The sequence below is a fragment of the Pinus tabuliformis genome, chromosome Q, assembly GCF_031772625.1.
Source record: "Pinus tabuliformis cultivar Carrire ecotype Pingquan chromosome Q, CPIR1, whole genome shotgun sequence".
NCBI classification, from domain to species: domain Eukaryota; kingdom Viridiplantae; phylum Streptophyta; class Pinopsida; order Pinales; family Pinaceae; genus Pinus; species Pinus tabuliformis.
Window position 1 is genome coordinate 1317365081 of NC_142296.1, and position 72089 is coordinate 1317437169.

A 72089-nucleotide genomic window follows, 5' to 3' on the forward strand; every position below is an offset into this window, starting at 1 on the left:
CCCCCTCCTTCTGAGTCATGCCAAAGATTTCTTCCCTGGATCCTGTTATAGACATTTTTGTGCCTTACAGCATTGAGCATGAGATGTTCATAATCCAAGGGATCCAAAGTCCCTAAAAGAGTTGTTCCTACCCCTAAAGGAACAAGGTCAACAAATGACAGCTTCTCCCAGAAGTTCTCCACCAGAAACTGCCCAAAACTAGTCAAATCAGGATCAATTCAGAGGCTCCACTAGCTGCCTGTGTTGAAATGCAGAGGCTACACTGGTTAGGTGCATTGCAACATAGGTGGAAGCACTACCAGGGTGCGCTGAGCGGGAAATGACAAAGGGCAAGCTCATTCAACGAGGTGGAAAGACCATGGAAGCATCCAGAATCTTCTCCAATGACACTTGCCTCAATGAATTCGACTAGTGATGAGTAAGAGGCTCTCAACCTCCAAGTGGAAGCAAGAACTGATAGAGAGAAGCCACACGTCAAAACATAAGCTGATTCATCCTCTCTGCTTACATCTATATATGGATCTCTCACCCAGAGGTTCAGGGGGCTAGAATTTTGTACTTTGCAGAGAATTGTTGTTGGTTTGAGATTGAGATTAGTACATTGGGTGATTTATGCTTTGTTGGAGGAGAGGAAGGGATTCCTTTGCTGGGAGGTAGATGCTGGATCGGGACTCACTTGGTTGTATCTCCTCTTGGACATTGTTATCATATCAATAAAGCTATTTGAGTTTCTCCTATATGCTTGTATATCAATGATGTTTTGTTATATTTGCATATTTAGTTTATATCTGATCCTAAACTAGTTATGAATGTAAATCTATGTCTTTTGTGTAGTTTTCCTCTCTTGTGATCTTGCAGGAACTTGGTGAAGCTAGACCAGTGAAAGAGCAGGCAGCAGGAAACAAGCAAAAGAGGAGAGTGATTGGATCGACAAGCTAGCAAAAGACACATGTTAGTTACATCCTTCTTCTCCATTTACATTTCATAAAGAAGAATACTCAGATAGTTTTCCTTGTTTGTTGCTAAGGCACTATCACACCTTAGAGTGGGATAGGGGCATTCCAAATTGGATACTTTTCCCAACAACAAATTGGCGACTCCGCTGGGGAAAGTATCTTGCTAGTTTACTTGTGTTTTTATTGTTGTTCATCTCATAAACTCAAGAGTGCCGAATTGAACTGAATTTTCCATTTACAAATGCAAAGTAGAGATCAGCTACTCTAGTCCATTCACTGGGCCTGTTTATGATCTGAACACCTAATCCACAAGTGCTCTAACAACCCTTTGTGATAGATCTTAGTCCTCCTTTAAATCATCCTTCTAATTGTACCTAATTGATAGATTTTATCTGGCCAAAAACCGTAGATTAAACTGCAAACCGTGACCCAGAACCCAGAAACAACTCTCGTTTCTGCTTCAGCGTAGACTCTGTGAAGAGGTTCTGCATTTCAACGCAGGTCCTGAGAAGGCTACCTGTGCTGAAGTTCAGTTTATCTGTGCTGAGGGTGCGCTGATCAACCCTTGCTTTGTGTAGCTGTGGTTCCCTGCTTCCTTTTGCTCAGTTTTATCTCTGTTTTTTGCAGCCTGTTATCAGTCAGTGTACCTATCTAAAACCCCTTTTCTTTGCCTCAATTTCGCCTCAGTTGTATAAAGAAACTGTATTTGTTCTTTGTGTATTTGCTACATCATTTGCAGTTTCCCATTACAAAAGTAAACTAGTCATACTGTCTCCCTTAGATCTAGACCTATCGTAAGTGTCGTTTTGATCTTAGGAGTGAGTTTGTTTGTTGTTCACAGTTGATTACGCTTTTACTTTTGTCATTTGGTTTGAATTTATGCATTTCTAGTGTCGAAACAAGTAAATCATAAAGTGTCGTAATCGTCTTTTTGATTTCGAAAAAGGAGCTTGTTTATGTTTTTCACTTGAAATCAAATTCAAATTTGTACAACAACTTTCTTTTTAGGCATCAATATTAAGAAAGTGAAAACAAATACATGCATATGTGCATTTGCATTTTGACAGTTTGTATGTTGATTTAGGGAAAAGTGCATTACTGTGTGCTCTATGCTCTTTGAGAAAAGATGGTGTCTTTCTTTTCCCCTTGTAGCTAGGATTTTCATTGTTGAAAAGATATAAAAGCTTGCTTATCATCATTATACTGCATTTAGGAATTGTATCATACATCTTGTGGTGATCCAAAAAGGCAAAATTCTAAGAAATATCAACCTGAAATAAATTGAATGAAATTAACAACGCTTTGTAACTTAACGCACAACATAGAGGTCTAGGCTAGAGACGTGTTCCGGCGTCGTAAAATCTGGTCACTAGTCGCCTCACTGATGGTTGGGTGATTCATCCTGAGAGACGATAAGTGCCAGTACGGATTGTGCTCCCACGTACCATCGCGTATATATTGGGAGACCCCTATAGGTATAAAACCTTTATCCATAGGAAGCCATGTCGGCCGCCCTACTGATCGCAATGCACTGAACACAGCATTCGGGAAGATTGACCGCCCGTACCCTAAAAAGTATTCTGCGGTTTTGTGAAAAGTTTGGCACACCCTCTACCTAGAACTCCAGAGCAGTCCCTTTCGTTCCTTTTCAGACTCCTTAACGGAAAAGGTCCATCTGAGCACTTGTCACTTCAGGCTCATTAAAAATCGAAGGAGACTAGAGTCATCTTTAGCTTTTTCTCGACTCTTTAAAATTGAAAAAGCAAGTTGTGTCTAAAGCGTCTAAAAATTCATTTAATTCGGAAACACACTTTCCCCTTTTGTATTTTGGTTTATCGAGTAATCCAAATCGTGGAGGAAAGTCAATTGAAACCCCGTCGTTCGCGGAGGCTTACGAGTCAACCGTCTTTGTCTCCGGAATCGAAAACAGTACGGACAAAGCAAACTCGTTTAACCGGTTCGAAATATCCAATTAAAGTTAGAACAAGTGTTCCAACAACATCCGAGATTCTGGTTACTCCAAACATTTCTGGAAACCCTGCCCCTACAGAAGAAGTTCAACAGCCACAGAGGAACAGTGATACTGATCCTAGTATGAGAGCAAACACTTGTGTGACTGAACGAGTTCCATCAGCAACCGGTTCGGAGAGTCTTTCTCCTCAAACATCTGTCACTGTCGATTCAACCCCTTCTTCGGCACCAGAAATATTTTACGGACCTGACGGTCTTCCCCTTCCACCTGGTTTGATTGTGATAGAGGAAATTGTAGAAGATCCGCAAGCAAGTACTCCAACACATTTTGGAGTCGGGGTCACTCTATTTCCTTCGACATCAGAAGTTAGTCTACCACCAGTGGAAGTTCCTGTAGAATCGCTAGGTAATCTTTTGGATAGACTCAAAATGTCTGAACAACCGTCAACATCTAGGACTGTGTCGAATGACACAGCGATAGCAGAACTCCCTGCCGTCACTCCGACAATGTTTGCCGGCATACCATCTGTCCCGACTAGCTCACAACTGCTAGAAGGAGTCCATCCAGGACTATTTCAACAGTGTGGTCCGTTCCTGTTTGTTCCTTTGGAATAATATCCGACAACTCTTATGTTGAGACTCGACAAATTGATCCATTTGGAGGTCAATTTGGGAAATCGAGTCCCCAAGGGCAAACAATCCCCTTGAGTTCCGGGTTACCACCATATGGGGGGCAGTATGCCCTTTCATTACCCCCTCCAGGAGGATATCCATACGCAAGTTCTCAACAGTATTCAGGTTATACTGGAGTTACGACAAGTGGTTGGGTACCTATACTACCCCAACAACCAAGAGTTGTGTATTCTATGCAACAATGTGTACCTATGTCGAACATCCCAACAACACCAACTATTGTAACAGTGTCACAAATTCAAACGCTGCCTGTCGTATGTCAACCTCAGATTTCTCAGGTTGTAATGTAACAGCCCCTTGACCCTATCACTCAACCACAATCACCAACTGGTGGGGCGACACAGGTCCAAACGGGTACAATTACCCCACATCTTGGTCCAACGGTTAGTATAGCGCAACAGAGCATGGCTTCACAACCGTGGCTGGTGCAATACCAACAACCACAATCCCAACAAGTGTACCAAGGTTCTGAGCAGCAGATCTTTGCGAACAGTGGACATCTGTACATTCAAAATGGACAAAATCAACCACTTTACAGTGGTCAAGTCCACCAACCATATCAGTCATACCAGCATCAACTACATTATGCTGGTATGCAAAGGCCAACTGCTCAGGCAATTCCATTGGACCCTAGGTATGCTTCACCTAACCTGAATCAACAGTTGCCATTCATGGCAACTTTAGAGTTACCCTATTTACACCGGTTAACAAATGATCCAATTGCTTACGCCCCTTGGTGGCTAGCGATTCCTCACAAACTTCCATCAGATATTCCTAAATTTAATGGAAATCCAGGTGAGGACCCATCGAATCACGTGATGACATTTCATCTATGGTGTTCATCAAACACCCTAAATGATGATTCGATAAGGCTTCGCCTTTTTCAGAGGACGTTAACGGGTCCAGCAGCAAAATGGTATATTGAATTGCCTAGAGCTTCATTCGACAACTTCAGAACCTTAGCCATGACTTTCTTAACCCATTTTCAATTACCAATAAGGTATGAAACGGGAACGGAAATCTTGACCAACTTCAAACAGACAACGGCCACTCACATATCTGATCATATGCATGAGTGGCGACGTCGTCGTAGGATGGTAAAAATGTACGTTCCCGATCAGCTATTAGCTGAATGGTTTATCAAGTCGTTACTTCCTGCCATAACAGAAGATGTGGCAATGGGGGGAGTCGTAACGGAAGAGCAAGTTATCGCTCGTGCGCAATATCTAGACTTGGTCTATACTCAGTCTGGCACGCTCTACGACAAAATACCTGACTCCCCTAGACTGGAATTCTCAATTCCTCCTCCTCCTAAATCAAACAATGACTCTCACACTGGCGATGGCGTGATTGGCATGACAAACGCGAAATCGACAAAGGCTGCCTCCAAGAAAGCCCATAAGATTTCAGATCAAAATGCAAAAGACGAAATTCTTGCTTCGAAAGTAAATGCCATATCAGCAGTAAGGGCAAAGAAACCAAACAACCAGGAAGCAAGAAGAAACAAAGCAAAGGGAAGAAGAAGAAACAGGATGAATCATCTCCTGAAAAAACTTCTTCAAACCCTCCTGGAAATAGGAAACCAAAAAGTCCATGTTTTATATGCGATGAGGATCATTGGACAGCAGACTGTCCATACAGAGCTGAGCTTAAGAAATTCTTTAAAAGTTCGAAAACCTCAGCTGTCTTAACTGATCCGTTTCCAAATCCAGGAACAAATCTGGTTGATAGTGGAAATGCTTCCCCGTCGCAAGTGCTAATGTTGTCGATTTCGAAGCAGCAAAATGATGCTTTGATTTCGACAAGGAACAAAGATTACGGGAATCCGCAGCTGTCGAACGACAAAGGTAAAGATCAACCAAGTAGTTCGACAACAAATTCAACAGAAGTTGTACCACCCATCATTCCCGAATTAACAATAAAACTACCAAAGGGAGTAGTACACAAGTCGACATTTAATCCTCGCGCCAGAGTAGTGCAGCATTATAACATAGTGGAAGATTTGGCCCAATCGACATCCTCTATGTCAACTCTTGAAGTATTACAAAATTGTCCATCCCAAAGGCAGGCTTTGTTATCAGCCATTGGTGGGGTTGATCCTAGGGATTCCAATCTTGTATCCTTTGACCACAAAGGATACGATCCTCAGTTACCAGCTCAACTAGCTTTCCTTATTCAAGTGAAAGCCCTCAACAAAACTGTTCATCGAACAATTATTGATGAGGGGGCATCTACATGCATTATGTCGATGAGTTGCTGGAAAAATTTAGGATCTCCAACCTTGTCGTGATCTTCGACGACATTAAAAGCATTCGACGGAAGGACATATACCCCATATGGTGTCCTAAATAACTTAAAGGTTGAACTAGGGGGAAAAACAGTAGAAATAGATGTTGAAGTCATCGATGGGAATCTTGATTACAATATCCTGCTAAGAAGACCGTGGATATATGCCATGGAAGCTGTGGTGTCGACCTATTTTAGAAAGATCGCATTCCCCTTTCAAGGGGGGATTACGATCGTCGACCAACAAAACTTCCTCCCCAATGGTTCACAAGTTACAGGAAGCATTCCCATGATCCATGGAAGCCCCCATTCACTTCAGAATATCAGAGTAGGCCTACTGAAAGATCCTATATTAATGGGAACTTTCGCTCTTCCACCTCCAATTGATTTGGCAGAAGTAGCGTCGATAGGTACCTGCAATATGATATCTTCCACGAAGATCTCAGAAGACGATATCAACATGGATCATGCAATGGTTTTGCCCCCAAGCCCAATAGAAGTATTGTAGCAATCAATGTTTCTAGCATGGGAGGCAAACCCGAATCATCTCTCATCAAGCATTTGGGTAGATAGGTCTAGAGAATATGGTACCCCTTTAGATCCTTGGTCGAGAGTGCATGGAACCGACGAAGGAATTGTACAATCAATGTTGATTGAAGGGGCACCATGGAATGATTGCCACCATCGTTCCCTTCTTCCAGAATATGAAGAAGATACTCAAGATGACCTTTATCACCCTTCAGTCTTTGAATTCATATCAAATACTGTAAATACGGTGGATTCTGAGTGAAACTTATCCAATATTGAAGAGACTATAGCCATAAATATCTCGACTAAAACAAATGTTGTAGAGAATATTTATGTCGGAAAAGGTTGTTCTCCTTCAGAACTGGAAATATATAACGCTCTGTTTCGTGAGTTCAGAAATGTCTTTGCTTGGTCATATGATGAAATGCCAGGCATTGACTCGAGTATCGTTGAACACGAAATTAAGATGTATCCAGATGTCAAACCGGTACGACAATGGCTCAGGCAGGTGCACCCCAAGAAAGCCACTGCCATTAAGGCAAAAGTTGAAAAACTTCTCCATGCTGGTTTCATCTACCCGGTTCCTCTAACCGATTGGGTATCGAATATTGTCCCTGTTATGAAGAAACAAGGGACAATTAGAGTGTGTGTCGATTATAGGGATGTAAACCAAGCTTGTCCAAAAGACAACTACCCTACACCCTTCATCGATCAGATAATTGATGAATGCGACGGATGTGAAATCTTTTCATTCATGGATGGATTTTCCGGGTATAATCATATAAATATCCGCCCACAGGACCAGTCAAAGACTGCATTCATTTGTCCGTGGGGCACATTCGCATATCGAAAATTACCCTTTGGTTTAAAGAACGCAGGGGCGCCGTTTCAGAGGGCAATGAATTATGCCTTCCATGACATCAAGAACATCGTTCAACGATACCTCGACGACCTTCCGGCTCATTCGCGAAAGCGGACTGATCATCCGCAGCATTTAAGAGCGATATTTCTACGTTACCGACACTACAAGATACGACTCAATCCGCACAAATGTGTATTTTGCGTCAGTTCTGGTCGTTTGCTTGGCTTTGTAGTCTCCAAGGATGGGATTTGTCTCGACCCTTGCAAGGTCCAGGCAATCATCAATTTTCCTCCACCTTCGAATTTGCTTCAGATTCAGAAACTCCAAGGGAAAGCAAACTTTTTGAGGAGGTTCATTCCAAATTACACCGAACTTGCTAAAGGTTATACACGTCTTTTGAAAAAGGAGGTACCCTTCGTCTGGGATCAGGTTACGCAAGCTTCCTTTGATGCTTTAAAGGATTCCTTAATAAAAGCATCATTAATGTACGCACCCGATTATCAAAGAGACTTTAACCTGTATCTAGCTGCAGCAGATACAACCATCGCAATGGTTTTAGTTCAAGAAGTCGATGGAAATGAACACCCTATATACTATTTAAGTAGAAACCTAAATGATACAGAAAGCAAATATTCTTATGTTGAATAACTAGCGCTTGCAGCTGTTCAAGCGATACAAAGATTTCGACACTATGTCCTCTTTTGGAAAACTACCATTCTGTCAGATTGCAAACCCATGACTTATATATTGTCGCGAAAATTGCTGGGGGGCAAATATTCAAAATGGATAGCAATCCTTCAAGAGTTTGATCTGGAATTTGTAAAATCCAAATCAAAGAAAGCTCTAGTTTTTGCAGAATTATTGTGCGATCTCCCATCGTCGTCCAACGATGAAACATCCGAAGAATCAATCGTGGATGAGAATTTGTTTCTGATATCTACAAGCAATGAGTGGTATGGAGATATAATAATTTATCTCCAGACCTAAAAGTTCAGGCCAAATACCTCTCACTCTGAACAAAAACGTATACGATACCAAGAAAAAGACTACATGATCGTCGGTGATACGCTTTACCGTCGTGGTATCGATACAGTTCTGAGAAGGTGCCTCACCCATGAGGAGGCCGAAAAAGCCCCGAATGAGTGTCATTCAGGCGCGTGTGGGGGGCATCAATCTGGATATGCTACAACACAAAAAACCTTACGAGCAAGATACTTCTGGCCAACCTATTCAAAGATTGCATAACCGCAGTCAGAAGTTGCCATGCTTGTCAAATTTTTGATAGCAAAAACAGAAGACCACCCGCACCATTACAGCCAATAATAGCTGTCGGGCCTTTCGCCAAATGGGGCATCGATTTCATGACATGTAACCCCACCTCGACCGGGGGGCATAGGTATATTATAGTCACCGTTGACTATTTTACCAAATGGGCCGAGGCGATGCCTACATTAGATAACACTGGTGAAACAACTGCCCTTTTCTTTTTCAATCATGTAGTCGCCAGATTCGGCGTACCACAGGCTATAGTCACAGCTCATGGATCACACTTTCGCAATCACATGATGGTTGAATTAGCTGCCAATCTAGGGCTATCTCACGACAGCTCTACTCCGTATTATTCGCAAGCCAACGGACAAGTTGAAGCGATCAACAAGGTCTTGAAGCGTACGTTGCAAAGGATGATCGGAGTTCACAAAAGAAGGTGGCACCTAATCCTGTACTCAGCCTTGTGGGCTTACCGAACATCGGTAAGGAATGCGACCAGGTTCACACCTTTCCAACTGGTATATGGCCTGGAAGCAGTCTTACCAGTCCAGTGCGAAATCTCGTCTCTTAAACTCGCAATAGATCTCCTCCCCGGAACTTCAGAGGAAGAGGCCCATTTCTTGGAATTAATCCAATTGGATGAAACCCATCGTGATGCCGCTTTGGTTAACAAAGCCCATAAGAAATGAGTTAAGGCACCATTCGACAAAAATGTCAAACCCCGTGTCTTCTTAGAAGGTGACTTGGTCTTGCTTTACGACCAAGAATCCGATAAATTGGGAGCAGGTAAATTCAATTCTTTATGGATGGGCCCCTATATTGTTAAACGAGTGTTAGCAAAAGGAGCCTACGAGTTAATGGATTATGACTTAATTCCACTGGCGCAACCTCGTAATGGGTTGTACCTGTCACACGGAATCAGTCAAGGGTGCGGACACAGCTGACCTTCCTAGAAGTCTAAGACATTCTAATGACAAACAAAACAAACTGGAGCTATCCTTCTCTAAACATACATTATGATATGAGAAATCAAGTGTTTCGTTCTTACCTCTGTCCAAACGCTGTTGTAGAAGTCCAAGCTTTGTTGATCCGGATGAGCTCCTCCCGTTCTCCAAAACCTGCAATCACCAACAGTCAAACAATTAAATAGCACCTGATTATAACATAAAACAAAGCATATTCAACATATAGACCAAGGAGTACATGAAATAACCCATTAACAACAAGCTATTGAGAAGAATGGACCAATTTGCATTAAAGGTAATCAAAAGGAACCATTACAACCTGAGCCTTGGTGTTGTGCAAGCTCCTTCCAGGGTCCACAAGAGTCTTCCTCTACTTTGACAAAGCTCACCCACTTCCAAATAGAACAAGTAAAGATGACAATCTCTCCTCACAAGCTTCTAAATGGGAGTCCTAATTCCTGCAGCATTTACCCTTAGAAATCTATAGCTTTCAACCTTCTTCCTTCTGGCTCAATGCCTCTTTTTATAGTGCTCAAGAGGAAGTTAATCAGGTCCACCATCAATGGGATAGTCCCCTCTTTGGATGGGATCACTCCCTTATTGATGGGATAAGTTCCTCTTTGATAGGAGTGCATGAACCATCTGGAGGCGCTCAATACTCATCCAAGAACCTTCTAGAATGCTCTAGAAATGACCACAAGTAAGTTTTTGAAGATAAAACTTGCGCATTTTAACCTTTTCAGAGGGACGCACCTGCCCCTTTAGATACAGAGCGTCCTTGGACGCAGACCTTATGAACAAAAGGTGCGTACCCGCAGGCAAGGCTTGAGAGAACCTGCGTACCCAGAGATAAACATGTTTTATAAAGACTTTCTCTCTTTCTTGGAGTTTGACATGAATAGCAGAGGCATAAGACTTGCTCAAAAGGGTAGTATGACTGTTGATTGAGCCATACCGACTGTAAATAGCCATGGTGACATTTTTTAGTGTAACAGATTGCCCCCTAAAGTGCGAAGCCTGGAATAGATTAGGGTTTTGTATTATCTAGGAAGGGTGAAGCGCTTTATCATTTCGAGGATTATCTCGTGGAGAAACTGGTTGGAACCTGCAATTTTCAACACAAAATACATGGATAAGATTATATCATCACTGAGGTAGGCATTCCCATACTCAGATAAAAACTTTAACTAACAGACTAACTACTCTGATACAGAAATGATCTTGTAGTACATCATAATCATAGACTTTTGTAGACACAGTATGGGCGCAGCCATCTGTTTATGATTAGTCTACTTAGATAATGAATACAAAACTCCTCGCAGCCTGGATGGTAGAGATTTGATCCAGGGTCTTCATTCCTACTTCTCGAATTGGTACGATTCTAGCCATGCGAATAAATGAGTCGATGTCGAACATGGTAGAAACCACTTGATTACCAGTCGATGATGTGAACTGTTAACAAGCGTGAGAGAGACCACCAGTAATGTCAATGGTTCTCAAAGTACCCAGTACAATCCATGAGATGTGAATGAATGAGTTGATGTCGAACATTTCACGGAATCCTTCGATCGAAAGTCAATGATGTAAACTGACGTCAAAGGCGAGAAACCTGCCATTGATGCATGCAGACTTCAAGGCACTGACGATTTCTAAGTCATCTCTCTAGATAATGTGCTGATGTCGATAGAAAGAGACTCGTTGCAGGCAAGCCCACAACACGAAATCATTGTTCAAGTTGAAGAAATATTGCTGTAAGGACTGACTCAGGGATGGTCAAATGGATGACAAGTATTTTGCAGATGAAAGTTTTGTTTGCAGACCTCTTGAACACATAACGACACGACAGATGGTTTGGTGCTAAATAACTCAAAGTTAATCCCCGGAACCCGGTTGAAGACTTTCAAAAGTGGTTTGATTGACTGTGAGGTAAAAGATTTCCCAACCCAGGTGAATGAAAAGTGTCGTGTCCAAGAGTGGTAATAAAGTTTCTTTTGAGACAAAAGGTAACAAATAGGCTCATTCTTCTCTCTTTTCCCCCACCATTTCTGGCAAGTACCTCTTTATTTTTAACAAGCTTGAGGAGGATAACATATGCTTGATTATAAGCTCATCCTTCGGATGAGTCCAACCCAGTTTTGATTCGAACCCTAGGAAGGAGTGGTTCGTTCCTGTTTGTAATTGAACAGGTCCTTTACTGTGAAATGTTTAACGAGCCCAGTATAGGAGAAACTCGGCGTTTTTCAATTTTAGAGAGTCTGAAAAACTTAAGGAAACTCCAAGTTGAACTTTTTCGTAAATTTGTGTCCCTCAAGCCCGAAAAAGTATAAAATAATACCTGGGGGAACCGCTTGATCTTGCGACCAAGGAGTACTTTCATAATTAGTGTCACTGACCTGAAAAGTAAAAAGCGATCAAGGACACGTCGTTTTATTTCCGTATCGAGTTTGAAACGACAAAAACACGGCAATCTTTTCCTGATTTTACGGTCAGAAAAGAGCTATAAGGGGACCGTCTTTTAATTCCGTTTTAACGAGTGTAAAAGAAACGCTCGGCAATCTTTTCATGTTTTAGGAGTCAGAAAAGGGCTTAAAAGATGACTCTGATATTTTGTTTGTGAAAAATTACAATTTTCCCTCTAAGTCCCTTTGTCCTGCACAAAAGCGACACATTACTCATACCTGTTTAAGATAGGCAAAAATTCATCGAAAAACATCTTTCCATGGTGAAAAATGAACAAATTCATCCAAAAAACCTATAAAAAGACTTTTTACCATGTCATTTTTACCGTTTGACTGTTGAGGTTGAAAAAGGAGCTTTTGACAAGAAACTTCCCGTGGTCGCTGCGGAAAATCCGACCGTTAGAATCGAACGCCGTCTCTTCCAGGTATTTCACAACATCCTCCTTGTCAATTTCATCCGTTTAGAATTTTGTTTTAAGTTTCATTTTTTATTTTTGGGGGGTTTTGGGTTTTGGAAACCGCCCTGCGGGGGACGCAGGTTTCCTAAAGGCTGGCCTGCGTCCCCCGACTTTTTCCTACACAGGGAAAAGGTCGGGGGACGCAGGTTGCCTTCAGGCCACCTGCGTCCCGGCGCACTGTGTGCCAAACGCGGGGTGCGTCCTCCGCAAAACGCGGGTTTTGAAACCCCAAACTCCCAAACCAACCATTGAAATTTCTCAAAACTAATTTTAATGCCTGTTTATTCATGTGTAGGGCACTTATCATGCTGGATTGGAGAGAAAGAGAGCATGAGGAGGTTGATGAAGCTGCAATCAATCATCAACCTTCCCTCGATGCCCTAAGAGGATGTGGTTTATACAAATACTGGTCCATACCCGGTATGAGAGCTCAGGTAAGGTTCTTGGAGTGGCTGGTCGAGAGATGGAACGTTCAAGAACAATGCTTTTATATCGGCGGGCAACAACTCGAGATAGAGCCTGCTGACATTTACTTTCTTACTGGCTTGCCGAACAGAGGTGAGCAACTCAATCTGGCTGGGACTAGGCCGGGTGGCCAATCCCTTGATAGTCTCCGAGCAGATTGGTGCCTACCTGATCGAGAGCACAAGAAAGGCATAGAGATCAAATATGTCTCTCAACGTGAACTCATGGTCTTAGCTTTCACTGTGACCAGGATTTGTGGCTCAGCCACTTTACATATTGCTACTGGGTCTCAATTTCGGATGGCAATTGATTGTCTCCAAGGCACCATTTTCAACTGGTGTGATGCACTGTTGGCTAACTTGAAAGCCCAACTGACCAAGGCAAAGACCGGCAGACTAAAGACCTTTGGATATGGGCCTATAGTCGTGAGCTTTGCCTTAGAGAGGATACCAATGCTGATCCCTCAGCATCTCACTGTTGATATTTCGGGTCCTCAGGAGCCAAAGCTGGTACGATGGGTTGCTGTGATGGCCCGGCATCCGGACGAGGGTGCGGCAGTTGTTCGATTTACTGACAGTTATTTTCACTGGTTAGAGGACCAGGTGTTCGCGATCCAGGACTTTCCGTATGCCGGAATAGATTTTCGAGGTGATCCGGACATGGTTCTTCCACAGGGAGAACAATGGGATGACAGAGGTACTTTATTTTTCACGAGTTTTCAAATTATGTATTTTTTTTTTGTTTTTTATATATATCGTCTCAAACTGACAGTAAAATTTTCAAAATGCAGATGTTGGTCCACAGCGTCCAGCCAACCTCCGGCTTTTCGAGAGGCGACATCCAGTTGCACCGCTACCGGCCCCACAGGACGCGGCGGCTGCAGAGGTACTGACTGAGTTGGAGCATGATCTACAGCGTCTGACGGCGGATATACCGGAGACATCTATGGATGATATTCCTATCAGACTTCAGCGCTACGTAGTCGCGGTCCCTGGACCGTTGAGGAGATTTTTGCGCAAGGTAGCCCGTGCAGTGGTGTCGTACAGGGAGCACCACCAGTGATTGGCTAGTCACTTTGTAGACACATGTGACATTTTTGACTTTTTGTACTTATCATTTTGCCGATCATAAGGTGTTTTTCAACCTATGATCGAAGACGATGTATATTTTTTGACACACTCCTATCTATATATATATCACTATTACCGGCTTATCTTGTTTAACATGTATGATGAAATGTTTTTTAAATTTACTTGCATGATTATCGTAAATGTCTGTCCAACACTCGAGAAGCAATTGCATCTGCTAATGTATTTAAAGACCTTGGAATATGCTGATATTCAATGTAATCAAATTCACGTTCCAAGAGACGCACTCTCAAAAACAACCTTAATAACACAGGATTTCTAATGGCATAAACTCTATTAAGCTGTAATACAACAAGTTCAGAATCTAACCTCACTATCAAACGTCGAATTCCAAATGAAATAGATTCGGATAATAATTCAACCACTGCACTGTATTCTGCAATGTTATTCGTTGTTTGACCGAGGCTTACCCCATGCATAGAAACTAACTCGTCAGAGGGTGAATAGATAACCCAAGCTGCGGAAGAGATATTCCGTGTACTACGACAAGCACCATCAGCAAATCCAATGTATGTTTGGAGGGGCGTCGACATCTACAATATCAAGAGCAAAACCAAGATAAGCCAGAATAACGACGAAAAACACACTCACTAAGCTAAGCACACTGACTAACTAACAATCAAACTAGCTAGAAAGAAAACCTAACCTAACTAAAATTCTCCATACCCACCATTTAAGCATAATACCTCTTTAGGTAAAGTCCATTTCTGGGTTTATCCAAAGAGTCCCCATCAAAATCTACTAGCTCATAAGCCCCTTTTGCTAGCTTTCGCTTTACAATATAGGGTCCATGCCACATAGGAACGAATTTTCCAGCACCTAGCTTATCGTTAGCTTGATCATATAAGAGCACTAGGTCTCCCTCCGAAAAACTTCGAGGGGTCACATTTCTATCATACTGAGCTTTCATTCGCTTCGCGTGAGTCTCGATTGCCAATGTAGCGTCACGTCGAGTCTCATCTAATTTAGCTAAGTACAATAAACGTTTCTCCTCTTCGGAAGTAGCTGGAAGTAATTCGACAGCCATTTGAAGTGATGGGATTTCACATTCAATGGGTAACACTGCTTCTAAGCCATAAACTAGCTGGAAAGGAGTGAACCCTGTTGAGGTTTTCACTGAGGTTCGGTATGCCCATAGCGCCGAAAATAACATGTTGTGCCAATTCGACCGATGAATACCAATGGTTCGTCGGATCATGATAACCAGAACTTTGTTGATAGACTCAACCAAACCGTTGGCTTGCGGATAATAAGGAGTAGAGCTGTCATGGCGCAAACCAAGCTGGCTTGTAAGTTCAGTCATCATGGTGTTTCGAAAATGGCTTCCATGGTCAGTAATAATTGCTTGTGGGACACCAAACCTAGTTATTATATGATTGAATATGAAAACTGCAGCTGTTTTGCCGCTTGCGTCGAATGTAGGCATCGCCTCGGCCCATTTAGTGAAATAATCAACCGCGAGGATGATATACGCATGCCCCCCGGCCGAGTGAGGGTTACAAGTAATAAAGTCGATACCCCATTTGGCGAATGGACCAACGGCAATTATAGGGTGGAGAGGAGCAGGTGGTGCGCGCATCTTTCGATCAAACACTTGGCAGTTGTGGCACTTCCGGACTGCAATGATACAATCTTTAAACATAGATGGCCAGAAGTAACCAGCGCGCAACACCTTCTGAGCTGTGGCATACCCAGACATATGACCGCCACATGCTCCAGAGTGACAATCATTCAAAACTCTCTCAGCCTCTTCGTGAGTTAGACAACGTCGAAAAACTAAGTCTGCCCCCCGGCGATAAAGTGTATCTCCAATAATTTTGTATTGCTGGGATTGAAACCTAATTTTTCGCCGTTCCTCTTTGGAAGCTTCAGGCCGAAAGGTTTGGGTTTGGAGATAGATGATTATATCCCCGAACCACGGATCTAAAGTACTGATAAGAAACAAAGATTCGTCCGCAATGGACTCTTCTGCCACAGTCTCTGTGTCAGTACGCGGGAAATCACACATCAATTCCGCAAAAACTAAGGATTTCTTAGACTTGGACTTCTCGAACTCCAAGTCGAACTCTTGCAGGATAACGATCCATTTAGAGTACTTGCCCCCTAGCAATTGTTTTGTCAAAATGTAAATCATAGGGTTGCAATCCGAAATAACTGTAGTTTTACGGAGAAGAATGTAGTGACGAAAACGCTGGACAGCTTGAACGGCTGCCAGGGCCAATTTCTCCACATGCGAATATTTTAACTCAGTGGGATTTAAGGTTCGACTGAGATAATATATCACATGTTCCGCTCCGAATTCATCTTCTTGAACTAACACCATTCCAATGGTGGAATGCGAAGCTGCGAGGTATAAGAAGTAGTCCTGGTTGTAGTTGGGAGGATGCAACAACGGTGCATGGGTCAACGCGTGTTTAAGTGCATCAAAAGATTGTTGGGCAATCTCGTCCCAAAAGAATTGAACGTTCTGTTTCAACAACCGTGTAAAACCTTTAGTGACCTCGGCGTAGTTTGGGATGAATCGACGTAAAAAGTTCGCTTTCCCTTGCAAACTTTGGAGTTGGCGCAAACTCGAAGGAGGAGGCAATTTGATGATAGCTTCGACTTTCGAGGGATCGACGCGAATGCCGGCTTTTGAAACAACAAATCCCAGCAATCGACCTGTTTCTATACAGAAAACACACTTGTGGGGATTCAACCGAATTCGATAATGCCTACACCTCATAAAGATTGCTCGTAGGTGGTCAAGGTGATCAGCTCGATGTAAAGAATGAGCAGGCAAATCATCGAGATACGGTTGCACAATGTGCTTGATGTCGTGAAATGCGTAAGACATCGCCCGTTGAAAAGTGGCCCCGGCATTCTTAAGCCCAAAAGGTAATTTGCAATAAGCAAATGTCCCCCATGGACAAATGAATGCCGTTTTTGGTTGGTCGGCAGGTAGAATATTGATTTGATTATAGCCCGAAAAACCATCCATGAAGGAAAACATTTCACTTCCGGCACAATCATCAATAATTTGATCGATATAAGGCGTAGGATAGTTGTCTTTTGGACAAGCTCGATTGATATCCCTATAGTCGATACAGATTCTTATTGTTCCTTGTTTCTTGTTGACCGGAACAATATTCGATACCCAATCCGTTAACGGGATCGGATAAATGAAACCTGCTTTCAACAGCTTTTCGACTTCTGCTTTAATCGCAGCCGCTTTTCGAGGGTGAATCTGACGCAACCGTTGCCGAATGGGTTTAGCATCCGGGTAGGTTTTGATTTCATGAACAACAATGGCAGGATCGATTCCCGGCATTTCCTCGTAAGACCAGGCAAACACATCGCGGAATTCTTGGAATAGGGCCTTGTAAGTTTGGATTTCTTCTTCTGTACATGAGGCACCTATATGAATGTTCTCCTCAATTCCGGGCTTCACTGAAATATCAATGGGAATAGTACGAGAAATATTCCCTAAATTCAACTCTGAATCAGAATGTTTCGTTGGATCCTGAGCGTCTTTGACATATTCAGCGGTAAAGATAGATGAAAAATCATTTTCAAATGCATCATCCTTAGGTAAAAACGAAGATCTGTGATGGAGATCTTCCCATGGTAGATCGTCTACACTTAGGATTTCGCGAAGTTGTTCGTCAGATGACACGACTTCGGGAAACGCTATCCGTTCTAAGGTTGAGGTGAAAAGTGATTCTTCACTGACCACATTCATTTGGTCGACTTCGGTTGAATGAAAGTCGGTAAAAGACATAAGAGCTTCATAAGCAATTTCATATGGACTCAAAGGCATAGCATCACCGAATGAGTCTAACTCAGAGTCAGATGGAACATACCAAGGATCATCATAAATAATGTTTTCTGACGTAATCATATGAATTGTTGCAAACGAAGGTTCTACGCTGAGTGGAGGGAGAGGAAAAGTTCCCAGTAAACCGGAATCCTTAACTAAACCTACACCAACGTCCCTATAAGGGATTGTCGTCTTACCGACATGCTGGATACTCTCTGAAGAGGCTGGGTCGGATGAAAAGTATGTCAGCTGATCAATAGTCACGATCTTACCGTTATGTGGAAACTTAATTACTCTGAAGACCGATGAAACGACCGCTGTCATAGCATATGACCAACTTCGACCCAAAAGAAGGTTGTAGTCTAGAGGGGCATCAACCACTTCCACATCCAGACTAACGGTTTTACCTTCTACCCCTATAGGCAATTCCTGTAGAATACCAAACGGACGGAACCCACGGCCATCAAAGGCCTTAAGGATGGTGGGGGATTGGTTCAACGAAGGAGAACCAAGGGATCTCCAACATTGAATTGACATAATACACGTAGAAGCTCCCTCATCAATCACAGTTCGATGAATAGGCCTGTTTTTGACTATCACTGGAATTTGGAAAGCCATTTGATGGGGGAGTCGTGGTGTACTATTTTCTAGATCGAAGATCATTAGATTCGGATCCTGAACATCAACAGCTCCTATAGCCGACAAAAGCAATTTTCGTTGTGCTGGACATGATTGCAGCACTTCTAACGCCGACATTGCTGAGGGTGAAACAGCTAAGTCCTCAACAATGTTGTAATTCTGGGCCGCTCTCGCATGTGGATTGAAAGCAGACCTTCGAAGTACACCCTTGGCGGGCGGTTTAATTACTAAGTCTGGGTTAGGTTTCTCGATCTGTAGTGGATCGGAACCAGGAGCTGAGGTTGATGGGTTAGAGTGAGAAGATTCTGCTTCCTTACCATCAACAGGATTCTTACTACCATAATCTTGCGATCGAGTCGCAATCCTCACATGAGACATCATCAAAATGGGTTCTTCACTGGCATTCGAGGAAGAACCTATCATCTTATTCTCCTGCTCCGGAAATGGATTTTTTAACACAGCAGGAGTGGGAGAACCTTTGACTATTTTCACTACCTCGGCCCGATGAGGGCAATCTCTCGTAAAATGATCCTCTTCACAAATAAGACAAGGATATCGAGGTTTGCGCTTTTCGTCATTGGTTTCCGACTTTTCAGTTTTCTCCTTTGGAGCCTTGTCTGCTTTAGCCTTCTTCTTTCCTTTCTTCTTTCCACCGTTTTTTGATTTGGCCGTAGATGACTCTACAGCGTGAATATCGGCGGTAAGTTCAGGAGAAGACTCTCCTGTCGGGGAATCGGGCAAAGTGATAATAGGAGTAGTTGAAGCCTTGGAAGACTTCTTCTTGCTCTTTGTATTCACGATACCAATCATACCATCAGCGGCATGAGATCCCGAAGGAGCAGCAGCGATTTGGTTCGACTTTGGAAGATCCGGAATCTTCTCGTGTAATGTACCCGACTGCGTGTAAACTAAGTCAAGGTATTGTGCCTGAGCAATGACTTGCTCCTCAGTAACTACTCCGGCCTTAGCTACATCTTCAGTAATTCTTGGTAATAATGATTTAACAAACCATTCAGCTAAGATTTGGTCCGGGATAAAAACTTTCACTAGCCTTCTTCGACGTCTCCACTCATGAATGTGATCTGAAATATACGTGGAGGTTGATTGTTTTAGTGAAGTTAATAACTCCGTACCGTTATCGTATCTGACCGGTAACTGAAAGTGAGTTAAGAACGAGGTAGCTAACTGGCTAAAATTGTAAAAAGAGGCCCGTGGTAACTCAATGTACCACTTGGCCGCGAGACCAATGAGTGTACGCTGGAAAAGACGTAAGCGGATCGAATCATCCGAGATGGAATTTGAAGCACACCAGAGGTGGTAAGTCATCACGTGATTGGACGGATCCTCTCCAGACTTACCTTCGAACTTGGGTATATCGCTGGGCAACTTATTTGGCATTGGCGGCCAGAACGGAAGATATTGAATTGGATCGTTCGTTAGGCGCGTCAAGTCTGGTAAATCCAAAGTTGCGATAAACGGTAACTGCCGGTTAGGATCTCTAAAACTCTGGGTCACAATACCGGCCCCAGGAGGAGGATATCCAGGATAACTAGGAACAGGAGTCGCATTTGGGATATTATATCCTCCTGGAAAACCAGGATTAACCGGACCGTACTGGGGTTGCTGAGGTTGTTGATAAGTGTACCCAGGATACGGTTGATACTGGTAAACCGGTTGTTGGACAGCTTGCCCAGGTTGATACTGTCCCTGGTACGGAGGTTGAACAAATTGAGGTTGAGTAGTAACAACCGTACTTATACCAGGTTGGCCTACAGGCATCTGGACTGTGGTTTGAATCGTAGATCCAGACAACGGTACAGATGTCTGAGGAGTGGTTACAGGGACAGTAGAAACCGGAGCCGTCGATACTCCAGAAGTAAGTATGGTAGATGTGGCGGTAGTTGCTGCAGCCGTTTGAGATGGAGTACTAGGTGCAATTGGCGGCTGAGTAACTACCGAAGTTACAGGGGTCTGAACACTTGACTGGACAGGTTGCGGTTGCTGGGGTGGACCAGGAACTACAGGTTGTCCTGCTTGAGGTACCGACTGTATACTTGGCTGCAACATCTGTTGACCCTGTGACGGATCCCACACTAACATTCCAGGGTATTGACCCATAACAGGTTGAGGGTACTGAGATCCATAGCCGGATTGAGGATAGGATTGATAATTGTAAGGTGCAGTCCCATATGATTGCCCTTGAGGTGGTTGATAACTTTGACCTGAGTATTGACCTTGAGGTTGATAACCTTGAGGTAAATACGGGTACTGGGGTTGACCTTGACCTTGAGGTTGGTATCCTTGAGGTTGATACCCTTGGGGTTGATACCCTTGGGGTTGCCATCCTTGAGGTTGCCATCCTTGAGGTTGATATTGATACTGAGGTTGACCTTGGGGTACATATTGAGGCTGGGGTTGACCTTGAGGTATGTATTGCCCCATAGGAGCGTACTGACCTTGAGGTTGCCCCCCAGACACGAATGAAGTACCTTGAGGTTGCCCCCCAGGCGGTAATTGGCCACCTTGAGGTTGGGTAACGGGAACTGAACCTGACATCATGTAAATGTCTCCTACACTCAATGGTACATTACCACTGTTTCCAACTAATAACCCATGATCAATGGGTTGAGGAGATGCTCCCGCAAAGGTACCAGAAAGAGATTGATACCCAGTAGGAACAGAAGGACCGCCATGTAAAAAAGATTCAGGACTTTGTGTAAACACAGATGACTGACCAGACATATTTACAGGAGTATGAATACCTCCAGGTGGAAAAGGAGTACGAGGTGTAGAAAAACCTAGCCCAAAGTTGTCTAAATAATTGGTTAACGAAAGGTACCAAGTAGTACTTCTAGGAGGACTGTAAAAGATGGATTCACGCTCCCTTAGATCAAGGGTAATTTGATCTTCAGGATCAGAGACGCCTATTTCTTCCTCTGGAACAAGTTCTTCTATAGCAATCAAACCAACAGGAAGATTTTCGGTGATAATTCTTTCTATTCTCGGTGAATCAGGAACACTAGGAGTCGGAGTAACAGGTTCGGATATTTCTGGTTCTTCGCCTGTATCACTAGCAGACGAAAAACTACCAACAAGCTCAGAAACTGTAACAGCTTCGGGATTATAACCTGTCTCTAAACTTTGGTAATCTGGATGGACTACCAAGGAAGATTCTCCTTCTTCAGGTGAACCTACTCTACTGCCACTAGGAGGAGTTACAAGGACCTTTAAACCTTCTAAATTACTGGGTCGTCTCGAGGAGGTTCACCCCTAAGTCTACGGGATCTTCTCAACAATTCGGCCACAGAAACAACTTCAGGAGACTGGCCCCGAATTCTACGGGACTGTCTCGGTAATTCCGCCACAGCTAAAAACTTTTAACTACTACACACGAAAACAAAATAAAATTTCAAATCAAACCACCTAAAGTCTCTAAAGAACCAAACAAATTTGAATCACACGCCTAAAGAATCTAGGGCGTCAAACCAAACACAAACAGTATCTTCCGGACCAAAAGCGCTAGTTGGTGATTAGGTCCAACCTCGCAGGATTCAGTACAGAAATGGCGGGTGGAACAGTTACGCCGACAACCTGCTTAATGAATAGACTGGACCAAGTTCCTCCACTTTAACCGTCTCGAGTGAAGTGAACCCCCCAGAAAATCCAAGTGAGTATAGCCGACGTCTGCTCCAGGTACAGTGGGACCTTCCCTCCACCGTCACCTTGGGTAGAATCCTAGAGATTATGGTCACTAAGGTTACCAACGGCCACAAGTACACCTGGGGGAACAGTCTAAACTCCGACAGCACGCAAGGGCAGAGTAGCAAGCTCAATCCCCTTACCGGCTCCTTGACAGTAATCCAAGGTTTACCGATAAGTGACCCCTGGCTCCTCGACAATGGTTAATCCGAGGTTTACCGTTTGTAATACGTACTGTCTGGCGTCGTTCCCAACGAGGGGGGAATGATCCCCTCACTGGTTCGGACACGAGCTCGTGCTTCTCCTTTAAGAGGAGCTTTCCCAGAGTGTAAATGTAACAATTGGATTTGATTCTATCACAAGATCGACTACTTGTTTGTTTTACTGCCTTGGAGAGTTAAGTACTCACCTACTCCAAGACACTAGCCTAAGCTATGTTGGTGCTTCAGAGCCCTAGAAAATAAAAGTTACTAGTTCAATTTTACTTTAAGCGTTACTTTTAAGGTTGTTCTTTAAAGTCACAAGGTGATGGAAGTGAAACCAATGGTGTGCAGACTCGACTCCAACCACTACAAAGATGCACCTAAGATGATCTATACTACTTTTGCTTTTTCAATGAAAATCTTTAACTAAGAGAGTTGAGAGAATGCAATTTTTAAAGAAAACAACTTCCTTAGAAAAGACAATCAAAGAAACAATTCTCTTTTTCTTTTCGAGCACACAAACATAACCACTCTTTACTTGCACGAAAAACTCTTTTTCTTTCAAAAACTTTTAAAGCTACTTGAAACAAAACTTTTCAAAGGAGATATTTTTGTATTTTCTCTTTTCAATAAAGCATGTAAACCTACCTTTAACAAAAAACAATCTCAAAAGCTACAAAACTATGAAAATTTGACTCACAAGCAAACCAAAAGAGAGATTACTCTAAGTAAACCTAACAAGGCAAAAGCTCATAAAGGCGATTCTAGGATGTTTTACTTGATCAAAATCAAATCAAGGACTAGCTAATGCAGAATCAAAAGACTAGCCAAAACAAAACTCAAATCTTTTTGTTCTTTTCGTAAAATGGAATTCAAGACTTAAATAACAAGCACTTCGAAAATGGCCCAAAAGACAACTTGATGGTAAGTTATTTCTACAGGTAGACTTTAGAACAGGTCTGACTTCTTAGAAAGTTGACAAAACCAGAGATATCTAAGGCTTGACAATTCCTACCGCTAAAGTCACTACAAGACCTACTCAAAATCAAACCCTAGGGCTTACACTTCGACGAAATCCACTAAAACACTTAATGCTAATGAAACCAGTTCAGGTGAAGATTCTGGACAAGGGACTGATGAATCTGGGCAGAAAAAACTAAGAAAAAACAAAATCTAAGAGCAAAAAGGGAAAAAAGTGGAATTTTCTTAAATTTTGGCAGGGGACGCAGGCAACCCGTTAGCACAGGTGCGGGCCCGCTCTGTGCACACAGCAAAAGTGCGTCCAGGGACGCACTGTGCAGCACTCAGAGGGTGCGTCCTACTGAAAAACTCAAGAAAACCAAAAATAAAACTAATCCTAAGCTAACCCACCCAGAGACAAGATCACAGAGCCAAAACCAGAAAAATAAACCAATTTTCTCAAAGCAAAGTTCAAACAAAAGAAAAGTCTCTTCTCATTAATGGAAACTATCCCCAGCGGAGTCGCCAATTTGTCACACGGAATCAGTCAAGGGTGCGGACACAGTTGACCTTCCTAGAAGTCTAAGACATTCTAATGACAAACAAAACAAACTGGAGCTATCCTTCTCTAAACATACATTATGATATGAGAAATCAAGTGTTTCGTTCTTACCTCTGTCCAAACGCTGTTGTAGAAGTCCAAGCTTTGTTGATCCGGATGAGCTCCTCCCGTTCTCCAAAACCTGCAATCACCAACAGTCAAACAATTAAATAGCACCTGATTATAACATAAAACAAAGCATATTCAACATCTAGACCAAGGAGTACATGAAGTAACCCATTAACAACAAGCTATTGAGAAGAATGGACCAATTTGCATTAAAGGTAATCAAAAGGAACCATTACAACCTGAGCCTTGGTGTTGTGCAAGCTCCTTCCAGAGTCCACAAGAGTCTTCCTCTACTTTGACAAAGCTCACGCACTTCCAAATAGAACAAGTAAAGATGACAATCTCTCCTCACAAGCTTCTAAATGGGAGTCCTAATTCCTGCAGCATTTACCCTTAGAAATCTATAGCTTTCAACCTTCTTCCTTCTGGCTCAATGCCTCTTTTTATAGTGCTCAAGAGGAAGTTAATCAGGTCCACCATCAATGGGATAGTCCCCTCTTTGGATGGGATCACTCCCTTATTGATGGGATAAGTTCCTCTTTGATAGGAGTGCATGAACCATCTGGAGGCGCTCAATACTCATCCAAGAATCTTCTAGAATGCTCTAGAAATGACCACAAGTAAGTTTTTTAAGATAAAACTTGCGCATTTTAACCTTTTTAGAGGGACGCACCTACCCCTTTAGATACAGAGCGTCCTTGGACGCAGACCTTATGAACAAAAGGTGCGTACCCGCAGGAAAGGCTTGAGAGAACCTGCGTACCCAGAGATAAACATGTTTTATAAAGACTTTCTCTCTTTCTTGGAGTTTGATATGAATAGTAGAGGCATAAGACTTGCTCAAAAGGGTAGTATGACTGTTGATTGAGCCGTACCGACTGTAAATAGCCATGGTGACATTTTTTAGTGTAACAGATTGCCCCCTAAAGTGCGAAGCCTGGAATAGATTAGGGTTTTGTATTATCTAGGAAGGGTGAAGCGCTTTATCATTTCGAGGATTATCTCATGGAGAACCTGGTTGGAACCTGCAATTTTCAACACAAAATACATGGATAAGATTATATCATCACTGAGGTAGGCATTCCCATACTCAGATAAAAACTTTAACTAACAGACTAACTACTCTGATACAGAAATGATCTTGTAGTACATCATAATCATAGACTTTTGTAGACACAGTATGGGCGCAGCCATCTGTTTATGATTAGTCTATTTAGATAATGAATACAAAACTCCTTGCAGCCTGGATGGTAGAGATTTGATCCAGGGTCTTCATTCCTACTTCTCGAATTGGTACGATTCTAGCCATGCGAATAAATGAGTCGATGTCGAACATGGTAGAAACCACTTGATTACCAGTCGATGATGTGAACTGTTAACAAGCGTGAGAGAGACCACCAGTAATGTCAATGGTTCTCAAAGTACCCAGTACAATCCATGAGATGTGAATGAATGAGTTGATGTCGAACATTTCACGGAATCCTTCGATCGAAAGTCAATGATGTAAACTGACGTCAAAGGCGAGAAACCTGCCATTGATGCATGCAGACTTCAAGGCACTGACGATTTCTAAGTCATCTCTCTAGATAATGTGCTGATGTCGATAGAAAGAGACTCGTTGCAGGCAAGCCCACAACACGAAATCATTGTTCAAGTTGAAGAAATATTGCTGTAAGGACTGACTCAGGGATGGTCAAATGGATGACAAGTATTTTGTAGATGAAAGTTTTGTTTGCAGACCTCTTGAACACATAACGACACGACAGATGGTTTGGTGCTAAATAACTCAAAGTTAATCCCCGGAACCCGGTTGAAGACTTTCAAAAGTGGTTTGATTGACTGTGAGGTAAAAGATTTCCCAACCCAGGTGAATGAAAAGTGTCGTGTCCAAGAGTGGTAATAAAGTTTCTTTTGAGACAAAAGGTAACAAATAGGCTCATTCTTCTCTCTTTTCCCCCACCATTTCTGGCAAGTACCTCTTTATTTTTAACAAGCTTGAGGAGGATAACATATGCTTGATTATAAGCTCATCCTTCGGACGAGTCCAACCCAGTTTTGATTCGAACCCTAGGAAGGAGTGGTTCGTTCCTGTTTGTAATTGAACAGGTCCTTTACTGTGAAATGTTTAACGAGCCCAGTATAGGAGAAACTCGGCGTTTTTCAATTTTAGAGAGTCTGAAAAACTTAAGGAAACTCCAAGTTTGAACTTTTTCGTAAATTTGTGTCCCTCAAGCCCGAAAAAGTATAAAATAATACCTGGGGGAACCGCTTGATCTTGCGACCAAGGAGTACTTTCATGATTAGTGTCACTGACCTGAAAAGTAAAAAGCGATCAAGGACACGTCGTTTTATTTCCGTATCGAGTTTGAAACGACAAAAACACGGCAATCTTTTCCTGATTTTACGGTCAGAAAAGAGCTATAAGGGGACCGTCTTTTAATTCCATTTTAACGAGTGTAAAAGAAACGCTCGGCAATCTTTTCATGTTTTAGGAGTCAGAAAAGGGCTTAAAAGATGACTCTGATATTTGTTTGTGAAAAATTACAATTTTCCCTCTAAGTCCCTTTGTCCTGCACAAAAGCGACACATTACTCATACCTGTTTAAGATAGGCAAAAATTCATTGAAAAACATCTTTCCATGGTGAAAAATGAACAAATTCATCCAAAAAACCTATAAAAAGACTTTTTACCATGTCATTTTTACTGTTTGACTGTTGAGGTTGAAAAAGGAGCTTTTGACAAGAAACTTCCCGTGGTCGCTGCGGAAAATCCGACTGTTAGAATCGAACGCCGTCTCTTCCAGGTATTTCACAACATCCTCCTTGTCAATTTCATCCGTTTAGAATTTTGTTTTAAGTTTCATTTTTGATTTTTGGGGAGTTTTAGGTTTTGGAAACCGCCCTGCGGGGGACGCAGGTTTCCTAAAGGCTGGCCTGCGTCCCTCGACTTTTTCTACACAGGGAAAAGGTCGGGGGACGCAGGTTGCCTTCAGGCCACCTGCGTCCCGGCGCACTGTGTGCCAAACGCGGGGTGCGTCCTCCGCAAAACGCGGGTTTTGAAACCCCAAACTCCCAAACCAACCTTTGAAATTTCTCAAAACTAATTTTAATGCATGTTTATTCATGTGTAGTGAACTTATCATGCTGGATTGGAGAGAAAGAGAGCATGAGGAGGTTGATGAAGCTGCAATCAATCATCAACCTTCCCTCGATGCCCTAAGAGGATGTGGTTTATACAAATACTGGTCCATACCCGGTATGAGAGCTTAGGTAAGGTTCTTGGAGTGGCTGGCCGAGAGATGGAACGTTCAAGAACAATGCTTTTATATCGGCGGGCAACAACTCGAGATAGAGCCTGCTGACATTTACTTTCTTACTGGCTTGCCGAACAGAGGTGAGCAACTCAATCTGGCTGGGACTAGGCCGAGTGGCCAATCCCTTGATAGTCTCCGAGCAGATTGGTGCCTACCTGATCGAGAGCACAAGAAAGGCATAGAGATCAAATATGTCTCTCAACGTGAACTCATGGTCTTAGCTTTCACTGTGACCAGGATTTGTGGCTCAGCCACTTTACATATTGCTACTGGGTCTCAATTTCGGATGGCAATTGATTGTCTCCAAGGCACCATTTTCAACTGGTGTGATGCACTGTTGGCTAACTTGAAAGCCCAACTGGCCAAGGCAAAGACCGACAGACTAAAGACCTTTGGATATGGGCCTATAGTCGTGAGCTTTGCCTTAGAGAGGATACCAATGCTGATCCCTCAGCATCTCACTGTTGATATTTCGGGTCCTCAGGAGCCAAAGCTGGTACGATGGGTTGCTGTGATGGCCCGGCATCCGGACGAGGGTGCGGAAGTTGTTCGATTTACTGACAGTTATTTTCACTGGTTAGAGGACCAGGTGTTCGCGATCTAGGATTTTCCGTATGCCGGAATAGATTTTCGAGGCGATCCAGACATGGTTCTTCCACAGGGAGAACAATGGGATGACAGAGGTACTTTACTTTTCACGAGTTTTCAAATTATGTATTTTTTTTTTGTTTTTTATATATATCATCTCAAACTGATAGTAAAATTTTCAAAATGCAGATGTTGGTCCACAGCGTCCAGCCAACCTCCGGCTTTTCGAGAGGCGACATCCAGTTGCACCGCTACCGGCCCCACAGGACGCGGTGGCTGCGGAGGTACTGACTGAGTTGGAGCATGATCTACAGCGTCTGACGGCGGATATATCGGAGACATCTATGGATGATATTCCTATCAGACTTCAGCGCTACGTAGTCGCGGTCCCTGGACCGTTGAGGAGATTTTTGCGCAAAGTAGCCCGTGCAGTGGTGTCGTACAGGGAGCACCACCAGTGATTGGCTAGTCACTTTGTAGACACATGTGACATTTTTGTCTTTTTGTACTTATCATTTTGCCGATCATAAGGTGTTTTTCAACCTATGATCAAAGATGATGTATATTTTTTGACACACTCCTATCTATATATATATCACTATTACTGGCTTATCTTGTTTAACATGTATGATGAAATGTTTTTTAAATTTACTTGCATGATTATCGTAAATGTCTATCCAACACTCGAGAAGCAATTTCATCTGCTAATGTATTCAGAGACCTTGGAATATGCTGATATTCAATGTAATCAAATTCACGTTCCAAGAGACGCACTCTCAAAAACAACCTTAATAACACAGGATTTCTAATGGCATAAATTCTATTAAGCTGTAATACAACAAGTTCAGAATCTAACCTCACTATCAAACGTCGAATTCCAAATGAAATAGATTCGGATAATAATTCAACCACTGCACTATATTCTGCAATGTTATTCGTTGTTTGACTGAGGCTTACCCCATGCATAGAAACTAACTCGTCAGAGGGTGAATAGATAACCCAAGCTGCGGAAGAGATATTCCGTGTACTACGACAAGCACCATCCGCAAATCCAATGTATGTTTGGAGGGGCGTCGACATCTACAATATCAAGAGAAAAACCAAGATAAGCTAGAATAACGATGAAAAACACACTCACTAAGCTAAGCACACTGACTAACTAACAATCAAATTAGCTAGAAAGAAAACCTAACCTAACTAAAATTCTCCATACCCACCATTTAAGCATAATACCTCTTTAGGTAAAGTCCATTTCTGGGTTTATCCAAAGAGTCCCCATCAAAATCTACTAGCTCATAAGCCCCTTTTGCTAGCTTTCGCTTTACAATATAGGGTCCATGCCACATAGGAACGAATTTTCCAGCACCTAGCTTATCGTTAGCTTGATCATATAAGAGCACTAGGTCTCCCTCCGAAAAATTTCGAGGGGTCACATTTCTATCATACTGAGCTTTCATTCGCTTCGTGTGAGTCTCGATTGCCAATGTAGCGTCACGTCGAGTCTCATCTAATTTAGCTAAGTACAATAAACGTTTCTCCTCTTCGGAAGTCGAATCTTTTGGAGACATCTGTTGGATATGCCGACGGAGCGAGTTGTAGTTCGCGGAACCTATCCTCCGCAGCCTGGGCCATTTTTGATCCAAGCGGCGAGTTAGTAAGTTTCAGAGGTGTATGTATTGGTCAATCAACAAATAACATTGCTGAGAATAGCGCGTTGATAGAACTGCTCTCTGATGCCATCACCCATGGTATACGCCGACTAATCGTCAGGCTAGACTCACAACTCGTAATACTACAACTCAATGGTATATATTCCGTCCGCAACCCAGCTATTTATCGCATGTTCTTGAGGGTTAAGATTTTGGAAAGACAATTTGATTTGATTCAATACCAACATATTTCCAGAAACTTAAACACATTAACCGACTCATTAGCAAACTATGTGTTAGATAGACATTTGCGACATTTATAAAAAGAAACACATCATCAATGTTTTACATGAGGATAATTCAACCAGAATAAAATACCGAAAATCAAAATATATATATAAGCTGTTTATGGTTTACATATAATGTTCTGTAACCAAGATAAAATCGGTCACATGACCCAAAAACGCAAAATGCTAGGGGGCACCCTAGTCTAATGATGCTAGTGATCATGCGTAAGAGACGAGTCCATTGTCTAGGCACACCAGTAGTATGCCGCTGCAACTGTAAAGGTAACTCGTCGATCCTCACATCTGGAATACCGAGAGTAAGGCTCTCAACCTACTCCTGCACAGCCGTGAGGGTCTCGGCCACATCAAGGTCACGAAGAATAACTCTCGCGGCAGCCTCTCTTGCTAGGGCAGCGGCTGACACTCTCGGGTGAACTACTAGACAAACAGGACCAACATCTGCATGCACACATGAGTTTGATTAAAGTCTTCATAGAATAAAGCACAAGGACATTATGAATAAAAACAGTAAACAGTGATATGGTCGAAGATTTTACCAATAGCGCCCCACTGCTCGCTGTCCGGCAGTACTAAATCTGGATCACCCCGGAAGTCCATGCCAACATATGGATACTCGGAATAGACCATCTCTTGATGCTCAAACCACCTGAAGAAGGTATCAGAAAAAGAAATCTGAGACTGACCAGTGTGCCTAGACATGTGGTCAACCCATCTCTGCATGCGTGGTTCAGTAGGAGAAGGCAAGTCGAGTGCAATGTACTGTGGCTGCATCAGTGGTATCTTCTCCAAGGCAAAGGTAGTCAAGATAGAACCGAACCCAAAGTTCTTCAACCTCTTGTCCTTTACCTTGGTCAACTGACTTTTCATCTGAAGAAGTACTGCATCACACCAGTTGAATATTTTCGGTTGGAGGCACTCCAAGGCATGCTGCATATAGGATCTGTTGGCTACATGAAGAGATGCACTACCGGCCATCCTACCATTAGTGTACAGGATAGACCTAAGGGACATGTCAGCAACCTCACGGATAATGATCTTGCCGTCTTTACTCAGCTGAGATCCTTCCTTGCAATACTGGCGGACATAATCTCTCAAAGAGTCACTCCCTCGGGCCGAACCTGACAAAGAGATGGGGGCACCCCGCCTCGACAAGCCAGACAAGAAGTAAATGTCTACTGCAGTCAAGGGGATAGATTTTCCCCTAATCTGAAAAACTTGGTTGATAGGATCCCAAGCATCGAGCAAATATTGCAGTAGGTTGATCTGCTGTCTCATGCTAGAAATGCGGAAGAACTTCAGCAGACCACAGTTCCGCAGCGCGTTCATCGTAACCGGATCATGTAGGGCAATCATGTCCTTTTCTTCATGTTCTCATTCTCGCCATGTAAGGGTGATTTTGCTCCAATATCTCTGAAAAACAAACATGAGATGAGTTAGATCCTGGTTTTGATGAGAAACAGGCAAAAATTTTCATCAAAAACTGTGCAACAAAATCCTTTTCTGCACCCAGCACACCTGCACAGTGTTCCACCTGCGTTGAAGGTCAAACTGCCTTCATGCTGCTTGACATTCAGCGCAGGTTTCGAGTGCAGAAGGTGCGCTGATGGCAGAGTGACCCCATCAAACCCTAGGGGCTCAGAAAAACAGGAAATCAAGCACAAAATGCAGAAAGGAAACCATGAAATGAAAGAGCTCAAGTTTAGCTCCTACCTGGTCCAGACGGCGCCGAGAATCATCCACAGAATCTCCCAGAATCAGCGGATGAAAATCAAGGGGGAAGAGGCACCTCCAAAGCTCCAACAAACCAAGTTCAAATGAAATGGTAAAATGAGAGGTAAAATCACTTTTTAATTGCTTTTTACGTAGTTCAAAGTGAAATATTAGGGTTTTAATCTCATTTTCAAGCAAATGTTATTCATTTCTAACTAGTTTGATGCAACAATTGAGGGTACAGTACTATCTTTGAAGAGAGCAAAGCTAGTTATGGTAAAAAATCAAAATTAGACCATGTTATCGAGCAGTTTTAGCACATAGTTCATGCTCGTTAAAAAATAAACATAAGATCGAGCAAGTGTTTCAACCCGCGTTTAAGCTCGTTAAAAAATGAACTATCCTCCGGTAAATAACCACCGTGAATGTAACATTATCAGCCATTAAAGCCTTGGTCGTGTTTGCACCGTCACCTCCACTTTTCCATTGGCCGATCATTCACCTCCATTTGAATGTTTACCCATTTTGAGGAACAACTGCGAAGAGTGATTTCACTAGCCATCCTTGTGACACTGCCATGATTGGAAAATTCCAACCCTTACCTGGAATCAGCTGCTAACCCGTTTCATCACTCGTTCCTCAAAAGACGAGTCTTTTTTAAGCTCTTTTCATCTGACTCGTAAAATATGAAAAGATTGCCGAGTTTTGGTCTTCCAGCTCGTTAAAGCAACCGGAAGTGCTATCCCTCCTCTATATTTTAATATTTTTGGACCTGAGGGATTATTGCACAAAAAGATCGAGCACTTGTTTTGTTCAGCTCGTTAAAACTATCGAAAATTCATCCCTTTTGTATTGTTTTATAATTTTTCGGACTTAAGGGATTAGATGACAAAAAAGGAACTTTGGAGTTATCTTTACGTACCTTTTCAGACTCTCTAAAAATGAAAAGGACCGAGTTATCTTTGTCATTAGACTTGTTAAAAGCATTAATAGCGACAAACTTGTCTTTAAGACAAGAACGAGTTTCACTATCGCTAGGCTTGTTAAAACATAGCGATGGGTTTGCCCGAAGGGAAAATTATAGAACAAGAATATGTTATCCTCCTCAAGCTTGACAAAAATAAAGAGGTACTGGTCAGAAATGACTGGGGAAAATTGGGAAGAAACTCAAAGAACTTTTATTGGTAGCAAGTCGCTCTTAAACATGACACTTCCACTCCATGCCTGAGTCGGGTTGGGTTGTTTCATTCACCGGTCACATCGCCATGGTCTCACCATACCATCCACCTTTGGGGTAAATACTACCGATCCATCACTCAAGTGTCGCCGATATGTTCAAGAGAAGTCATCCAGAGAAGTCAACCGTGTCCCATCCACTACCATACATTATCCTTCATTCTTTCATGACCGCCACCCTGAACCATATATCATCAGATCGTTTTCACTTCCATCAAAATCATTTGCTCCGTTCCGTGTCACTGATGTGGGATACATCAAGGCCCTCCTTTGACAGATCGCTTCTTTTCGACATCAACTCATTATCCAAGAAGTTGATCTTGGAACACCCCCTTCAGTACTTTGAAGCTTGCATGCCTCAATGGCAAGTTTCTCACTTCTGGCGATAGGTATACATCAATGACCTTCGACCGAAAGATTTTGCGTGGTGTTCGACGCCAAGTCCTTTATTCACACCACGTGAATTGTACTGCAGTACCTTGAGGGTCATTATCATTATCGGTGATTCCTCTCGCACTTGTTAACAATTTACATCATTGATTAGTAATCAAGCGATGTCTTTCCATGTTCGACTTCAAAACATTTGTCACATGGATCGACTTGTACTTAGAGTGAAGATCGGACGAGATTTAAGACCACGGATCTAGTTTCAGCCATCCGGGCTGCAATATATATTCAGGAAAAATAAAGACGTTGACATGTACAACATTACAGCACAGATAATCATCCTACCAAAAGGATGATGATTTCATCAAAATCATCAGTCTACCATCAGACGATTGTCTGTTCTATGTACAGAAAAATGAATTTATAAAGCTGAGTATGGGAATGCCCGCCTCAGCTAGATCATGAAAACAGTATGAAAAATAATGTATTGTATTGTATCTTATTACAGGTCTCCTCCCAGCATTGAAAGAACTTCGGATCCTCCTAATAAAGCATTTCACCCGATAAACGGCCTCATACTTTAGGGGGCAACTGTTATAGACATTTTTGTGCCTTACAGCATTGAGCATGAAATGTCCATAATCCAAGGGATCCAAAGTCCCTAAAAGAGTTGTTCCTACCCCTAAAGGAACAAGGTCAACAAATGACAGCTTCTCCCAGAAGTTCTCCACCAGAAACTGCCCAAAACTAGTCAAATCAGGATCAATTCAGAGGCTCCACTAGCTGCCTGCGTTGAAATGCAGAGGCTACACTGGCTAGGTGCGTTGCAACGCAGGTGGAAGCACTACCAGGGTGCGCTGAGCGGGAAATGACAAATGGCAAGCTCATTCAACGAGGTGGAAAGACCATGGAAGCTTCCAGAATCTTCTCCAATGACACTTGCCTCAATGAATTCGACTAGTGATGAGTAAGAGGCTCTCAACCTCCAAGTGGAAGCAAGAACTGACAGAGAGAAGACACAAGTCAAAACATTAGCTGACTCATCCTCTCTGCTTACATCTATATATGGATCTCTCACCCACAGGTTCAGGGGGCTGGAATTTTGTACTTTGCAGAGAATTGTTGTTGGTTTGAGATTGAGATTAGTACATTGGGTGATTTATGCTTTGTTGGAGGAGAGGAAGGGATTCCTTTTCTGGGAGGTAGATGCTGGATCGGGACTCACTTGGTTGTATCTCCTCTTGGACTTTGTTATCATATCAATAAAGCTATTTGAGTTTCTCCTATATGCTTGTATATCAATGATGTTTTGTTATATTTGCATATTTAGTTTATATCTGATCCTAAACTAGTTATGAATGAAAATCTATGTCTTTTGTGTAGTTTTCCTCTCTTGTGATCTTGCAGGAACTTGGTGAAGCTGAACCAGTGAAAGAGAAGGCAGCGGGAAACAAGCAAAAGAGGAGAGTGATTGGATCGACAAGCTAGCAAAAGACACAGGTTAGTTACATCCTTCTTCTCCATTTACATTTCATAAAGAAGAATACTCAGATAGTTTTCCTTGTTTGTTGCTAAGGCACTATCACACCTTAGAGTGGGATAGGGGCATTCCGAATTGGATACTTTTCCCAACAACAGATCCCTAGTCTTACAATATTCTTGATATTTCTTCAAGAAGACCCTCTTCATTTCGTACCAAGTTGTAATGGAGTTTGAAGCCAACCCCATAAACCACCTAAGAGCTTCATCCTTCAGTGTTATAGGAAAAAACATTAGCTTCTAATCATTGGAAGAATAGTCATAGCTCCTGCACAACAGATCAAACTCAAATAAAAATGAATTAGGATCTTCAGTAGGAACCCCTCTGAAATTAGGCAAGAATGGAGGAATGTTCTTCATTTGAGTAGCTCCACCAGCCTCCATGATAGGGAATTCAAATGTAAACAATTCATCTTCCTTCTCATCATATCCCTCTGTGTGACCAGTCCCTTCTTCATGAGACATTCTGGCCCGAAAGGGATTATGGGCTAGACGGTTTGCAAATCCTGCTGAACCAGGAGACCCAAAATGGACAGTATTAGAAGGCTTCCATCCAGGAGTAGGTTCTAGGCTCTTTTCAGGACCATAGAACTTCGGACCAGGCTGGTCTTCTTTTACTACCTTTGATTTTGTAGACTTCTTTTTCCTGGCCAGTGTTAGTGCCTAGATTTACCTCAGGCTGAAAAGGTAGGATCCATGGCCAACATCAAACCACGCTCAGCCTGGTAGCTAGCCCTACCAGGTCAGAAGAGGGCTCTCTCCGGGTCAATCTCAGCAAATTATGATCTATGGGGGCTTGAGATGACTAAACTATCTTATGATTTTAGGCTAGGTATGATTGCAAGAGAGTTTGATTTGATAAAATGATGATTTGTTGGATTAGAGGGAAAGACACATTTTGGGGTGTGGGGATTAAGGCTCAGCTCTGCAGAGATCTCGATGGGACAAGGTAGGCAATCGTTTTTGCACTTAAATTTTAGTGATATGGAAGGAAAAGATAGGTGAGGTGTGAAGAGGGCAAGAGAAATCAAGAATCCTCCCCAAATAGCTGAAAACATCAAATAACTAAAGCAAACTTCAAGTAGAGCATTGCACTTTCAATGAATTCTACTTACGTTCTTGTTTGTTTAGTTTAGAAGAAATAAGATAGATAATGCAATCACATAAACAAATTCATGATCACAAGGAGAAGCACTGTACCAAGACAAAGTGCCACATGAATCCCAAAGAGTGTTGCAAATCTTGGTCTCAATTCCTTAGCCAAAATACTGATAATGAATGTACAATGAAGTTCAAGGCTTTCTCAAGAGTCCAACCCTGAAAATGATTGAGAAATTACATGATATAGACAAGACTAACTCCTTCCCATGCCTCTAGGGGTCGATATCATCATTCTAGGAGTTGTTTCAACCATATCTAACCAAGGAACTGAAAAATAGGCAATGAAACAACTTGCCTCTATATGAAAGGAAATTGATTCATTCACTATATTTTCACTTTTTAGTGAATGAATCTACATGGATGAGTAACAATGTGCCAAAATTACATCAAATTCATGAATTTACATCAATATAAATCAAGAGTTACATGAAAAAGTGAAACTAGTCAAAACTAGGCGAAATTCTGAGTTGCGGAGTGAAAAATAGGCCAAATTTCCCTATGCGTCATGCCTGAAATCTGTATGCATATCACAACTTTGAGGCTGATTTTGAGGGCCTTCCCGAAGTCCAAATTGATCTCATGATAGCTTGTTGGAAAGCCGTGCATGTCTACTTTCTAACCCAAGTGACATTTCTGGATTTGGTGTCCATTTTCCCCTCCAAAAATCCAATATCCCAACACTACTTCCTGTGGGTGCAAAAGGTGGCAAAAAGGTCATTTTTTGTGTGTTTTTGACCCTTTAGGCAACCCAGAACTTGATGGAATCCTTAGGTAATTCATGAGCATGCATAAATTTCCATAACAAATCTAGAAATGTAAATCTTTCCTCTAGAGGATCTCCCAATTATAAGCGCACGCCAAGTGGCGCTACGTGTTGGGCAGAAAAATATGTTTTGAAGCCAAAAAAATTACTGAAGGTCCATCATTAAGTATCATGCTTAGCCAAAGAAGCTTCGGCCAAGATTTGGAGCTTATCATGCCTTTTGCATCATTTTAGTGCCCTCCTTAGTCTTGCCTTTAGGATTTTGATCCTTGCTTTGAAAACATGAGTTCGTGCACAATAATGGTTTTTCATGTGCCTAAGCATGTCCTTGTCCTTCTTTGCCTTTGCCAACAGCTTCTCAAGATGAATTTTGACCCTCTCAAGCCAAATCTATCGATCAGCCTCTATCTCCTGCTGAATGGGTGTCATGTCATTTAGGCTTGCTTTGGGTAGCCTGCTGGTCTTCACGGATTTTTTGCAACTCCATGAATGTATGTTGATCCTCCAATTATTTGTTTCGCTGCTCCAAATAGTTTATGACCCATTGAGCTCTCTGCAACTTGTCGGTCAATGCATCTATCTCGGCCTTCTGCTCCTGAATAATCTCCCTCAGCTTTGAGCTAGGAGAGCTCACATCATCATCGATGAGTATGAAATCAGTGTCTTGGCCTCCTGAAGGGCCCTCATCCTACATAGGCTTCTTGCCTTTGTCCTGTACCTGTACCTATGCTGCTGATGATGGCAACGAGACCCCTTCCACCCCAAGTGGAGATAGTACTCGTCGGGCTGCTGCAAACAATCCTCTCATGCCTCTCTGATAGGTGACATATGTTGGCACACTAGTAGTCTCTGCCTTTGGACCTCCATACTGATGTGAAGGTTCACCCACATCATGGACAACCTCTTGATGAGCTGCTGAAGCTATGAAGAACTCACAGGAAATGAAGTCTCCCCATGTGATACCCTGCAAGCCAAGATGACGTACAACAATTATCTTGATGAGCGCATAGTGGTAAATGTTGTTGTACTGCTACTCAGGACTCTTGTTCTGTACAAGAGTAGTCATCCTCTCGATGTTTCGACACATGAAATATGGAATGTTCATCATCTTCACTCTCGTGAAATGCATCAATAATATGATATGGTATGCATAGAGGCGTGAGAAGCAACCTTCACAACTGAAGTATCTGATAATGAGTCTCATCAACGATGCATAGGATTCTTTCAAAAACCAGAATGGGAACACCCTGCTGAGCTGTCTCACATAGCTAGGCCTGATGTATGGTTCACAATGTACTCTTTCTACCTGCTGTCCTTTGTTCCACTCATCACCTACATTCATTATTCCTGTTGCTTGAGAAATGGTCTCTGGTGTCAAGGTGAAATTTACACCAGCAAGAGTTACCTGACCATCTTGCAAATGTAAAGCAAACAACCGAACCAACTCTTGATGATGCTGAATCTGAGCAATCATCTCACAATACTAAAAGCACGAATGTTGTTGAAAACATGCCATGGCAAGTGGGAATTCCTGCAATTGAGTCAATGAGGTGGGCTCTTCTCTGACATGTTTGCCACCCTTACGAGGCCTCCTTGGTGCATGAAGCTCTGTGGTAGAATCACTATCTCGTTCATATGATGACTCAGTGTCTGTCATGGTGTTTCAAGTCTATGCCAAGTGAATGTCTGACTTGTTGAAAATGAGAATTTGGTGTTTTGTTTCCAATTTCCAAATGTGTGCCAAATAGGAAAGGACTGTGGGAAATATGGACAGTGGGTGTAGTGGAGCTTTGTCAAGTGAGATTTAAAATTTAATTATAGTCCAATGTAATAACAATCACTTGACTGTATTTAGGAATCTGGGGTTTGGGGATTTTTTGCAAACGATATGGAAAAGTGATAGTGATGGGAAATTGTAGGGTTTAGGGACAAGGATAAATGGGAATGAGTGACTTGGGATTATAAGGGAATAGGGGATTGGAAATGATGATATGATGACAGTGATGGGAAAGGGAAACAGGAGTTGGATTATTTTGGCACCAAAGTCAAATTTTAATACTTAAATTTCGACATTCAAATTCTCCAAATAAAACTTCGAAACCAAATAAAACACTATTTAATAACAATTGCAAGATCAATCGGACTTACTCGGGGCAAATGAGAGCGAAAGATTTGAAATTTCTTTGAAGGCAATGACAAAATCTGCTTGTTGGCTCTGTGTGCTGCGTGCACAACCCAGTTCGCCGCGACCAGTAAGTGCACCACACATGTTGTAATTTACACAGTGATGTGCGTCTCTATGCGCCGCAACTTGCTAAGGCACCGTGACCTTCTTCCTGTGCGCCACGACTTAATTTCACGCATAGTTGGTTCTTCAAAACCCTGTTTTCATTCCTCCATAATTTGACTTGGCTTAATGATGTCTTTGGCATACCAATGGATTGTTCAAACACCAAATATATCTTATATGCCCAATGAATTTGATTTTTAATTTCAGATAACCCACTTTGTAATGTTTGCAGAACTTTGGCACTTTCACTTTTTAATACAAATTCTGATTTTGTTTCCACTTGATTTTTTTTTTGAGCTGAATGACAAAATTCTTGTCTATTTTTTTGCAAGGATAGCTGACATGGAATTTGGAAAAGGCGACCAGGGCTGTGCCTGAAGAATTTGACAACTGATTTTTTTTTGAAATTACATGGCATTTATTACAAAAGACGTAATTGATGATTTTTCTTCAAAACAGAGTTTTGAAGAAAAGTCATGATCGAGCATCATTACGATGAAATTTTTACAATGAAATCTTATTTGAAACTCCCTCATGTGCCTGTTGGAATTATTAGACATTTTGAAGACTGAATTAAGTGAAACCCTAGACCTAATGAACCCTAAAACCTTAAAATGACTCTTTGGAAAATAGAAAGCCAAGCATGACTGCAACTGACTTGAAAATGATTTTGATGAACTAAATTAGACCAGCAGGTACAAGACATGAGGAACATGAGTGAAAAGCCTCCTCCGTCAGATGATTGATGCTCCTAGCGGAATGCAGCTGACAGGACTGAATGAGACACCTAAGGTGAAATGCAATAAACAATATTTTGATCTCTGATGGAGGGATGAAAAGACCGACTCTAACAGCCAGTGTATTAGTAAATGAAGTGGTGCTCACACCACCACAAAAGACATTGGTAGATGTTGGACCCAAGCATCTACTTAAAAAGATAAATTCACAAAAGAAAAAAAAACTACTTACAAACAATCATGGCACGGCTTTGGCAAATAATTTGACCTCTTTCGGTGTGTGGGATTTTCCCTATGTCTTATCACTTCGACTCCCCCAGCCCTGAAAATTTCAAACAATGCATAAAACACAAAAACACTTCAGTACCACCCCTTTAGCACCTCCTTTGCAACGACGTGAAAATGTTGAGTCAAATTATATTGCATAATTTCAAAAAAATAAATTATCAACATGGGAAGGTAAATTCATGAGGTGAAAGCAAAATATATGCAAGCGAAATACTTAGAAGTGTCAAATCTCTAACTATTGAATCACATAAACCAATGCAAGTCTCTCTTGATCGACCAATTTGCAACAAAGGTTATAGAGTGGATTCACTCCCTCTACAACTCATGATCTTGTTGTTGGTGATTTTGAAATAATATAGGAAAACCACGCTTCAACAATCTCAGAAATGGAAACAATTAGTATTCAATCTAAGATGGCCAGCATAAATAGAAATTTAACCATTCATCTAGGTGCTTCTAGTTTATAAATGACACATTGGTTATGTAATGATCTTATTACTGTAATCAGAGGTAAAGCACGATAAAAAAGAGCTGAAACATAAATAAATTAGAAACTAATTATACATGGGTATTGTGAGCGAAGGGGGGCCCTTCCCTTGCTCACAACCCCTCTAAACACAAGAGAAGTTGCTCATGAAAATGGGCAGAACATGCAATTTGTATTAATATATGAAAATGTTAAGTTATAGCATAGGCTTGAAGCCACACAATAGTATAAATCTGAACACAACCCTCGCTAGCCCTTGCCTCCATATCCTTACTATTTTTATACAAAGGACCAAGCCCAAAAGTGGTTGGTAGTAACAAGAACATGCTAAATAAGGCTGCAACCAAACAAAAAGAACAACATCAACTGATCTAAGCTGGAACAGGTCCAATCTATGACTGGAATCATAGATTGGACAACATAACGTTTTAGGAGTGTGTCCAAGTAGAGCAATTGCAGTCAAGTGGATCAGAGCTTTAGACATGGTCAAAAGGGAAAATTAAAATGATGATAAGATAGAAACCGTGTGGATTGAAATCCCCTTTCATCCCATGTCTTGGTTTAGCCGAAACGTGCATGCATCATGCCATATATCAGATTTCGTTGTAGGAATTCTAGGCGGTTATGCGTAGTCATAGTTTCTGCAGGAAATCTAGAGTGCTCTATGGGAAATCCAAAGTGCTCTGCGGGAAATCTAGAGCTTGTATTTTTGGCACAAAACTGATCCTGTTGCCGAGCAGAATGATCCTGGACGTGGGCTTGGAGCTACTTAGAGAGTAATTGAGTGAACTAATAGTTTAGCTAGAGAATAATTAAGGATTAAAGACAAAATGATGTTTTTAATAATAAATCCACATACCTTTAATCTAATGGCAAACTTTGGGAAAAACATAGAAAAATGAGTGGAAAATAGATAGGTAGGATAGAAAATAGGTTCAAAAGTGGAAGGAATGTGATTAAAAAACATGGAAAAAAATGGGTCAAGTCACAACCCAACATCTCCTCGACACCTGAGATTTTTCATGTCCCCTATGCAACAAAACTGTCATTTCTCCCAAAAAGTTTTAGTCCTTGCCCTTAGTTGCAGCTAATTGATCTGCCACTTCAACTAACTAGTCTAACTGATGCATGCTGGGATTTGCAGGAAATTGATTATTATATGCCCAGTTCTTCTATTTCAGACGATCAATCCTGCTCTGTTTCTTCTTTAGTATCCAGTCCATTCTCTAAATCCAGTCTTCATGTTCCCTTTGCATCCTTAGGCTTTTTTCCTTCAGTGATTCATTTTCTTTCCGTAGGGCTCTTTCGGAAATGGTCAACTTAGTGATCATCTCTTCCAACTCTTGGAGTGACCGCCTTTTTCTTTCATCCTTTATCTGTGGTTCTTCATCTTTGTGGGGAGACTCCAGGTTTTCTCCTTCCAAAATCTCTGCCTCTTCATCATCACCCCTTCATATTGGAGCTCCTCGTCCTCAATGAATGCAGTAGACTATATTCACCAGGGACCAAGCTCAGCAAAAGTTTCCTTATCTCATGCAGGAACTTAACACAATGGGGACCACTGCTTCCTAAGGGGGGAGGAATGATTCAGGTGGATATTGGTGGCCAACCGCCAATTCCACCTCGACCCCCAACATTGTTTCTTTCAGTTTTTCTGTTTCCTTAATTGTAGCATAATTTACTATTTTTAGGATTTTTTCGGGTCCTAAACTTCCAGAGCCATTTTGAGGCCCTAAACAACATTTTTTTGGAAATCTACCACCAACAATTTTTTTCCTAAAATTTTCTTTTCTGACATAGTCCTCGGAGAGATCTTTCCAATAGGTTATCATGTGCATCAAACAGAGATAATATGACCAAGTCGCAACCCCGGGAAGTTGGTTGTCCAACTCACCCCAACAGGGCCCTTAAACTCTTGGTGTTACATGTCCTCGGGTTAGGGTTTTGGTTGTTTAGGGTTTTCTCTTATTTTTCAATAATAAAAAGGCCCTTGAGCCTCATTGTAATGTAGTTCATAGGCATATGGCTACCACATCTCTTCTCAGAGATAAGCTACCATCGCCCGAGCTAGTCTTATTTCCATTCTGTTTGTAAGAATATTTTAGTATTTGATATCAATGAAATGAAATGGTATTTCTACTAAATATTTGTATTTGTGGTTATATCTATAATTTGTTCCATTCCTGTTTAAATCTAGATCACATTGCAATGGGTTAGTTCTTGAAGTCATTAGCTCCAACATGCTTCTGCTACATCACAATGTTGCCTTTTAATAAACTTCATATATCCATGTTGGATAGTTTAGTAGCTCAACCACATCATATACAAACAATTCTTATGATATTATTCATAAGAAATTTGAATCAATTTAAACCAAAATTTCAACATAGAAATTATTTAAACTTATCATTGATACCTAGCTCTATAGTTACTATTTTCTTCCTTTCGTTTCACAAACATTTAGTGGTTTCAAAAACAAACAAAAAAATCAATGGTGTATATGCTCTAGCTCTAGGTGGTCTTAAGTTGGATCCATATTCAAGTCCAAATCACCGAGTGGTTTCACAACTAAGCAAGAACTTAGTGGTAGATATACTACTCCACGTAGTTTTCATCCAACTCCATCTTCAAGTCTAAGTCACTGACTGGTTTCACAGGTTCACAAGAACTCAATGGAAGATATACTACTCCATGTATACTTTTTCGTATGGTTCCAAATAAGCCCTCCCTTCTCACTCACCTCCCAGGGAATGTGGTCCTAACATCTACCATTAAGGTAGTCAACTGTTGACAAAAATATCATTTTCCACCAAAACTCATTCCACAAGTCCAATATCAAGGTGGCGTTATTATTTGAAAGGAACTAAGTGGTTTCACATACAAAGAAAGAAATTAGTGGTGTAATAACTGAAATGCATGCACTGACTGGTTTCACATCAAAGAAAGCATACAATGACATATGTGCTTCATGATTTGACTAAGAAATCTAGTCAACTATTAGCATACTTGCTCATGAAATTTTCAACAATTTCTTGTCATAAGCCTAATATAAATATGAGCACAAAAATTTAATAAGCATGAACATGTGTATAATGGTATTTAATAGCAAGAGGTAATTCTTCGACACTTTCTCGATGGGTCCCTCACATGACAATTTGTTATGAAACAAGCTCACAAAAGATAGAAAAGATAGATCAGCGCCTTAGAAATCAGCCTCTTCGAGGGGGAAACCTCATTTACATTACACAAATGAACAATTCTTGGATGATACAAATTAAAAGACCCCCTTTCTATATATAGGAGTCTAAGGGGTCATAATATAATTAGAGCCAACATAACAATAATAATGTAAGGGCACAACAATAACAATAGTGGGCTTCTATGGGGCATAATAATAACACTATGGGTACTACATGGGCACAACAATATAATAAGTGGGATGCACTAATAACAATAAGGGGTTACACTAGTAGTATAGGGACCTAACAAAATTTTATTTGGTAATGTCATCATGTTACACTAAGCGACCCTTCACATAATCAACAAATTTTAAAAATATTAATTAATTATCCTCCTGCTAGGATGGTTCTTCACAAATGACTTGTCAAATGTAATGGCATAATTATTGTTGGGCATGGAATCCCCCCAAGGCATGTTTTGTAGCTTAAAGCCCAAGTTTTGAGCAAATATTTTGTAAAAGCTCCGCGAATTGCGGGGGCGGAGCGCGAAGTCATAATAGAGTCACAGGGTTGTCTGCCCTATTTTTGTAATGTAATGTCGGCTAGATAGACCTACCCATGGTCCACGGACCATGGGATTGTATAAATAGAGCGAGGCTTTAAGTGTAGAAAATAACTAATAATGAAGAGAGATGAGAAGAGGAGAAGTCTAAGTGATTGAGTCGAAGTGTAAAGTGGGTCTGTGGGTCGTGGAGTAGGAGAAAGCTCTGCAGCTGTGTGCGGAGAGCTCTAGTAGTCTGCATCTGAGTGCACGGACCCTTGCAGCTGAGTGCATAGGGTAGGTTGAGTCTGTAATCATTGGAAAATCAATAAAGAGAAGTTTTACTACATTTTTGTGTAACTTTTCTGGGGTTAATGCATGAATGAATATAAATTGCAAGTATATTGTTTCTTTACTACATGGACCTGTATGAATGTTTTGTATAACTAATTATTACTTAAAGCATTCAATTAGGCAAAGATAATTAACTAATATTGGAATATAAGCAAGATCCTGGGTAATAGTGCAGAGGGCGGTGCACATCCCTTGGGTAGGGCTATGCGAAGGCAGTGTATCAGGCCGTGAGGGACGGGAAAGTGTGCAAAGCAAGCTGCACGTAGGGAAAAACAAAGGACCATCCAAACTTCTCGTATATCTCAAGGGTGCAGAAACCTCATTCTAGCACCCTCCCATACTACTTCAGGTGAGACCTCAGTCCATGCTCTGCGGATTGTTGCCAAAAGGGCCAATAGTACCGGGATTTGTTTGGCTAATTAACTCCGAACCTGGGTCAGGCCCCAACAAACCAACATTTATACATTCATCTCATCATTAACATATTCATGAAATGTAAATTATACATGAACCATGCATTCTTTAAGTATAGGAGAACTTCCTTCTCATGCTATTTTCATAGTTGTCTTTTCATTATCTAATTTGTTCAAGTGGATCTAGCCAAGACCTTTTGGATGGTTCACTTCCTTTTTCTACCCTCTACTACAAATTATCTCATGGATAGGTTTTAGTTAAGGTCTTGAACTTCTAGTTAAGTTTTATTCATCCCTTTTTCATGAGTGCATTTTTCTCACACCCAACAACTTTAATCAAAACCAAACAAAGAAAGAAAGAAGTGAGAATGACATAGAAAAAGACAACAACAACAACACATGATAACAATAAATTGCTTGTTCGTGCTCACAATCAACCAAAACAACATGTAACCAATGATGATAAACAAAGGATTGTACAACACATTGAACATTAATATTCACTTCCATAAGAGCACTAAGGACATGTAGTTTTTTTATATAGTGCCTTTCCCAAGGACTTCAATAATGTTTAAGGTTAAAAAAACCTTCAAAAAAGTTCAAGTTAACTTTTTGGTATTTTATAGAGGTTTAGGGGAAGTTCCCTCATCTCTTTCCACATTTCTAGTTGTTGTTTTAGGGAAATGGAATTTATATGATCTTTCTTCCTTTGTTCTTTGTGAGGGAAGTATATTCTTAGGCGTCCCTCTCCATAGTTCCAACATGTCGATGGATTTCTTTTCCCTCTGGTTTTATGAGGTTTCTCTTTAGTTTTGTCAATTTGATATTCTTCCATAATTTTTAACGTTTTTCATATGTTGAAAAAATATTTTCATGTAGGACAAGTTTCATAGTAGCACCATGTTCAACTTTTCCTATTCTTCTTATCTTCTAATGATCCTTTTGTTTTTTTCCTCACAACTCTTCATCTTGGATTTCAAGTTTCTAAAGATTTTTATTCATTTAGGTAGGCTTTCTTCTTCCTTCTCAAGATGGGATTGGTTCATGTTGCGTTGTACCATATGGATTCCCGTTCCTTTATTTGATGCTGCAAATTATGTCTTCTTCTGTGTTGTTAGACACAGCCAACTATTAGTTACATCAAGCATAATCATATTAATATAGTACCTTGTCTTGTCACCATTAAGGAGATTGATTTGAGGCATGCTAATTTGATTATATAAATTATGAGAATGAATTTTTATTATTCAAGGCCCATATAATATTGAATATAGGAAAATTGTCATTGCTCTGGTGAACACCATTATGTGACTATTGTCACTTTGGTGGATCAACATTGTCATTTTTTGTTTGGGGCATAAAATATTCATTTTTGTTGAAGGATCACTACCATTATATTTTGGATATAGAAAAGATACTATGTTGGAAGTCATCACAGGGTTCCTATTTTTTTTTTATCGATTTCCATCATGGATTTAGACATTTAAAGCTACTTATTTATCCTAAAATTAAGGGCCATAAACTATGTTCCCTATATCCAAAAATGAGATAACTGCTCTTCCTTCAAATATGATCTAGAAGCTTCAAGATTAGTTTCCTTTTCTAAATTTGGAAAAACATTTACCACAAAGAAAAGGAATTCAACAAAATTTTCTCCTAAAATCTAATTCCATTAAATGTTAAGGAGATAAGTACTCTCATAATTCAACCATTCATAATTGATGTACAATGTAGACTATATAGTTCTGGAATTTTATTTAGTACAAGATGACCTACAAATCATGATGATAGTAGAGATTCACCTAGTTCTAAGATTCAATATCACTGAAGACTTAAAAGTCATCAATTCATTATCTTGGTATGTTTGCCTTATACATGCCGCAATTGTTCATTAAATAATTTTTCAAGTTAGTCAAAGATGAACAAGAATAATGTAAGTATACTTGTAAGTGTAGTATCCATATCACCATATGTACAAATGGAGTTTGTATATGAAGAAATTCACTTTAAATTTCGTTTGAGAATTCCATTGGGTCCAATTTTGGACCTCAACTTTGATCAAGTTGTAAAATTTACTTCTTCAAGGCCTATTTAGTCCAAGTGTTGAACCTAGACTTTGATGCAACTTTGTGACACTCCCTACCACCCCCTTGTATAAATATGGGTTGTAGAAGTTGTTACTAACGTCTTAAATATAATTCTCAATTTCTGTCAAGAAAATGGGATCATAAAAAGTGTCATTTTCTAAAATAAAATGGAATTAGGAATTGATGTTGTCATCACATCTAGTTTGGCAAGATATTTCTGGTGATGTAATTTTTGCATGGATCCAAGTTATAAACCAAAAATTATGCTCAAAATAAAATTTTTCTTATTAAAGTTGGTCACCTCAAAATTAGCATGCCATAGGAAATTTGTGTGGTTTTTTTATTTGGTCCATATGGCTATACAATGTAGACCAGTAGGTCCACCACACTATATCAAAATTTGTTGTTTATCTCTCTCTCTCTCTCTCTCTCTCTCTATATATATATATATATATATATATATATATATATATATATATATATATCTTAAGGTTCACATCACCTGATGAATGAAAGTGCATATATGTGTGAGAGAGTGTGTTGCATGCATTATAATTCACATTGCTCAGAGGTTTGACATATCGACACATGCTGAAAAATATAACATAATAGTTGAATCAAGGAGTCACATCCATAAAAACACCTATGGGGAAATGAACTGAACACTATCTTGTAAATCTCAGACCTTTATGTGGATTATGTAGAATGAGGACCGGTAAAGAATCTTATTGCCTCACAACCCCTACATGCACTATATATTCTTGGGGGAATGGAATATTGCCCACATTCATTCAATTAATTGAATAAATGTGAATCAATCTAATTCGCATAAACATAGTAGCACAAGGGTAGGTCGATGTTTGTTGATTGGTGCAAATGGTGTAAGCCAGACAAGGTGAGTGTTGTATCTCTGAGATGATAGTGGTCAGCTATCATGCCGGGGCATCTAAGGTATTTGTTTTCAGGGGTTTTTTCTTAATTTTTGGAGGACCAATGTATGAAACAAATTTAAAATAGTGATGTATAACCTTCTTGAATAATACTAATATTAAACAAAGGGCTCCTATTAAAATTCACACAGTGATTTAGCTTACTAGGTGATGAGTAGAAACATAAAGATAATATGACTATTACAGTTCTCAAATAGAAAATTAAATAACTGTAACTAAGAAAACCTTCAAACAATGTTTAGAAAGTTTGACAAAATATGCCCAAGATTACAAAGATATTGATGATTTTATGATTTAGAGGGAATTACTTAAACAAACAATTTTTATAATTCATTCTCTTTAAAGATGATCACTTCAGAAAGCTTATAGAGTAAATTGAGAATCAACAACTCCTATCTGATTATCTTTGTAAAAATTAGGAATATGAATAAAAACAGTGAACGAAAATTGGAAACTTACAAGGAATACAAAACTGTAATGAATCAAAATTTAGAATCCTTTTCTTTTCTATTAATGATTTAGAGAAGGTTGAGTACATTTAGTGCTTAGAAATGTTCCTTCAAGGGTGCAACCCTTAATAACTCGTTAAAAAGATTTATTTATACAATCATTGAGCTAAGAAAATATCTTAAACAAATTTACAAAGGTAGATTAATACAAAATCAGGAATATGAACTGATAGTCGATCTGTCACTATTTTGGTGTGGAAATGTTGAATGCTGCTGAGTTGTTAATGATCGTCCCTAGAAATGATAAATTTTGTTTGATCCTCCTTTTAGTCAAGTAAATCAGTTAACTGTTCCCATCATTTCTTATCTGGGATAGATAACTTAGTTACCCTGCGATAAACCTTATTCATTTCTGTATATTTAGTAAAAGTGGGTTTCACTAAAAATATATGTCTTATTTCATTTAGGATGAAAAAGGTATCTCTGAGTGCATTCAACACAACCCTTGGTGTTGTTGCACCTCTTATGTTTGAAATTGTAGCTGCACTAGTTTTGACCTCTGTAAGTTTTCAGACATAGTCTTCAATGGGAATTAATTTATCATTTATCACCAACATAGAGGGAAACCCTTATTGGTCATGGGTTCCAACCTGCTAAAAAAATGTTGAACTATGACATTAACATTGCTGCATTTTTCCTCCAACTGAAGAATGCGATTTTTCTTTGTAATAATATTCTTCACTTCCAGTATGGTTGGTGTCCTGTCATTAATACTTAATTCTTCAAGCTCATAGTTGTCTTTAGAATTCAGAAACTTTATTATTTCAGTGGCAACTTCTATCATGTCCTCAAGTTCCTTGGAGATGGTTTCAATAACTTCCTGAGCTTTCTCCAACAAGTCCTTTTGATCAAATATTATCGTGATTTAAGGCCAGATATCTTTGATTGATTCAGTAATATCTTCCCGTAAAATCGCCTTTATCAAACCCAGTTTATTTCCAAGGTAACATTATTTGTTTTCTTTCTACAATACTTGAATTTGAATTTTTGTCCTCTCCAACTCAACTGCATGTAAGTTGTCTGCAACTACTTTCTTGTGTTGTAATTTTTTCAGTTCATCCTGCAATTTCTTCATTTCCTTTGTCTAAATAGATATATTTTGAACAACTTCAGCAAGTTTTTCAGCTCCTGTTGTTGTTCCTGTAGTTGCTGCTATGCCTGATGGAAAAACTATAGTTATAGACACTGCTGTAAGAGGAACTACATCAATTGAAATATTGGCCTTTTTTACAGCTTCTTGTTTTTCTTTGACAAGTTTCTCAATTTGCTCTTCCATATGTTTTATTTGCAGATTTTGTTCCATGATGAGCTTCATTATGTTAAATTTCTGAGCCTCAATTTCTTCAATCTCTTTAGTCATTGGGTCCTCTGGAGCTAGCAATTTTAGCTGCTTCTTTAATGTTGAAATCTCAGTATTTTTCTTCTTGGCAATTTCTTCTATAACATTTATATCAGAGGGATCATATCCCATCTTGAGCACCAGATCTTCCAAAGCTCTGATCTTGGTGTCTTTTTCCAATGAGGAAACTTTCTCAAGCTTGAGCTCTGACTATGTATTAGCCAAGGTAACCTACATTTTTTACAGACTCATGGTAATGTTAGTTAAAGTAGAAGAAATCATTTTTCCAGTCTGTTTGTGCATCTCAATTTGGTCAATTGGATGTACATCTTTAACATCAAATTCGAAGGAGATTTTCTTCTGGTAATGTGCAACAGTTCTGGGCTATGGAATCTAAGCCTGTAAGAAATCCATATGCATTTTATCTTTCTCAGAGTCAAAGACTAAAGGAAGTCTGGCTTGAGAACTGGAAGAATGTTTCCATAATTAAGTATAAGTGTTTAATTCCAAGTCCTCATTCTTCTTGTTAATTTCACTGAAAAGATGAAAAATGCCATCTTCTTCATCCTTATAACTACTTCACTAGTCTGCTTCACCTGTTGTTCATGAGATGTGGTGGAATGAGTGGAGACTAAATAGTCTTTCCACCAGACTGTGTGTAAAAATATGTTTCTCCAAGTCATCAAATGTTGTTTCCTGTGACTTAATAGTTGCACTGACCTTCAAAGAGAGCCTAGGTCTCTTCTTTCTATGTACAATTCTAAAACCCTGACTTGATGCTTCAGTTGTAGGGGATGACTATTCTTCCCTTCCTTGTTTAGTTGTCTTTTCCTGTGCAAGTGGAGTTTGTAAATTTGAAGTAGAAACTGCCTGTTCTTCTGCTTCTTGAAGGGTGTTCTCCTTCCATTCTGACTGAATTTGTATTGCTCAATTTTAGACCTGGCTATGTGATGATATGGAGTAAACTTATTTTCAACTCTGAGTCTAGAAATTATTCCCATTGGGTCATAAGACCAAGTGAAGCTGAGGCAAAATTTCATCTCTTTCAATAATCTGTCTGCTTCTTCTCCTGCTGCTATAGTATTACAAATGGATGGACCAACCTGAGCCTTTCACTTGAAATGTGATTTCTTTTTTGCAACCACAAAATGTACTTCATCTACATCTAGCCTCTGCCTAATATATTCTAATGAAAAAATTCTGATAGGGAGGTACTTGGGAAGCTTGTAGGGTGGAATCTCATAGCCATAAACTCTGATTTCTATATATTTTTGGTAAAGATACCAATCTCATGTTGTGGCTTGATCAACCAGCTACAAAACTTTCACAATTTCATCACTTATTCTTGGTACTGGAGTGCTCCTCATAAGATTAATGGATGGATGAAAAAACAATTCTATGAATTGTTTATATTAAAATTATTCCTTCTCCTTCATTCCCATAGAAGTCCAAAAGATAACTGATTGTTGGTTGCCTTCTTCATCTAGCTTCTGCAAAGTGAATGGAAACTTGTCTCCCTGAAAATAGATAAAAAGATATACAAGTACCAAAGCATACTTGAATACCTCTTCATTATTGAACTGGAAAAATTGTTTATGAATGGTCTCAGCTAGAAATTGGCTAAAGTCATGAAAAATAGTGGGTTTGGAACCAGTAGAAAAGATAGACAAGAAACTAATGATGGCTTCATTTACATATTGATCAGAATAGTAACCAAGAAGATAAGAAAGAATGGTGGTAATTTTCTTGCTTCTGTCTGGGAATATAGATGAATCATAGGGAGGGTTTCTTTTAGGCAGAGGCTTATCTACAGTTAGGAAACATTTTAGAGTTTGAGCTCTTTTAGTGAAATCTAGCTTTTGATAGGCTTTCGTTAAACGTTCATGAAAAAAAGGATGGGTTGGCAAAATAGTAGGGGCTTGCAACATCTGTTCAATGGATTGAGCATTTATTGAACACTGGATTTCTCCTATAGGTGAGATGATATCTCTTTGGCTAGGGTCATAGGTTTCATGACATTTCCTGATAAATTCAGGTGCTATGTGTATCTGAGGGAAGATGTAATGAGGGAGGTGGGAGTCCCAAAGTCCTATTTCATCCGTTTGATCAACTAACTGATCCTCCATCCAGCAATAGATTTCAAACAAATCAAATTCAGACAAAGACTCATTGATTTTACAATCTCTGTCATATAAGGGAGTGTGATGGAAGTCAGCTTGTGGATGAATGAGAGGATTTGGGGTTTCTGCAACTTATTTTCCCTAGCTAAAAGAGATAGAAATTGGAAGAATTGGGTTGAAACATAGTGATAACAGAATAACAGAATAACTGAAAATAGATTAAGTGGACCTAGATGCTGGCATGCTTGTAAATAGGACAAAATAACTACTTGAATGGTGAATTGTCATTTGAACTGTAAGCATAAAATCTCCAGTGATCAATTGAGTTACAGGAATGCACTGTGTAATGGTTTTTATGAAAGAATGGGGCTTATAATGAATAAAATGGAGTGGGGTTGTTTAATCAATGGCTAAATCCTCATTAATTCTTCAACGGGACTGATAAACAGGTCTATGGAGTATTTATTTGTGAGAGTGGGGAATTAAATGGATAATAGACATATAGGTAGAGGCTGATTGGATAGAGGAAGTGATGTGGGAGTGGAGGTGGACGATGATGCAGGAGCGATGGTAAGTGAATGGATACAAAAATTCGTTCAAGAGTAAGCTCGATTGGTAAGTGGTTTGGTATTTTAAGTCCTGAAAGACTATGAGTGGGGGTTTGCATTTTGAGAGGGCAGTTTCAAAACCGTCAACTTCGACCCCCCCCCCCCCCAGCCGATAACGTTCGGATGACAAAGGAGGGCCGAGAAGTGATGTAGGCCATCAGATCTTATAGGAATGTGTGGGACGAAGAAGAAAATGAATGAGGTTTAATAACGTGAGGCATAAAGTGATGGCGGGGTCAAAAGCTATGATGGATGTGACATATGTGGAGTGTCGCGGTGAATTAATGGATAAAGTGTAAACATTTACAAAATAACATTGATATGGGTAATTTATGGTTAGTTAAAAACAATCATCATATGCACATGTATCCAATGTTCTATCTTAGGATAAAAATCCTTTCGTGCTCCAATTACATTTCATTTCTCTACCTACCCTTAACTTTCCTAACATTTTTTACAATCTTAGTCACCTGAGTGCATTTAGACTAGCAACTCAACATTTTAGTTTTAATGATTAATCTACTTCTATCCCTTATTTCTTCCATTGGCCCAGATTAAAATAATGAGCCAATTTTATATGCTACCTATCAACAAACAATTTAAATCTAATCCAATCATGATTAAACTGTACAATTAGATTGCATGAACTAGTGCGGCATTTAAACAATCTGCACACAACCTTTTATTTGCAAAAATAAAATTGACTAAGAGTAGTGGCATTTGGATTTTCAACACTTTCAGAATTTATTATTTTCTCTTTTCTTTCTAATCTAACATTTTATTTTTTCCTTCATTTTTTAGGGAATCTATTCTGAAATTTTATTTTATATGGACTTATTCATCAAAATATCCCTAACATTTTTTGTCAATTTATTCTTTTTGTCCATATCCTAACTTAACATTTTCCCATTTTTTTTTTTTTTAAATGCTAACTTACCAAAACCACATATTGTTACAACATTGGCTCCAATTGGGGACTACTTTCTCCTGTAGAATGCAAAGAACCTGCAGAACCATTTGCCTTCTCCTCGCTATGCAGTCTTTGCTGTAAAAAACTCACACTAACAGTTTGAACATTAAAATAAACCAGACTTTTTACAATGGTAGTAGTGAAATCTACTTCAACTTCTGAGTACTGAATGTAATGCTTTGGAAACCTTCGATTAACAAGGTAAGTGGAATATAGGCCCTCTATATTTTGTAGCACAAAAGGGTAGTTTCCCTTTAATTCAGCAATTGCTAAAGGTCCAAACCAAAGGTTGTCAAACTTGCCATGTCTTCCCTTGTCTTCTCTTCTAGAATCCCATCTTAGAACTAAATCACCCTCCTTGAAGTCCCTTTCCCTAACTCTTCTATCAAACAAGCTCTTCATCTTATTCTGATAATTTTTCAATTTGTATTGAACTTCATCTTGTTTTCATTTAGTTCAATAATTTGATTTATCCTCCTTGAAAAATCATCAGTTTCATCAGTTGAATCCTGTAGAAACTTTAAAACATGGAAGGCCAAGTTGTGTTGTGCTGTACAACAACCCCCCATTTCATAAAATTTTTCTTTGAAATCATAATAGGAAATGGGTCCCTTTTAAAACATAGATATGTCAACAAATTCGTATTTACTTATTATTAGGAAAACTCTCATAAAAAGTCCAATTGAAATATGATTTCCCTTTTGAAAACAATGAGAAAAGCGCATTTTTAAAGAAGCAAATTATAAAGCTTTTATTATTGCGACAAAGTGATCGCAATTATTAGGAAAACTCTCATAAAAAGTCCAATTGAGATATGATTTCTATTTTGAAAACAATGAGAAAAGCGTCTTTTTAAAGAATCAAATTATCAAGCTTTTATTATTGCGATAAAGCAATTGCAAGATCGCATATCGCAATAACAAACGAAACATAAGTAAAGGCACATTGAATAATTCCTATACAAAAAGGGAAATTGCCATCGGATATCGGGGAAAGACAAAGCACATCACCTATAAAGTATTCCCCATTCCTCCGATGCGATAAAGGCATCACTATCGGCAATCGACATTGGTAAGTGTTGTGTTAATTAAACCATCCTCAATTCCTTCGATGCGATAAAGGCATCGCTATCAGCAATCGACAGTTGTAAGTGTTGCGTTAATTGAGCCACCCTCAAATCCCCCGACGCGATGAGGCATATCGCTTTCGGCGATCAACGATTCACAATGGCACAAATAGAGGAACCCAAGCCCTGCCCTGATTGCGATACATTAAAATAGGGCACATATTTCTAAAATAATAAAGATTGGCATGCATTGTATCACCTTTGGTGATTGGACGATATTTTCGATTATTATGTAAATCCTCCTTTTCACGACGCCAATCATCAAATGCGATTAACCACAAAAATATAAGCCACGCTTGAATCAATATACATTATGATGGATTATTTAAAAGCTCCCTTATCATCAATGACAGATGAAGCGACCAATTAATGAAGGAGTTACGCTGATATTTTCCACTTAGACTCCATTTGCGGCAATCTTTATCGTGATTTTTATTCATACTCTTTCATATTGGCTCTTGCTATCTGTTTCTTTGTATCACGCTGGTCTTCCTTCCTTGTGCAAAATTCCGCCAAAGTTTCAAGTTATAAGCAAATGGGAAAGAAATCTAAGAGGTCCACTACTGCAACAGCCCCTGCAGTTATTATCCAACCCACCAATGACCCAGGACCAAGCAAGAAGGGATTGATTTCAGACACTACATGTCTCGGCCTGGGAAATACTAGTTGGCAAAGCATTTGTAATCTGATTGAGGATGAGGAACCAGAGGAAACAGAAAAATAAGCGATTGCAGACTCAACCAACAGATCAGAAACTTCGCTAAAGGATTTGGCCGACTCGTTTCTACACAGGATAGCAGCTCAGGAGAAAATTCTCCCTTACACTGATGTGGTCTGATGGGTGGTTGAACAAATTCCTGTTTCTAATAGGACCTTTTGCACGGTCGATGGAAGATTTTTCGGTTCGTTCCAGCCTGATGACTTGAGGAAAATGTACCATTTTCCCGAGCCGGTGAAGAAATACAACAAAGATTTTCTAAAGAAATTCGCAGATGAAAATGAGACGGAATTGGCCCCAATTAGACAGTGGATATAGAATCTAGCAAAGCACAAACACAAATCATCGGGAAGGTACGTTGGGGCGATGATGTGTAGGATATGGGGGATGCATGATTCTGCAAGATTTGATATCGAAATGGTTCCTTTAATGGAAGCGGCAACAAGTAGTTATATCATGGATTGGGCCAATATTTTGTTTGATAAATTAGCCTCTGCAATTCTTGATTTTAGATTCAATTCACGCAAAACTACCCGGAATTTCCCTCCCTTCTATTATAGTGCTTATGTCATGGATACGCTTTGTTTTAATTCTGAATACCCAATACTCGGGTGGAGGTGGATGCCACAGGACCCCAAATCAATTCACATCTACCATCAGATGTTATGAAAGGCACATTACAAAGAATACTTGTATCAAATCTGTAATGGTTTTATGTTGCCCATTTATTATGCTATCTTTGATAGGCCTGCCCCAAGAATTTCCGAGGAGGCCAAAATTGATTTAATTGCAGTGGAGAATTGGTTCGGGGAAGAAAAATTCACTTATATACGGGTGTTTGGAAGTGCCACAAAGCCCCATGTTCTCCCATTATATGTGCCCGATAAACTGTTGGCACGAGAATTAGCCTACCAAACTACAATCGCTGGAATGTCCAAAACTCTTAGGACTTCCAGAAAGCAGCTATGGCCCGTATTCCCTTTAATATGTGATGTTTACACCATACTTGATTGGAAACATGCTGAGAAGGAGGCAGACAAAATTAATGTGCTCAACTTTGCGACCATCCCTAGTGAGCAATTTGATCCCCGGAAGGTTGCCTACAATGTGCTCGAACATGCCAAACTCACCAAGTTTGACCATGAAAAAGATCAATTTGATGATTTATTTTCTTCAGCAGAATCCTTGTCGCATGTTAAAACATTGGCTAGAATGAGATATAATGATGAAGCACTGGTGGAATTCAATAGGCTCAGAGAGCGGAGATTGTAAACTATACCTCTGGACTTGTTGGCCACTACACCAAAAATCAAGTCAAGCGAGCCTGGACAGAAGAGCACTGACGAGCCTCCCGCTACAAAAGAAATTCCCAAAAAAGAAACAGAGTAGGAGAAAGGAAAGGAGCGGGAAAAAGAGAAGGAAAAAGGGAAGAAGCATGACAGTGAAGTCATTGATTTGGAGACTCAAATTGATCCAAAACTCCTCCATGAGTGGTAGCAATTTGAATCTATTATTAATAATCCCGAGACTCCACGAGGATTCAGCAAGCCTCAAGTGACAGTCAGCCAAGAAAAAACCTCAACTACGGTTCCGATGGAAGGAACTAGTGGCCTACTGTTATAGAAATTTTTGTGCCCTACAACTCCAAGCATGAAATGTCCATAAACCAAGGGCTCCTAAGTCCCTAAAAGTGTTGTTCTAACCCCTAAAGGAACAAGTTCAATAGATTACAACTTCTCCCACAAAAGTTCTCCACCAGAAACTGCTTAGAATTGGTTAAAACAGGATCATTTCAGCTGCTCCACTGGCTAGGTGCGTTGCATTGCACCTAAATACATTGTGAGGGTGTGTTTCATTTCAAAAGTCCCTTCTGTGGGGTGCGATGGGCGAGAAATGACAAATGGCAGTGTCATTCCCGAGGTGGAGAGACAATGGAAGCTTCCAGAATCTTCTCCTGTGACACTTGCCTAACTGAATTCGACCAAGGATGAGTAAGAGGCCTTAGTTCTCCAAGTGGAAGAAAGAACTGACAGAGAGAAGAAACTAATCAAATCACAAGCTGAGTCATCCTCCTTACAGATATCTATATATGGATCCCTCATCCCAGAGATCCAGAGGCTGTAATTTTGCATATTGTAAGGAATTTCTGTTGGTTTCTAAATAAAAACATCAGATTGTTGGGTGATTTATGCTTTGTTTGAGGTGAAGAGGGGCTTCTTTGCTGGGAGGTTGATGCTGGGTCGGAACCACTGGTTGTAAATCCTCCTGGATCTTTTCTTGTTTATCAATAAAAACTATTTGAGTTTTCCTCCATGCTTTTGTATCATTGATGCTTGTTACATTTTGTATGGTTAACTTAAATCTGATCCTAAGTTGTTTATGAATATAGATCCATGTCTTTGTATAGTGATCTTCTTCTGTGATCTTACAGGTACTTTGTGAAGCTGAGCAAGTAAGTGAGCAGATAGCTGGAGACTATCAAAGAAGAGAGGGATTGGATCAAAGGATTAGCGCAAGACACAGGTTGGTTCTTTCTATTCCTCTCTATCTATAATTCATAAAGGAAATACAAAAGTAGTTTTTCTCTGTTTGTTTCTAAGGCAGCTGTCACACCTTAGTGGGATAGATCAGTTCTAAATAGACACTTTTCCCAGTAACAAAATGGCGACTCCACTGGGGAATGTCTAATTAGTTTGTTTGTGTATCTCTTTGTTGTTTGTTTCATAAACTTATAAGTAGCTTTCGAATTGCATTTGCCATAACAAATGCAAAGTAGATAACTGCTGCTTCAATCCATTCACTGGATCTGTTTATGATTTAAACAACGAATTCACAAACTATCTGATTTCCCTTGTGATAGCTCTTAGATCCTCCTTAGCTCTACCCCTGATTGTTGGATTACTGATTGCTTTTTACTCGGCCAAAAACCAAGGACTGAACTACAAACTGTGACCCAGAACCTGGACAAAGTCTTGTTTTTGGGCCAACGCAGGTACTATTAAGAGATTCTGAATTTCAGCGCACTTCCCGAGTGGACAACCTGCGGTGCATTTTAGATTCTCTGTGTTACAGGTGCGTTGATCAGACTGACTCTGTGCAGTTGTGGTTCTTGTGCTTCATTCTTTCCAGTTCTATCCCTGGATTTTGCTGCCTGTGATCAGTATATGTCTATTTGAAACCTCTTTTCCTTCATGTTATTCCGCCTCCTTTGTACAAAAGAACTGTAGATGTTTTTATGTGTTTGTTGAGTCGTTTACAGTTTTCCATTGCAAAAGTAGAATAGTCGTATTGTCGTCCTTTGATTTGAATCTGTCGCAAGTGTCGATTTCGATCATAGGAGAAAGTTTGATTGCTGTTGAAGATCGATTATACTATTACTATTGCCTTTGGTATGAATTTGCAATTTTCTAGTGTCAAGAACGAGTGTTCATTTCAAAATCGTAAGGTGTCGTAATCATCTCTGTTTTTGATTTCGAAAAAAGAACTTGTTTATATTTGTCGCTTGAAAAGAAATTCAGATTTGTACATCAACTTTCTTTTTAGCATCAATACTAAGAAAGTCGAAAACAAATACATGCATGTGCATTTGCATATAGACAGTCTGTTTGGCTTGATTTAGGAAAGTGCATTTACAGTGTGCTCTTTGCTCTTTGTGAAAAGATTGTGTCTTTCTTTTCCCCTTGTAGCTAGGATTTTCATTGCACAAAAGAGATAAAAGTTTGTTTATCATCTTTAGCTTGCATTTTAGGAATTACATCTACATCTCGTGGTGAACCCAAAAGGCAAACTTCATAAACAAGATCAACTTAAAATAAATTCAATGAATCTAACAACGCTTTGGAACTTAACGCACAACATTTAGAGGTCTAGGCTAGAGACGTATTTTGGCGTCGTAAAGCCTGGTAACTATTGTCCTCACTGATGGTTGGGTGATTCCTCCACTTTGAGACAATAAGTGCCAGTACGGACTTGTGCTCCCACGTACCGTCGAGTATATTTTGGGAGACCCCTATAGGCTTAAATCCTTTATCCATAGGAAGCCGTGTCTTCCGCCCTATCGATCGCAATGCACTGAACACAACATTCTGGAAGATTGACTGCCGTACCGTAAAAAGTATTCTGTAGTTTTGCGATTGGTTTGGTACTCCCTCTACCTAGACTTCCAGAGTAGTCCCTTTCGTTCCTTTTCAAACTCCTTAACGGAAAAGGTCCATCTGAGCACTTGTCACTTCAGGCTCATTAAAAATCGAAGGAGACTAGAGTCATCTTTTGTTTTTTCTCGACTCTTAAAAACTGAAAAAACAAGTTGTGTCAAAGCGTATAAAATTTTATTTTAAACGGAATATTCATTACCCCTTTCCTACGTTGATCTTGGGTTGAGAAAATGGAGTCAACCAACCAAGGAATTCCCCTTGGAGGAAATCCTAGTCCCTTCTCCTCTTGGGGGGATGTTGGTGCACCCCATATGGCCACATTGTCGCTTCCAGGACTGACAATTGGTTTGCCTGTATGGCTCTTCTCAACCTCTGTCGTTCAGAACACCACTATTCCTGAACAATCGAATCAGAAATTAGACGAGTCCAGGGTTACCCACCAGCCTTCTACTTCCTCTAATTCTTCCTCTCCTCCTTCCTCTTCGCTTGATGGGGCTGGTAAAGCCAAAAGTCAAGTTCCTAAGGAGAAGAAGGAAAAGAAGAAGAAAGAGAAGAAGAAGAAGGAGCCAAAAGCGAATGGGGGCAAACGAGTGTCGTCTAACGAAAATCCACACACTGCACCGACCAGGCCTAAATCGCCATGTGTCATTTGCAAAGGAGACCATTTTCACAGAGATTGTCCTTGCATCCCTCGGATCTTAAGGGACTGGTCTCCTCGTTTGCACAACCCGGTGTCGTCAACCTCTGATGATCATGTTGAAAACACATTGTCAACTAGTGAAAGTGAAGCCCCAGGACAAAAAGGGAAATGTAGATTTCCTTGTAAACTGTGCGAAGGTGATCATGCCGTCCACCATTGTCCCTTCTTAGACGAAGATAAAAGAGTTTTGGATGATCGTCCGGTTTCACCGTTACGACTTCCTCCTGGATATAAAAAACTCTTGCCGAGTTCGTCACTAGTTGAAAATCCGGCTGACCCGCTCAGGTGGTCAGCCAAAGCATCTGTCATTGAAGATGAACCATCTGAATCCACACTAGACGAAAGTCAAAAGGTCGAGGCGACAGTTGACCCGGTCTTGCCTTCAGAGGTTCCATCTTCAGATGATACAATCACTGAAGAGAACAAGGATGACACCGTCCAAATTCTTTTCATAAGCATAGACTCCAACGAACATGGGGACAATTTACCCGTTCCTTTACCACAGGAAGGAAGTTCGTCAGAGTCGTACCCGACCGTTTATTCAGTCCCACCTCCAAGCAACCTAGTTGTCTCCTTCGACTGGAATCAACTAGGCAGACCATTATTGTTCAGATATATAGAATGGTTATGGCTGGTACCATCATAGATGAAGGGGATTCTGTGAGTATCCTTTCCTCAACTGCTTGGAAAGCGCTTGGTTCGCCATCGCTTTTGCATGAGATGAGAAATTTGACAGGCTTTGATAAAGGAACCAGTCGACTGTTAGGGATCCATCCCGATGTGCCCATAACATTGAGAGGGAAAATCGTTCACATGAATGTAATTGTAGTTCAAGGACCCCTGGATTACAATCTACTCCTTGGACGAGACTATATTTATTGCATGGGAGCAATTGTCTCCTCACTATTTAGAGTAATGTGTTTTCCGCACCAAGGAAGAGTGGTCAAGCTCGTGGACCAGCTTTCATTTCCCGGATCATATAGAGCAAATAGTCATATACCATCCCTGAATGGTCTTTTCACGCAAGAAATGTCTCAATCTCCAGTCCATCCTCCCGATGAGCGCGAGTGATTCAGAAGGATATGACTGAAACCCAGGGGGCATGCACCCTGGTTTGCTTCGGCAAGAAAACTTCGGGTATAGGGTAGGTTTCCGCGAGAGAATATGACTACTCTGTACCCCCATCTGTGATTGGAAGAGGGGGTTATTCTAGAACAAGATTCTCTTGTCAAAGTTATGTGAGTTGGCGAGCACCGCTGCTCACCTTTGTTTATTTCGGTAGACATCGCCGAAGAAGTGTTTTGTTTGCGCTGTGAATAGAACAATCTTTGGGTAACCTGTAAGAGGTAGGCCTCTCTTGGTAAAACAAATGTTTTAACGGACTAAAGAAGGGGTAACCTTGAAACTCTGTTTTATACCTAGGGGCATGCAAACCTTTTGGAGTGAAAACAAAGAGCGACCATTTATCTGTTTTTTTGGATTGGTCGTTTCCTAACTTGCATAAAGAAAGGATGTGGGGCAAATCTCTAAAAGTTGTCGTTATTATATGAGACATTCTTATCACAAGACTGGATTAATCGAGCAGTTTTAGCACATAGTTCAAGCTCGTTAAAAAATAAACATAAGACATGAGCAAATGTTTCCACCCGCATTTAAGCTCATTAAAAAATGAACTATTCCCCAGTAAATAACCATCGTGAATGTAGTACTTCAGCCGTTAAAGCCTTGGTCGTGTTTGCATCGTCACCTCCACTTTTTCATTGGCCGATCATTCACCTCCATTTGATTGTTTACCCATTTTGAGGAACAGCTGCGAAGAGTGATTTCACTAGCCATCCTTGTGACACTGCCGTGATTGGAAAATTCCAAACCTTACCTAGAATCATCTGCTACCCGTTTTATCACTCGTTCCTCAAAAGACGAGTCTCCTTTAAGCTCTTTTCAACTGACTCGTAAAATATGAAAAGATTGTTGAGTCCTTGGCCTTTCTAGCTCGTTAAAGGGACAAGAAGTGCTATCCCTCCTCTAGATTTTAATCTTTTTGGACCTGAGGGATTATTACAAAAAAATATCGAGCGCTTGTTTTGTTCGGCTCATTAAAACTATCGAAAATTCATCCCTTCTGTATTGTTTTATACTTTTTTGGACTTAAGGGATTAGGTGACGAAAAAGGAATTTTGGAGTTACCTTTATGTTCCTTTTCAGACTCTCTAAAATTGAAAAGGACCGAGTTATCTTTGTCGTTAAACTCGTTAAAAAGATTAATAGCAACAAACTTGTCTATAGACGAGAACGAGCTTCACTATTGCTAGGCTTGTTAAAACATAGCGATGGGTTTCCCCAAAGGGAAAATTATAGAACAAGCATATGTTATCCTCCTCAAGCTTGAAAAAAATAAAGAGGTACTGGTCAGCAATGACTTGGGAAAAATTGGGAAGAAAACTCAAAGAAACTTTGTTGGTAGCAAGTCACTCTTGAACATGACACTTCCACTCCATGTCCGAGTTGGGTTGGGTTGTTTCATTCACCGGTCACATCACCATGGTCACACCATACCATCCATATTTGGGGTTAATGCTATCAATCCATCACATCAGTTTCACCGATACGTTCAAGAGAAGTCATTCAGAGAATTCACCTGTGTCTCACCCACTACCATACATTATACTCCATTCTTTCATGACCGCCGCCCTGAACCTTATATCACCAGATCATTTTCACCTCCATTAAAATCATTTGCTCCATTCCATGTCATTGATGTGGGATTCATCAAGGCCCTCCTGTGACAGATCACTTCTTATCGACATCAGCTCATTATCCAAGAAGTTGATCTAGGAACACCCCATTCAGTACTTTGAAGCTTGCATGCCTCAATGGCAAGTTTCTCACTTCTGGCGACATGTTTACATCAATGGCCTTCGACCGAAATATTTTGCGTGGTGTTCGACACCAAGTCCTTTATTCACACCACGTGAATTGTATTGCAGTACCTTGAGGATCATTATCCTTATCGGTGATTCCTCTCGTGCTTGTTAACAGTTTACATGATTGACTGGTAATCAAGCGATGTCTTTGCATGTTCGACTTCAAAACATTTCTCACATGGATCGACTTGTACTTCGAGTGAATATCGGATGAGATTGAAGACCCTGGATCTAGTTTCATCCATCCGGGCTGCGATATATATTTAGGGAAATAAAGACATTAAATGTACATCATTTCTGCACAGATAATCATCCACTCAAAAGGATGATGGCTCTACCAGAATCATCAGTCTAAACTCAGACGATTGTCTGTCCTATGTACATGGAAATGAATTTATAAAGCTGAGCATGGGAATGCCCGCCTAAGCTAAATCATGAAAACAGTATGAAGATAATGTATTGTATTGTATCTTATTACAGGTCTCCTCCCAGCATTGAAAGAACTTCGGATCCTCATAATAAAGCATTTCACCCGACACCAAAAGGTTAACGGCCTCATACTTTAGGGGGAAACTGTTATAGACATTTTTGTGCCCTACAACTCCAAGCATGAAATGTCCATAAACCAAGGGCTCCTAAGCCCCTAAATGTGTTTTTCTAACCCCTAAAGGAACAAGGTCAACAGATTACAGCTTCTCCTAGAAGTTCTCCACCAGAAACTGCTTAGAATTGGTCAAAACATGATCATTTCAACTGCTCCACTGGCTAGGTGCATTGCATTGCACCTAAATACACTGTGCGGGTGCGTTGCATTTCAAAAGTCCCTTCTGTGGGGTGTGATGGGATAGAAATGACAAATGGCAGTGTCATTCCACGAGGTGGAGAGACAATGGAAGCTTCTAGAATCTTCTCCTGTGCCACTTGCCTCACTGAATTCGACCAAGGATGAATAAGAGGCCTTCAGTCTCCATGTGGAAGCAAGAACTGACAGAGAGAAGACACTAATCAAATCACAAGCTGACTCATCCTCATTACAAATATCTATATATGGATCCCTCATCCCAGAGATCCAGAGGATGGAATTTTGGATATTGTAAGGAATTATTGTTGGTTTCTAAAGACAAACATCAGATTGTTGGGTGATTTATGCTTTGTTTGAGGTGAAGAGGGGCTTCTTTGCTGGGAGGTTGATGCTGGGTCAGAACCACTGGTTGTAACTCCTCCTGGATCTTTTCTTGTTTATCAATAAAAACTATTTGAGTTTTCCTCCATGCTTTTGTATCATTGATGCATTTTACATTTTGTGTGGTTAACTTAAATCTGATCCTAAGTTGTTTATGAATATAGATCCATGTCTTTGTATAGTGCTCTTCTTCTGTGATCTTACAGGTACTTTGTGAAGCTGAGAAAGTAAGGGAGTAGATAGCTGGAGACTATCAAAGAAGAGAGGGATTGGATCAAAGGATTAGCGCAAGACACAGGTTGGTTCTTTCTATTCCTCTCTATCTATAATTCATAAAGGAAATACAAAAGTAGTTTTTCTCTATTTGTTTCTAAGGCAGCTGTCACACCTTAGTGGGATAGAGTAGTTCTAAATAGACACTTTTCTCGGTAACAAAATGGCAACTCCACTGGGGAATGTCTAATTAGTTTGTTTGTGTATCTCTTGCTTGTTTGTTTCATAAACTTATAAGTAGATTTCGAACAACATTTGCCATAACAAATGCAAAGTAGATAACTACTGCTTCAATCCATTCACTGGATCTGTTTATGATTTAAACAACTGATTCACAAACTATCTGATTGCCCTTGTGATAGCTCTTAGATCCTCCTTAGATCTACCCCTGATTGTTGCATTATTGATTGCTTTTTACTCGGCCAAAAACCAAGGACTGAACTGCAAACTGTGACCCGGAACCCGGACAGAGTCTCGTTTCTGGCCCAACGCAGGTACTGTTAAGAGATTCTAAATTTCAGCGTGCTTCTTGAGTGGAAAACCTACGCTGCATTTCAGATTCTTTGTGTTACAGGTGCGCTGATCAGACTGACTATGTGCAGTTGTGGTTCTTGTGCTTCATTCTTTCCAGTTCTATCCCTGGATTTTGCTGCCTGTGATCAGTATATGTCTATTCAAAACCTCTTTTCCTTGTTGTTATTCCGCCTCCTTTGTACAAAAGAACTGTAGATGTTTTTGTGTGTTTGTTGAGTCGTTTACAGTTTTCCATTGCAAAAGTAGAATAGTCGTACTGTCGTCCATTGATTTGAATCTGTCGCAAGTGTCGATTTCGATCATAGGAGAAAGTTTGATTGCTGTTGATGATCGATTATACTATTACTATTGCCTTTGGTCTGAATTTGCAATTTTCTAGTGTCAAGAACGAGTGTTCATTTCAAAATCGTAAGGTGTCGTAATCATCTTTGTTTTTGATTTCGAAAAAAGAGCTTGTTTATATTTGTCGCTTGAAAAGAAATTCAGATTTGTACATCAACTTTCTTTTTAGCATCAATACTAAGAAAGTCGAAAACAAATACATGCATGTGCATTTGCAGATAGACAGTCTGTTTGGCTTGATTTAGGAAAATGCATTTACAGTGTGCTCTTTGCTCTTTGTGAAAAGATTGTGTCTTTCTTTTCTCCTTGTAGCTAGGATTTTCATTGCACAAAAGAGATAAAAGTTTGTTTATCATCTTTAGATTGCATTTTAGGAATTACATCTACATCTCGTGGTGAACCCAAAAGGAAAACTTCATAAACAAGATCAACTTAAAATAAATTCAATGAATCTAACAACGCTTTGGAACTTAACGCATAACATTTAGAGGTCTAGGCTAGAGACGTATTCCGGCATCGTAAAGCCTGGTAACTGTTGTCTTCACTGACGGTTGGGTGATTCCTCCACTTTTAGACGATAAGCGCCAGTACGGACTTGTGCTCCCACATACTGTCGAGTATATTTTGGGAGACCCCTATAGGCTTAAATCCTTTATCCATAGGAAGCCGTGTCTGCCACCCTATCGATCGCAATGCGCTGAACACAACATTCGAGAAGATTGACTGTCGTACCGTAAAAAGTATTCTGTAGTTTTGCGATTGGTTTGGTACTCCCTCTACCTATACTTCCAGAGTAGTCCCTTTCGTTCCTTTTCAAACTCCTTAACGGAAAAGGTCCATCTGTGCACTTGTCACTTCAGGCTCATTAAAAATCGAAGGAGAGTAGAGTCATCTTTTGTTTTTTCTCGACTCTTAAAAACTGAAAAAACAAGTTGTGTCAAAGTGTATAAAAGTTTATTTTAAATGGAATATTCATTACCCCTTTCGTACGTTGATCTTGGGTTGAGAAAATGGAGTCAACCAACCAAGGAATTCCCCTTGGAGGAAATCCTAGTCCCTTCTCCTCTTGGGGAGATATTGGTGCACCCCATATGGCCACATTGTCGCTTCCAGGACTGACAATTGGTTTGCCTGTATGGCTCTTCTCAACCTCTATCGTTCAGAACACCACTATTCCTGAACAATCGAATTAGAAATTAGACGAGTCCAGGGTTACCCACCAGCCTTCTACTTCCTCTAATTCTTTCTCTCCTCCTTCCTCTTCGCTTGATGGGGCTGGTAAAGCCAAAATTCAAGTTCCTAAGGAGAAAAGGAAAAGAAGAAGAAAGAGAAGAAGAAGAAGGAGCCAAAAGCGAATGGGGGCAAACGACTGTCGTCTAACGAAAATCCACACACTGCACCGACCAGGCCTAAATTGCCATGTGTCATTTGCAAAGGAGACCACTTTCATAGAGATTGTCCTTGCATCCCTCAGACCTTAAGGGACTCATCTCCTCATTTGCACAACCCGGTGTCGTCAACCTCTAATGATCATGTTGAAAACACACCGTCAACTTGTGAAAGTGAAGCCCCAGGACAAAAAGGGAAATGTAGATTTCCTTGTAAACTGTGTGAAGGCGATCATTCCGTCCACCGTTGTCCCTTCTTAGACGAACCTAAAAGAGTTTTGGATGATCGTCCGGTTTCACCGTTACGACTTCCTCCTGGATATAAAAAACTCTTGCCGAGTCCGTCACTAGATGAAAATCCGGCTGACTTGCTCAGGTGGTCGGCCGAAGCATCTGTCATTGAAGATGAACCATCTGAATCCACACCAGACGAAAGTCAAAAGGTCGAGGCGGCAGTTGACCCGGTCTTGCCTTCAGAGGTTCCATCTTCAGATGATACAATCACTGAAGAGAACAAGGATGACAACGTCCAAATTCTTTTCATAAGCAGAGACTCCAACGAACATGGGGACAATTTACCCATTCCTTTACCGCAGGAAGGAAGTTCGTCAGAGTCGTACCCGGCCGTCTATTTGGTCCCACCTCCAAGCAACCTAGTTGTCTCCTTCGAGTAGAATCAACTAGGCAGACCCTGTTTACCAGCTAGTATACCATTCCGAATTATTTTTCAAATATATAGAATGGTTATGGCTGGTACCATCATAGATGAGGGGGTTTCTGTGAGTATCATTTCCTCAACTTCTTGGAAAGCGCTTAGTTCGCCATCGCTTTTGCATGAGATGAGAAATATGACAGGCTTTGATAAAGGAACCAGTCGACCATTAGGGATCCTTCCCGATGTGCCCATAACATTGAGAGGGAAAATCATTCACATGAATGTAATGGTAGTTCAAGGACCCCTGGATTACAATCTACTCCTTGGACGAGACTATATTTATTGCATGGGAGCAATTGTCTCCTCACTCTTTACAGTAATGTGTTTTCCGCACGAAGGAAGAGTGGTCAAGCTCGTGGACCAGCTTTTATTTCCCGGATCATACAGAGCAAATAGTCATATACCATCCCTGAATGGTCTTTTCACACAAGAAATGTCTCAATCTCCAGTCCGTCCTCCCGATGAGCGCGAGTGATTCGGAAGGATATGACTGAAACCCAGGGGGCATGCACCGTGGTTTGCTTTGGCAGGAAAACTTCGGGTATAGGGTAGGTTTCTGCGAGAGAATATGACTAGTCTGTACCCTCGTCCGTGATTGGAAGAGGGGGTTATTCTAGAACAAGATTCTCTTGTCAAAGTTATGTGAGTTGGCGAGCACCGCCGCTCACCTTTGTTTATTTCAGTAGACATTGCCGAAGAAGTGTTTTGTTTGTGCTGTGAATAGAACAATCTTTGGGTAACCTGTAAGAGGTAGGCCTCTCTTGGTAAAACAAATGTTTTAACGGACTAAAGAAGGGGTAACCTTGAAACTCTGTTTTATACCTGGGGGCATGAAAACCTTTTGGAGTGCAAACAAAGAGAGACCATTTATCTGTTTTTTTGGATTGGTCATTTCCTAACTTGCATAAAGAAAGGATGTGGGGCAAATCTCTAAAAGTTGTCGTTATTATATGAGACATTATTATCACAAGACTGGATTAATCGAGCAGTTTTAGCACATAGTTCAAGTTCGTTAAAAAATAAACATAAGACATGAGCAAATGTTTCCATTAAAAAATGAACTATTCCCTAGTAAATAACAATCGTGAATGTCGTACTTCAGCCATTAAAGCCTTGGTCGTGTTTGCACCGTCACCTCCACTTTTTCATTGGCCGATCATTCACCTCCATTTTATTGCTTACCCATTTTGAGGAACAACTGCGAAGAGTGATTTCACTAGCCATCCTTGTGACACTGCCGTGATTGGAAAATTTCAAACCTTACCTGGAATCAGCTGCTACCCATTTTATCACTCATTCCTCAAAAGAGGAGTCTCCTTTAAGCTATTTTCAACTGACTCATAAAATATGAAAAGATTGTCGAGTCCTTGGCCTTTCCAGCTCGTTAAAGGGACAGGAAGTGCTATCCCTCCTCTAGATTTTAATCTTTTTGGACCTGAGGGATTATTACACAAAAAGATCGAGCACTTGTTTTGTTCGGCTCGTTAAAACTATCAAAAATTCATTGCTTCTGTATTGTTTTATACTTTTTTGGACTTAAGGGATTAGGTGACGAAAAATGAATTTTGGAGTTACCTTTATGTTCCTTTTCAGACTCTCTAAAATTGAAAAGGACCGAGTTATCTTTGTCGTTAAACTCGTTAAAAAGATTAATAGCGACAAACTTGTCTATAGACGAGAACGAGTTTCACTATTGCTAGGTTCGTTAAAACATAGCGATGGGTTTGCCCGAAGGGAAAATTATAGAACAAGCATATGTTATCCTCCTCAAGCTTGACAAAAATAAAGAGGTACTGGTCAACAATGACTTGGGAAAAATTGGGAAGAAAACTCAAAGAAACTTTGTTGGTAGCAAGTCGCTCTTGAACATGACACTTCCACTCTGTGTCCGAGTCAGGTTGGGTTGTTTCATTCACCGGGCACATCACCATGGTCACGCCATACCATCCACATTTGGGGTTAATGCTACCAATCCATCACATCAATGTCGCCGATATGTTCAAGAGAAGTCATTCAGAGAATTCACCTGTCTCACCCACTACCATACATTATACTCCATTCTTTCATGACCGCCGCCCTGAACCTTATATCACCAGATCGTTTTCACCTCCATTAAAATCATTTGCTCCGTTTCATGTCATTGATGTGGGATACATTAAGGCCCTCCTGTGACAGATCACTTCTTATCGAAATCAGCTCATTATCCAAGAAGTTGATCTAGGAACACCCCATTCAGTACTTTGAAGCTTGCATGCCTCAATGGCAAGTTTCTCACTTCCGGCGACAGGTTTACATCAATGGCCTTCGACCGAAAGATTTTGCGTGGTGTTCGACGCCAAGTCCTTTATTCACACCACGTGAATTGTACTGTAGTACCTTGAGGATCATTATCATTATCAGTGATTCCTCTCGCGCTTGTTAATAATTTACATCATTGACTGGTAATCAAGCGATGTCTTTCCATGTTCGACTTCAAAACATTTCTCACATGGATCGACTTGTACTTCAAGTGAAGATCAGACGAGATTGAAGACCCCAGATCTAGTTTCATCCATCTGGGCTGCGATATATATTCAGGGAAATAAAGACATTAAATGTACATCATTGCTGCACAGATAATCATCCACTCAAAAGGATGATGGCTCTACCAGAATCATCAGTCTACACTCAGACGATTGTCTGTCCTATGTACATGGAAATGAATTTATAAAGCTGAGCATGGGAATGCCCGCCTAAGCTAAATCATGAAAACAGTATGAAGATAATGTATTGTATTGTATCTTATTACAGGTCTCCTCCCAGCATTGAAAGAACTTCGGATCCTCATAATAAAGCATTTCACCCGACACCAAAAGGTTAACGACCTCATACTTTAGGGGGCAATTGTTATAGACATTTTTGTGCCCTACAACTCCAAGCATGAAATGTCCATAAACCAAGGGCTCCTAAGCCCCTAAAAGTGTTGTTCTAACCCCTAAAGGAACAAGGTCAACAGATTACAACTTCTCCCAGAAGTTATCCACGAGAAACTGCTTAGAATTGGTCAAAACAGGATCATTTCAGCTGCTCCAATGGCTAGGTGCGTTGCATTGCACCTAAATACACTGTGAGGGTGCGTTGCATTTTAAAAGTCCCTTCTATGGGGTGCGATGGGCGAGAAATGAAAAATGGCAGTGTCAGTCCACGAGGTGGAGAGACAATGGAAGCTTCCAAAATCTTCTCCTCTGACACTTGCCTCACTAAATTCGACCAAGGATGAGTAAGAGGCCTTCAGTCTCCAAGTGGAAGCAAGAACTGACAGAGAGAAGACACTAATCAAATCACAAGCTGACTCATCCTCCTTACAAATATCTATATTTGGATCCCTCATCCTAGAGATCCAGAGGATGGAATTTTGCATATTGTAAGGAATTGCTGTTGGTTTCTAAAGACAAACATTAGATTGTTGGGTGATTTATGCTTTGTTTGAGGTGAAGAGGGGATTCTTTGCTAGGAGGTTGATGCAGGGTCGGAACCATTGGTTGTAACTCCTCCTGGATCTTTTCTTGTTTATCAATAAAAACTATTTGAGTTTTCCTCCATGCTTTTGTATCATTGATGCATTTTACATTTTGTGTGGTTAACTTAAATCTGATCCTAAGTTGTTTATGAATATAGATCCATGTCTTTGTATAGTGCTCTTCTTCTGTGATCTTACAGGTACTTTGTGAAGCTGAGCAAGTAAGGGAGCAGATAGCTGGAGACTATCAAAGAAGAGAGGGATTGGATCAAAGGATCAGTGCAAGACGCAAGTTGGTTCTTTCTATTCCTCTCTATCTATAATTCATAAAGGAAATACAAAAGTAGTTTTTCTCTGTTTGTTTCTAAGGGAGATGTCACACCTTAGTGCGATAGAGCAGTTCTAAATAGACACTTTTCCCGGTAACACCTACCCAGCAGTAAGGATGCAAAGATAATCCCTAGAGATCCATCGGATCAAATTGTCTTACATGTAGAAGACATTCCATAATTAGACGTCTTTTACAGCCCTAAACACAGGGTTGTGGTGAAAAGACAGAGGAAAAGGAAAAGAATTGATCAATATTCGCTTTTTCCAGATCAAACAGAGATGGCTAACGTGGTGTTGAAGGAGGAGCTGAACCCTTCCGATGACCTTACAAAACTCTCCATGTATGTCGGAGCATATTCGGCAGCCACAATGGATAAGGCTTCGGAAGTGAGCAGTCTCCTCAAAGAAAAAGATCAAATGATTTATTCATTACAATTACAGGTGTCCGAAGCATAGTGGAAAATAGATCAATTGGAACAACAGCTAGCGCACAGCGGCAGACCAAAAACCAATTAACTGAGCAATTACACAAAGAGAAACAAAGAATAGATTCAAATGCAGTGTAGAAACAGAAGGAATTGTCTGAAGAAGTGGCCAAATTAAAGGCAATGAACGAACAAATGATCAAAACTAAGGATGAGCAAAT